This window comes from Coregonus clupeaformis, unplaced genomic scaffold (assembly GCF_020615455.1).
Source record: "Coregonus clupeaformis isolate EN_2021a unplaced genomic scaffold, ASM2061545v1 scaf0302, whole genome shotgun sequence".
In the NCBI taxonomy this organism is placed as follows: Eukaryota; Metazoa; Chordata; class Actinopteri; order Salmoniformes; family Salmonidae; genus Coregonus; species Coregonus clupeaformis.
Window position 1 is genome coordinate 78,907 of NW_025533757.1, and position 61,094 is coordinate 140,000.

The window sequence follows — 61,094 nt, forward strand, 5'->3', positions numbered from 1 at the left end:
CACCATCATGGCTGCTTTTCACTTCAGACAGATGTGTGTGTGGCTGCCCTGACCTTGGTTGCCATGGAGACAAGGCACAGAGTTATTCACTGCCTGCCTGGAAACCGAGTTCCTGCTAATTGCTGTTGTCATGGCAATGAAGCAGCTGATGTAATAGTGGGAAAGGGCAAGAATCTTAACCCTTTTTAGATGCAGCCCTAAAATACCATTCACTTCTCCAAGAGCCAAGGTACGGGAGGATGTGCTGTAGTTAAATTAGTCTTTGAATGAAATAATGAATATGACTGTAACATTTCTTTCCGATGGATAACAAAAATACATTTAGGCCTCCAATGAAATATGCCGCAAAGAAATGATGGATGACGAACAATGAATTTCTTATTGTGTTCTTCACACACAGTCTAAGTAATTCCAAGTGGTCTTATTCTGGTTTTGTCTTAAAGATGGCAATTTGTTATGGCCTCGTGGTAAACTGCAGTGTGCTGATTTTTGCCAAGTCTATGTGATTTAACCCTGCTGTGCCTCTACTTATGCAATCACTTGTTACAATAGAGGTTGCCTAACTGCAATGTCAGTGGTTGATTTAACAATAGCAACAGGTCATGTCATCAACAACAAGAGCCTTAGACGACTGCATCACTAACCCAACATCAAAACCAACACTCTGTGATTCTAGGGCCAAATTCTGATTGTCAATCTTTTACATGAGCAAGAAGTAGAATAACATCACTGTTTCAATACTTCCAAGGTTTAATAGCAACGTTTCAACCACTTACTGTAATTGCCTGATGAACACAGCATGCAGGTATTCAACTTTTCTTCCCCATTGGCATTATATACTGCTCCTGTTGGTGTTGGATTTGTGTACACTACTCAATCTTGAACATGGACCACACATTATTCAGAATTTTTACATGTTGTATATGTACAGTTTGTGAGATTTTACTTTCTTACTTCCTCCTCTTCGCTCCTTGTGGAGCATAAGGCTGCAACAAACCCACACCACAAGGGTCCTTGACCTGCCCCGGGGTCGTCTCCTTTGTGGCGTCCAACGAAGGAATGTCTTGACTTTGACGTCTGATTACATCCTCAGTACATGACCTAGCCACCTGAGACTGGATTGGTTGACTTGGCATTACATTTTACATTTTAGTCATTTTAGCAGACGCTCTTATCCAGAGCAACTTACAGTTAGTGAGTGCATACATTTTCCATACTGGCATGACCCAAAGCCATGACAATACACATCTCTGGCATGACCCTTGTCTTAAGATAACAACACTTCCAGACATAAGGGCAGTGTTTCTTTATGTAAACCACAGTCATCAGAAATCACTATCTCACCAGTAACTTCTAACAGGAAGAAAGGGTGGTTTAATGAGAGATGGCATTTTATCGAGTGTTTCTTACCAGAGAGCAGGGTCTCTTCTGTCCCGTAGAGAAGGAGGTATGTAATTTTCACTTCCCCTGGGTCCTACAGAGTGACAGTGTGACGGGGGAGCACCCATTGAGAGGAATAAGGTTGTCATTAATGACGAACACCTCCAATCCTTCTACATTTATCCCTTGTATGTAACCAGCAACTCTTAACTTGTTTATTTGCAATTTGAGCATAATCCAATGGAAAGTGCTTGATAAAGTTATCATTCGTCACTATAACTGTTACTAATTTGCAAGACTGGGGCTGGCATAGGTACTTGGATGGGAGACCTCCAAGGAAAATCTGGTTGTTAGTGATTGTGTCACATACTTAGCTTCTGACTCTGTGTGGTCACTAAAGATCCTATGGCACTTGTCATGAGAGGGGCTATTGATCCGGTTTCCTAGCTAAATTCCTAATCTGGCACTTCATACAGCATTATCGTAGCAACCTAATCATCCCGGCGTCTAATTGGCCCATTCAACCCCTCAACCCTCTCTTGCAAGTCTCCAGCTGACTCTTGTTGGAAATGAGAATGCATTCTCGATCACAATCTACGTTTATAGACAAATATCAACTCCCGAGTGGCGCAGCAGTCTAAGGCACTGCATCTCAGTGCTTGAGGCGTCACTACAGACCCCCTGGTTCGATTCCCGGCTGTAATTGGGAGTCCCATAGGGCGGTGCACGATTGGCACAGCGTCGTCCGTGTTTGGCCGGTGTAAGCTGTCATTGTAAATAAGAATTTGTTCTTAACTGACTTGCCTAGTAAAATAAAAATTCTACCAACTGTGTATGGACCTCTGTAGTTATTGGTGTTTTTTCCTCTAGAGCGTTATTATATTTAAATCTTCTATATTGACACACCATGCTTCCGGTTTTGATTATGTTGTTCTCTCTTCACAGGGAAATAATTTGACATCAGCAGGAAGTGCATACAGTGCATTTATTTACTAACTAGGAGATAAGACCCTCTCTGTGCGTTCGTCTCTGTCATATTCATCATCAATGATTCTGTTCCCTTTCCTCTGATGTTGCTGTCACATAGACACTGTTTGTCTTTTTTTTTAATGATGTTTAAAAAAATAAGCATTAAAAACATAGTTAGAGAAAGCAGATCATCAGGGGAAATAGCTAAATACTTAAAGTATAAGGACTAATTGGCAGAGGGAAAAAACAGCAATATAACCCTCCCCTTGAACCCTCTCACACCCTATTGTCAAGACTAGAACATGAAGGCTTAGGAGAAGTTTGCCCCCAACTATTGATCTCACCACATGTATTTCATTATTTCATAGCAGCTATATATCTCAGCACAGACATTGTCTTTGAAAGTGTGGTCGCCACCAGAGGAGAGGCCTGTTACAACACTAAGACGCATGGACTGCTGACAGCTGATATTAAATTGAGTGCTGTCGCCTGGTGATGCCGGCTGTGAATGTATTGGGTGAGGAGAGGAAGGCCTCCCACAAGTTCTGACAGCACCCCACAGTGCTCCTCACAGCCCCCCACAGCCCCCCACAGCCCACCACACCGCTCCTCACAGCCCCCCACAGCCCCCCACAGCCCACCACACCGCTCCTCACAGCCTCCCACAGCCTCCCATAATGCTCCTCTCAGCCCCCCATACTCCTCTCCCCCTAGCCCTCAGCGATCCCGCCGCTCGCAGCCATTCACTGCCTCATCACATGCTCAGTGTGTTTTCATCTCTGCTCTGCTCCAGGGACGCATCTGACCAGACCACAGCAGAGCTGGCTGTTTGTGGAAGGTGTCTGTGTGTGTCTGTGTGTGTGTGTGTGAGTCCGTCTGGGGGGGTCAGCTGCAGGGCACTGAGGAGGCAGAGTTTAAGTTCTTATCATTGATTGGATTCTAAGTGTTCAAATTAGCATTCACATTCCAGACAACATATCAATAACAGCATCCTAATGATCCAGTACAATGCAGATAACACACACACACACACACACACACACACACACACACACACACACACAAACATACTTGATTACATTGCATTCATTAATTTGCTTAGCTATCTAAGCTAAAGAAATTAATCAAGAACAGAAATAGACATAACCTTTCAACAGTGTGTCGCCAATATTCCTCCTTGTCATTAATAAAGCAAGGATATCTGTTTGCATATGTCATCACTGCATTCCAGACCTGAGGTCTCATTTACCGTGCCTTAAGAATGTATTCACACCAGTTGACCTTTTCCACATTTTGTTGTGTTACAAAGTGGAATTCAAATTGATTTAATTTGCCCTCAGAACAGCCTCAATTCGTCAGGGCATGGACTCTACAAGGTGTCAAAAGCGTTCCACAGGGATTCTGGCCCAGGGATGCTGGCCCATGTTGACTCCAATCAATCAAATCAATCAAATGTATTTATAAAGCCCTTTTTACATCAGCAGATGTCACGAAGTGCTTATACAGAAACCCAGCCTAAAATCCCAAACAGCGAGAAATGCAGATGTAGAAGCAAGGTGGCTAGGAAAAACTCCCTAGAAAGGCATGAACCTAGGAAGAAACCTAGAGAGGAACCAGGCTCTGAGGGGTGACCAGTCCTCTTCTGGCTGTGCCGGTGTCGATTACAGTGTAAGAGTACATGGCCATTAAGGCTAGATCGTTCTTCAAGATGTTCAAACTTTCATAGATGACCAGCAGGGTCAAATAATAATCACAGTGTTATAGAGGGTGCAACAGGTCAGCGCCTCAGGAGTAAATTTCAGTTGGCTTTTCATAGCCGAGCATTCAGAGATCGAGACAGCAGGTGCGGGGGACCTGTTGAGTGTGAAAAACCCAGCAGCGTTGCAGTTCTTGACACAAACCTGTGCGCCTGGCACCTACTACCATACCCTGTTCAAAGGCACTTAACATTTTTGTCTTGCCCATACACCCTCTGAATGGCACACATTCTCAGTTGTCTCAAGGCTTAAAAATCCTTCTTTAACCTGTCTCCTCCCCTTCATCTACACTGATTTGAAGTGGATTTAAGTGACATCAATAAGGGATCATAGCTTTCACCTGGATTCACCTGGTCAGTCTATGTCATGGAAAGAACAGGTGTTTTTTACATGCTCAGTATATCTTGATTAGATAAGTATTCAACCCCCTGAGTCAATTAGAATCACCTTCGGTAGCGATTACAACTTTGAGTCTTTCTGGGTAAGTCTCTAAGCGCTTTCCACACCTGGATTGTGCAACATTTGCCCATTATTCTTTTCAAAATTATTCAAGCTCTGTCAAATTGGTTGTTGATCATTGCTAGGCAACCATTTTCAGGTCTTGCCATAGATTGTCAAGCAGATTTAAGTCAAAACTGTATTTGGCCACTTGGGAACATTCACTGTCTTCTTGGTAAGCAAGTCCAGTGTAGATTTGGCCTTGTGTTTTAGGATATTGTCCTGTTGAAAGCAGTGGGCTGGTGGGAGGATCTATAGGAGGATGGGCTCATTGTAATGGCTGGAATGGAATAAATGGAACAGTATCAAACACATCAAATATATGGAACATCTGGTTGAAAGTTTCATTCATCACCCAGTGTCTGGTGGAAAGCAGACTGAACCAGGTTTTCCTCTAGGATTTTGCCTGTGCTGTTCTTTTTTATCCTGAAACAGTCCCGAGTCCTTAATGATTACAAGCATACCCATAACATGATGCATCCACCACTATGCTTGAAAATATGGAGAGTGGTACTCAGTAATGTGTTGTATTGCATTAACAAAAAGTTAATTGTTTTGCCACATTTTTTTCAGAATTACTTTAGTGCCATGTTGCAAACAGGATGCATGTTTTGGAATACTTTTATTCTGTACAGGCTTCCTTCTTTTCACTCTGTCATTTAAGTTAGTATTGTAGAGTAACTACAATGTTGTTGATCCATCCTCAATTTTTTCTCCTACCACAGCCATTAAACTCTGTAACTGTTTTAAAGTCACCATTGGCCTCATGGTGAAATCCCTGAGCGGTTTCCTTCCTCTCCGGCATCTGAGTTAGGAAGGACGCCGGTATCTTTGTAGTGACTGGGTGTATTGATACACATTCCAAAGTGTAATCAATAACCATGCTCAATGGGCTATTCAATGTCTGCTCTTTTATTAAATTTTTTCATCTACCAATAGGTGCCCTTTTTTGTGAGGCATTGGAAAACCTTTGCTGAATAGTTACAAGGGTAAACCTGCTTTATCAGAGTGTTGGGACATAGCCACAGGCATAAACATGATTTGTATGGGTATTTGGGCTGAGATATGCAGGTGTAGATCTGGTTTATATTAGTATTGGGACTCAGTCAAAGGTGTAGACCTGGTTTGGAGGAGTACTGGAGCTGAGGTGCAGGGGTAGACCTGGTTTACAGTTTATGAGTACTCAGGCTTTGGCACATTTAGACCTGGCTTAGTTGACTAATTGGGTTCAAGCACAGGTGCAGACTTTGTAGGTATGTAAATTGGGGCTGAAGTACAGGTGTAGACTTGGTTTGTATGAACATTGGGGGTGAAATGCACAAGTACACCTACTTTTATGACAATTGGGGCTGACATGAAGCAGTCAACCAGTTTTTTCTTTTTTTAAATCAATACTGGGTTAGACATGCAGGTGTACACCTGGTCTATTATAATATTGGGTCTGAAGTACGAGTGTAGACCAGGTTTGTATGAATGTTTTAGCTTGGTCACAATTGTGGCAAAAATGTGGGAACAAATGGGTTAAGGTATCCAAAGCCATCAAACCTGCAGGTACAATTACCCTGAGCATGATGTTGTGGAAGAAACAGGTGGCCTGACTCTGGAGCTGTAATTGGGGAAGTGTGTGTTATTTCAGTCACCGAGCCACAGTAATCACACAGACATGTTCTCTTCCACACAGTAAAGGTAGAAAGATATGAACGACCACCTGTTTGTGAGCTTGACTGTCTAATAAGTGATGGAGGTAGTACTAGAGGGATGAGGAAGAATAACAAACTAGAAGAGGAAACATACTGCAGGCTCCATTTGCTCATGAACAACAGCTAATAGATAGAAAACAACCCGAGTCTAATGCTGCATTCACAGGAAACAACATCAACCTCTCTGAAACCAGTGATTAACCTGATATCTATATTTAGGATCAATAACAGGAGAGGCTTTTGTGTTCCGATTACTTTATTGATTCATTTGACGAGATGATTGGGAGATGTGAGTCCTTTTAAAAGTTATATTGAATTCATAGCAGGGAAAACAGTCTTAACTTAATTTAAGGAGCTATGGAGAAGCAGTGGCAGCTCAGTCCACCTTTCACCATAATAGCAGTGGAGGCTGCTGAGGGGAGGACAGCTTATAATAATAGCTGGAACGGAGCAAATGGAATGGCATCAAACCATGTGTTTTGATGTATTTGATACAATTCCACCTATTCCGCTCCAGTCATTACTACGAGCCCGTCCTCCCCAATTAAGCTGCCACCAACCTCCTGTGCATAACAGTGAATTAATGTTAGCTGGTGCTGCCACCTTGTGGTATAACACCATTATTGACCAATCTGACACACCCTGTGTGGGGGGAATCTATAGGGGAGGCATGTTTGGTGAGAGGTATCATGCTGTTCCATTAGAGGATGCCTCCACATAAAACCATGTCTCCCCTCAGTCTGGTAAAGTGCCTTGTTATTGACACTAGGGAGCAGTGTAGCTCCATGTGACTGCCTGGTAAACCTATCTTGATACACACAGCTGCAGTGTTCCCCAACTGCCCCATAATAACCACACACAGACTTTGGAATCTATGCTACTAATCAGAGCGAGGAATGAATTTCCATCATAGACTGAAGTGGGACTGTAGCCCCCTGAAAGAGAGCGACTCTCCATTTGGGCTGATCTGTAACCTGCTAGCACCTCCACTGGTGAATGAGACAGATTCAGAGTTACACACAAGGGAACTTTATTGCCATACACATGCACAACAGACAGGGAATAGATGTTGGAAGGATGTGGTTTTCTGCATGCACTCCAATCCACAAATCCACTCAGAGAAGTGAGGAGATAGTGGCCTGCACAGTCTGAAGTGGTGTCCTGGCCCCTAACAATGTGGCCCTTAGCAACCATCAATGAGGGCCAGGTCACACAGGTCAGGGAAAGCTTGAGAGGCCGGTCTATGGTGCCCCTAAACCCTCAGGCTCTGGTCGTGGGGGATTGGGAGTGGAGTGTGCAGCTTGGAAGGGCTGTGAGGTGCTGAAAACAGCCACCGGCAGGGAATTCATAACACCTCCATAACACCTTCAATAGAGAAAAAGAGAACGGGGGAGAGAGAAGGAAAGGGAGGAATAGAGGAATAGAGAATGACACAGACTCAGAACAGAATCCCGGAGAGAGGAGTAAAGGACAGTTAGAGGTCAGATCAGACATCTTCCGGAACAGTTCTTCCCCTTCCACCACCCCACACCCACCTTCCTTACACCCCCACATCCTGTTAGCCGTACCTGGCTGCATGTGTTACCTGCTCCTGGCTCTAGGACTGGGGGACTGACATGGGCACAGTCAGGGCTTTGTTGGCCCCGGCTGTACCTCTCACAGACCTCCCATTGTAACAGCTGGGCACTGCTGCCATGCATACCAACCCCCCTCACCTGCCCTGCATGCCCACCCAGGTTGGGCCTGTGCCAGCCAAACTCTGGCTCTAGATCTAGTCCATGTCTCAGTTTACCTGGGCCCAGTCAACAGACAAGGGTCTGGGTCGCAACTCTCCTTCCTTCCCTTAAACCCATGACAGGGACGGAGTGTCCCCTTTCACATACACATCTGACTGAGAGGGGCTTCAAAGAGGACTAGGTGAAGGCTTATAGCAGTATAAGCTCTTATTGTGTGGGGAGGCCGGACTGAATGAGGATATTGATTTCAGAGAGTTGGCACTGCTGGCACTCAGAGGTTTATCTGCTCAGAGGGTGACTCATCCACCACATCAGACAGACAGACAGACAGACAGACAGACAGGCAGACACAGACAGACAGACAGACAGACAGACAGACAGACAGACAGACAGAGCGAGAGAGAGAGAGAGATGAAGAGGAGAGAGAGAGAGATTAAGGAGAGAGAGAGAGAGAGAGAGAGAGAGAGAGAGAGAGAGAGAGAGAGAGAGAGAGAGAGAGAGAGAGAGAGAGAGAGAGAGAGAGAGAGAGAGAGAGAGAGAGAGAGAGAGAGAGAGAGAGAGAGAGAGAGAGAGAGAGAGAGAGAGAGAGAGAGAGAGAGAGAGAGAGAGAGAGATTAAGGGAAAGAGGAGAGGGAGAGAGAGAGAGAGAGAGAGATTGAGGGGAAAGAGAGAGAGAGAGAGATTAAGGGAAAGAGAGAAGAGAGAGAGAGAGAGAGAGAGAGAGAGAGAGAAGGGAAAGAGAGAGAGAGGGAGGGATAGGCAAAGAGAGATGGAGGGAAGGAGAGACGCTCTAGACCTGACACATGGGCACCCACAGACAGGCCGTGATAGATAAAATCATCAGAGCACCCTATTGGCTGTACTGTGTGTGTGTGTGTGTGTGCGTGCGCGCATGTGTAGGGGGATACAGAGGAAGAGAGCTTGAATCTCTTTGATGTTGTTGGAATGGAATGGTGGTCTAAGGTTACTAATAGATAAAGAGTACTGGAACGCTCGCTACTGTTTCCGACTGTTTTCAACTCAGACCCAGGGCAGGTGTGTGTGTCTGTGTGTGTCTGTGTGTGTTTGTGTGTGTGTGTGTGTGTGTGTGTGTGTGTGTGTGTGTGTGTGTGTGTGTGTGTGTGCATGTGCCTGGGTGCTCATGCATGTTTGTCCATGCTTGTGTTTTAATGGCCCAGTGCAGTCAAAATTCTGTTTTTATATAATATTGTACAACAGTTGATGAAACTAACACTGTGAAAAAATTTAGCAGCGTTATCTCCTAATAGTTGCTGGATTAAAATACAATCTTCCACACAGGACCTTCTAATTAGCAGGTTTGCATGGGCGGGAGTTTCAGCTTTCCATGGTGACATCACCATGCGGTAAATTGGTTAATAGACCTATAGCAAAGAGAGTTCCAAACTTCTCTGCCAATAACAGCTAGTTTTCAGTTTTCCCCTCCCCAAATAGTTTAGAATTTTTGCCCATTTTAATGGAAATCTATTACAGTAAGGTACTTAAGTGTTACCCAGAAATGATTTGATATTGATATTTAAAAATAATGCTGCATTGGGCCTTTAATGTGTCTGTGTGGGTTCTGAGACAGATTGAAAAGAGAAGAGGAGTGAGGTCAGGGTGAGATACAGGTAGTCCTGGGTGGGCAGAGACAGCAGAGTTAGGAGGGGGTGAGTAGAGGAGAGGTGTGGAGGGGGTCAGAGAGGATATGGGGACTGATTCATCACCACATCAGCTTTGTTCCTCCCCCGGGGACAGACAACATGGGCAGGCTGCCATTCAACTATACATCTCTTTTCTTCCTTTCTCTTTCTGTCCCTTCATTTCATCAAGACAGAAAGGGAGAGCGATACAGACAGAGTGAAGAACAGCGAGGGTCTCTTTCAGAGCAGAAATAGAGACACTGGTCTCTTAATTCACAGCAGTCCTCAGCCGATGACTGACTGACCGCTGTGAATTGCCTGCTATTCAGACCACTCTATTCAGCTCTCTCTCTCTCTCTCTCTCTCTCTCATTTTGTGTGCAATCTCATTTTGGGATCCTCCCCCCTCGCCCCTGTGGTCCCCTAGTGGATCTCAGTCAGGCCAGGGGAGCCCCCTCCTCGTCTCTCTCTCAGCTCAACAGTGTGACTCCGAGGTGGGGCTGGGTTCAGCGTATTAGTGCCTGTTTGTCGCCACTGAGGCACACTGCCTGCCTCTGTGTGGCTGCACTGGGCTGGTTAACCCCTCACACTCTACACCTACATCAGTGTCTATATAGAGTACACTAACTGTGCTGTGGTCATTGCAGGGTGCTTTATTTTGAGGGAGCTGTGATGTGGGATATGTTGTACACTACTGATAATTTATTGTGTAAGAGCGTGTGTGTATGTGTTCTCACACCACTGCTCACATGGGTCTTGTTTGTGTGTGTCTGAGGCATTGGCCCTGTGTGTGGTGTGGTGTTAACCAGGGTTTTCACGTCCGTCCAGATGATTGAGTGCAGAGAGTGGGGAAGGTTTTGTGGGCAGTCTGACACAGGGGTGAAACATTTCATCAGCCTCCTCTACAACCCACTCCACAACAACACCAGCCGGATCTACAGTACCTCTCCTGACAAACACACACACTCACACACACACACATACACACACACACCCCTAAGCACCCAAACACCCAGTGCTAAAAAGGTGGAAAAGAGCATTTCAATTCGTCATATCTCATTAAGTAACAATATACACAGTGTGTGTGTGTGTGTGTGTTTGCTGGTTTAGCTCATGCATATACTGTAAGGATATAGTAGCTCTTTAAGCAGAGTGTCTGTCTGTCTGTCTGCTGGACAGTGTAGCTCTGTACTGCCATGCCCAACGTCTTCCCCAGACCTGCATTACTCATACTGTACATCATACTCCTGTTTTAGCCTGTATGAGGAACAGATCATCTACAGGTCACACTTCAAGGGAAGCCCCTTATTCAGTCCTGTGCAGAGACATAACTATATAGGAAAACTAAATAATGAAACCATAGATATCATACAGTATTATTTGGATTAAATGTTTAATAGTGCTTTCTCAGATAAATAAAAAGCAGATAACAAACAGGGGTTTACAACACCTTCAAAATAAATATATCAATGCAAGTTTAACACAAGACCAGGAAATATAGGATTGTCGATGTGTAGCTTCATGTCTTCTCATCTTACAGATATTGATTGTCACTTTGTCATATGTTGGATGTAAAACAATAAAACCAGTTAAGGACTTCAGCTAGTATTTATAAGCCCTGCTCGCTCTCTCTGCTACAGTGGGAAACATTCAATCTCCACCACAAGTGGGTGAGGGTTTCTCCCTATGTAGTGATCCTATGCCATTTTCTCATTTTCATGTCTCTGACCCCGTGTCCCCATCGTTAATTTCTAACCCCCCTAAACCCTTCCCTTTCTGTCATTAGAATTGATACAACCAAATGCATCCGTTCCTGTCATACCTGTATGTCTCAACTCAACTTCAACTCCCTCTTCCCCTCCTTTTAGTCCCTCTTTGTTCGTTAGGACTTAGTGCCTCACCCCTCTCTAACCCCCTCCCAGCCCCCCAGCCCTAGACACTCCAAAACTCTTACCACAGTCCCCTTTCATGCACCCCTCTGCCAACGGCCCCTCGTCCAAACTCTTATCTAAACTCTTGTCTCTTTGTATTCCTCTCCATACCCACACCCTCTTTCACCCTATTCACTCTCTTATTTCCTCCCTCTACATCCCTCTATTTCTCTCTCCCTCTCTAGAACTCGTACTGGGAGATGAACATGGTGATCTTGGTGATGTACCTCCCCAGCTGGACCCCTTTCTCCAGCTCGGTCATCTCCACCTCAGCCTCCAGTGTAGCAGGGCCCTGCACCGGGCTCCCCAGCACCAGCTGGCCTGTCTGACGGTCCGACCGCTGCACCGTGAAGTGGCGTCTGGCCTGCCCGCGGCCTAGCAGGGAGAAACGCAGCGTGTCGCCCATGAGGCGGAGGGCCGACACACGGAACATGGTGCGTGGTGCCGACAGGTTGGATACGACAGACAGGTAGTGGTGGGAGATGGAGTTAGGGGCCTGAGAGCACACCTTGTTGTCCACAGAGCAGGGGTTACGCTCACAACGCCTGGGGAACGGGGAAAGAGAAAAGGATGCAGGCATTGAGAGGGTATTATTGCAAGAGAGTGATAGAGTTACATGTTATCAAATCTATTGTTGATTAACTATAAGAGAAGGTACTCACAGGGGGGAGGTTTTGCTGTAGGTGGCGTTTCGTATGCGGGGGCAGTCCACACGTACACACTGGAACCCTCCGTAGGTGTTGATACACAGCTGGTCCCGGGTGCAGTTATTCTGTCTGGTGGCACACTCATCTATGTCTACAGGACAGGGAGAGAGGGAGAATAATGTGTGTAAAAGTGAGGGAGTGTCAGAACGCTGCGTGTGGATGTGGTGCAGGGAATCAAGCGCAGGAACCAGGGTGTTCGTCAACAGACTTTAGTATATCCAAAAACAGGAATGAGTCGCCAACCCAACCGGGTGGCACGAACAATTACGCACAACAACAACAGTGCGAAATACAAGAAAAAGCGCACGCAGTGCGAACTCTCAAATACAACGTTATGAGAGAGGAAACTCCTCAATGGCAACAGCTGACAAATAATAATCACACGTAACACCTGACCCAACACACGATAACTAAATAGGAAACAAAATCAAAGACTAACAAGGGACAGGTGTACAACCAGACAAAACCAAACAAACATGAAACATCAAACGGTGGTAGCTAGTACTCCGGGGACGACGACCGCCGAAGCCTGCCCGAACAAGGAGAAGGAGCAGCCTCGGCCGAAACCGTGACAGTACCCCCCCCCCTTGACGCGCGGCTCCAGCCGTGCGCCGATCCCGGCCTCGGGGACGACCAGGACGACGCGGAGCAGGGCGCGTAGGATGACCCCGATGGAACTCGGTCAGCAGGGACAGGTCTAATATGTCCCTCCTCGGCACCCAGCACCGCTCCTCCGGGCCGTACCCCTCCCACTCCACGAGATATTGGAGACCCCCCATCCGGCGTCTCGAATCAAGGATGGACCTCACAGTGTACGCCGGAGCCCCCTCGATGTCCAACGGGGGCGGAGGAATCTCCTCTATTTCATAATCCTGGAGTGGACCAGCTACCACCAGCCTGAGGAGAGACACATGAAACGAGGGGTTAATATTCCTGTACTCAATAGGCAGTTCTAACCTGTAACACACCTCGTTCAACCTCCTCAGGACTTTAAATGGCCCCACAAACCGCCGACCCAGCTTCCGGCAGGGCAGGCGGAGGGGCAGGTTTCTGGTCGAGAGCCAGACTCGATCTCCAGGTGCGTACACAGGCCCCTCACTGCGGTGGAGATCGGCGCTCGTCTTATGCCGATGGATGGCCCGCTGCAGGTGAACGTGGGCAGCGTTCCACGTCTCCTCCGAGCGCCGCACCCACTCATCCACCGCAGGGGCCTCGATCTGGCTCTCGTGCCAAGGTGCCAGAACCGGCTGGTACCCTAACACACACTGGAAAGGGGTTAGTTGGGTGGAGGAGTGGCGGAGAGAGTTCTGCGCCATCTCGGCCCACGGAACGTATCTCGCCCACTCCTCCGGCCGGTCCTGGCAATAAGACCTCAGAAACCTCCCCCACATCCTGGTTGACACGTTCAACCTGCCCATTACTCTCCGGGTGGTAACCCGAGGTAAGGCTCACCGAAACCCCCAACCGTTCCATAAACGCTCTCCACACTCTGGAGGTGAACTGGGGGCCTCGATCAGACACTATATCCTCGGGTACCCCGTAATGCCGGAAGACATGGGTAAACAGAGCCTCAGCGGTCTGTAGGGCAGTAGGTAGACCCGGCATGGGTAGGAGACGACAGGCCTTCGAGAACCGATCCACAACGACCAGGATGGTAGTATTCCCCTGTGAGAGGGGAAGGTCTGTAACAAAATCCACCGAGAGGTGGGACCAGGGTCGTTGTGGAACGGGCAGGGGTTGTAGCTTACCCCTGGGCAAATGTCTGGGCGCCTTACACTGGGCACACACCGAACAGGAGGAGACATAAATCCTCACATCCCTGGCTAATGTTGGCCACCAGTACTGAGTGCTAAGGCAGTGAACTGTCCGGCCGATACCTGGATGTCCAGAGGAGGGGGGACGATGAGCCCAATAAATGAGGCGATCGCGTGCACTCGAGCGGAACGTACGTCCGACCCACAGGACACTGGGGAGGACTTGGGTCGGTGCGTAACGCCCGCTCGATCTCGGCATCGACCTCCCATACCACCGGTGCAACCAGACAAGACTTCGGTAGTATGGGAGTGGGCTCAACGGACCTCTCCTCCGTGTCATATCGCCGAGACAGGGCATCTGCCTTCCCGTTCTGGGACCCAGGGATGTAAGTGATTTTAAACACAAACCGGGCTAGAAACATAGTCCAGCGGGCCTGGCGAGGATTCAGTCTCCTAGCTGCCCGGATGTATTCCAGGTTACGGTGGTCAGTTAGAATGAGGAAAGGGTGTTGAGCCCCCTCAAGCCAATGCCTCCACACCTTTAGGGCCTGTACCACGGCTAACAGCTCCCTGTCCCCTACGTCATAATTCCGCTCCGCCGGACTGAGCTTCTTAGAATGAAAAGCACAGGGGCGGAGTTTAGGTGGTGTGCCAGACCGTTGTGAGAGAACGGCCCCAATACCAGCCTCGGACGCGTCAACCTCTACCTGGAACGGTAAAGCGGGATCCGGATGCGCCAACACCGGCGCTGAGGTAAACAGGTCCTTCAGTCTCCCAAAAGCCCTGTCCGCCTCAGCTGACCACTGCAAGCGCACCGGACCCCCCTTCAACAGAGACGTAATGGGAGCTGCCACCTGTCCAAAACCCCCGGATAAACCTCCGGTAATAATTCGCAAAGCCCAAGAACTGTTGCACCTCTTTCACAGTGGTTGGGGTTTGCCAATTACGCACAGCTGACACCCGGTCAACCTCCATCTTCACCCCTGACGCAGACAATTGATAACCCAAAAAGGAGACCGACTTCTGAAAGAACAGACATTTCTCTGCCTTGACATATAGGTCATGCTCCAACAGCCTCCTCAACACTCGGCGCACCAGGGCTACATGCTCAGCTCGGGTAGAACTGTACACCAGAATATCGTCTATGTACACGACTACTCCCTGCCCCTGCATGTCCCGGAAAATCTCATCTACAAAGGATTGGAAGACTGAGGGAGCATTCATTAACCCATATGGCATGACGAGATACTCGTAATGACCGGAGGTCGTGCTAAATGCTGTCTTCCATTCATCGCCCTCTCTAATGCGCACCAAGTTATATGCGCTCCTAAGATCCAATTTTGTGAAGAACTGAGCACAGTGTAATGACTCCGTCATAGTCGCAATCAGAGGAAGTGGATAGCTGTACTTCACTGTAATCTGATTGAGACCGCGGTAATCAATACACGGGCGCAGACCTCCATCTTTTTTCTTCACAAAAAAGAAGCTTGAGGAAGCGGGTGAAGTGGAGGCCCGTATGTATCCCTGTCTCAGAGACTCGGCGATGTAAGTTTCCATTGCCTTCCTCTCCTCTTGGGACAAGGGATACACATGGCTCCGCGGGAGGGCTGCTCCTGACTGGAGATCTATCGCACAATCCCCCTGTCTATGAGGCGGCAGCTGCGCCGCCCTAGTCTTACTGAACACCAGTTTCAAATCCTCATACTCAGGGGGAATCTGCAGTGCTGGCATTAGATTCGGACTCTCCACCGAGGTCGCCCCTATGGAAACACCCAGACACAGCCCCACACACTGAGCAGACCACCCTGTAAGAGCTTTCTCTCGCCACGAAATAGTAGGGTCATGGGTAATTAACCAGGGAAGCCCCAGTACCACCGGATACGCAGGAGAGTCAATCAGATAGAGCTGAATCGTCTCCTCATGACCCCCCTGCGTCACCATCTTAAGAGGCGCTGTGACCTCCCTAATCAACCCAGATCCTAACGGACGGCTATCTAGGGCATGTACAGGGAAAGGCTTATCAACGGGACGGAGGGGAATCCCTAACTTTACACAGAACTGGCGATCTACAAAATTCCCAGCTGCGCCTGAATCTACCAGCGCCTTATGCTGGGAACGAGGTGCAACCTGTGGAAAACAAACAGGCAAGGTTAGGTGAACGACAGAAAGCTCTGGGTAAGTAGGGCGCCTACTCACCTGGGAGGACTCCCCAATGCCTGGCCTGACCTCACCTCCACCAGGAGACCCTCCCCAACACCTAGCCGCGGTGTGCCCTCCACGGCCACAGTTGGTGCAGGGAACGGCCCCCCTCGGGTTCCTACTCCTCCGTTCCTAGCGCCAGCACCTCCGAGCTCCATAGGGCTCGGCTCGGAGGTGCTGGAAGGTGGAATGGGCAACCCCCACCCGGGGACGTCCACGGGTAGCGAGCAGGGTGTCCAGCCGAATGGCCATGTCGACCAGCTGGTCAAACGACAACGTGGTATCCCTGCACGCCAACTCTCTCTGGACGTCCTCCCGGAGGCTGCAGCGGAAGTGGTCTATGAGGGCCCGCTCATTCCACCCTGCATCTGCCGCTAGAGTCCGGAACTCCAACGCAAAAGCCTGTGCGCTCCTCATCCCCTGTCGGAGGTAGAACAGACGCTCCCCCGCCGCCTTCCCCTCCGGTGGATGGTCAAACACGGCACGGAAGCGGCGGGAGAACTCCGCATAGGTAACAGTAGCGGCGTCTATTCTCCTCCATTCGGCGTTGGCCCACTCCAACGCCTTGCCGGTGAGACAGGAGATGAGGGCGGAGACGCTCTCGTGTCCCGAGGGAGCCGGGTGTACGGTGGCGAGGTAGAGCTCCACTTGCAGCAAGAACCCTTGACACCCGGCAGCGGAGCCGTCGTACGCCCTCGGGAGGGAGAGCCGAATCCCGCTGGGTTCCGGAAGGGGGACAGGAGGACTGACCGATGGGGATGGTCCGGTAGGTGGGGGCGTGGGTACCCCGCTGGTCTCCCCATCGGTGGAGAGTGTTCATCACCTGATCCAGGGCGTGACCGATCTGGTTGATCCTGTCCTCCTGCCCACGAAGACGGTCTTCCATAATGTCCGTTGGCGCGGCTGCTCCTGCTGATTCCATAGTGTGATGTGTGATTCTGTCAGAACGCTGCGTGTGGATGTGGTGCAGGGAATCAAGCGCAGGAACCAGGGTGTTCGTCAACAGACTTTAGTATATCCAAAAACAGGAATGAGTCGCCAACCCAACCGGGTGGCACGAACAATTACGCACAACAACAACAGTGCGAAATACAAGAAAAAGCGCACGCAGTGCGAACTCTCAAATACAACGTTATGAGAGAGGAAACTCCTCAATGGCAACAGCTGACAAATAATAATCACACATAACACCTGACCCAACACACGATAACTAAATAGGAAACAAAATCAAAGACTAACAAGGGACAGGTGTACAACCAGACAAAACCAAACAAACATGAAACATCGAACGGTGGTAGCTAGTACTCCGGGGACGACGACCGCCGAAGCCTGCCCGATCAAGGAGGAAGACCAGATGTATGGTTTTGTTCAATTATTCAGCCAATGGATAACAAAATTGCATGGAATTACTGATAAAACGGATATTGGAAATAATAGGAAACATTCATTATCATTCAGACAAGTTATCTTCTTTCTCTTTGTGGTAGACTATTAAAATGTTTAGTACTCATCTGGCATAACTGTGTGTGTGTGTGTGTGTGCGTGTGCGTGTGCGTGTGCGTGTGCGTGTGCGCGTGCGCGTGGCGTGCGTGCGTGCGTGCGTGCGTGCGTGCGTGCGCGTATGACACTTTGGTGGAGCATTTGAGACTTTGGTACAGTGTGTGTGTGTGGTCTCCCTTCACCTTTGCAGTTGCGTCCGTCGCGGGTGACATTGTATCCAGCAGGACAGGTACAGCGGTATCCTCCAGGGGTGTTAACACAGGCATGTAAACACAGCCGGCCAGCCTGACCCATGTGGAACAACTCACACTCATCAATGTCTGAAACACACACACACACACACACACACACACACACACACACACACACACACACACACACACACAGTTAAAATTGCCATTGATGTCAGTTATATAACATTATGTGGTCAGACTGTGTGTCTTTTGATGTTACCATAGCAAGACACTTGACACTAGACACTAGACCAGACACTAATGTGGGAAATTATTCTCTTATATTTTAGATGTGCTGTTAGCTTAGAAAGAATACATTAATGATTAAACATAATAGGTTTGTGCTGTACTGATATAGACTGTTCAACATAGCAAGCTGTGATTAATGTGGGGAACTATTAGGGGGTAGGCTGAGATAAGACTTGTGTCTCACATACACACACACTGCCTCTTTGTTAGAACGCTCAAGGACATGTGTTCTGCTACAAAGATGTCTGAGGTTGCTGACTCGAGACAAGTTGCAAAACAACTAAACACCTGGCAACAGTGAAGCGCCAAGGGGCTGGGACCAGCCTGTGCGCCAACGATAGGCTGAGTAAGTCTAAACCACGCTCAGTCTCTACTCTGATAGGCCTGCTTGGAGCAGGAACTATCTCTGTCAGAGTATTTAAAGAAGAACTTATAACAATGGACCAGTTCTCTGTCTGCCCTGCATGGTATTTCAGTGGACCCGTATATACGAACATCATATTTACCATTGAAGTGTTTTGCATTAATTAAAATACTAGTCTATTTTAGAAGACGTGTATTGACCTCTTTTTGTTCCAATACCAGATTTGAATTGACGCAACTTAACACTAACTAGAGGCAAGAGACAGAACTAGTCTGTTTGGTAACATTGCTAATAGACCAGACACTAACTAGAGGCAAGAGACAGAACTAGTCTGTTTGGTAACATCGCTAATAGACCAGACACTAACTAGAGGCAAGAGACAGAACTAGTCTGTTTGGTAACATCGCTAATAGACCAGACGCTAACTAGAGGCAAGAGACAGAACTAGTCTGTTTGGTAACATTGCTAATAGACCAGACACTAACTAGAGGCAAGAGACAGAACTAGTCTGTTTGGTAACATCGCTAATAGACCAGACACTAACTAGAGGCAAGAGACAGAACTAGTCTGTTTGGTAACATCACTAATAGACCAGACACTAACTAGAGGCAAGAGACAGAACTAGTCTGTTTGGTAACATCGCTAATAGACCAGACGCTAACTAGAGGCAAGAGACAGAACTAGTCTGTTTGGTAACATCGCTAACAGACCAGACGCTAACTAGAGGCAAGAGACAGAACTAGTCTGTTTGGTAACATCGCTAATAGACCTGACACTAACTAGAGGCAAGAGACAGAACTAGTCTGTTTGGTAACATCGCTAATAGACCAGACGCTAACTAGAGGCAAGAGACAGAACTAGTCTGTTTGGTAACATCGCTAACAGACCAGACGCTAACTAGAGGCAAGAGACAGAACTAGTCTGTTTGGTAACATCGCTAATAGACCAGACACTAACTAGAGGCAAGAGACAGAACTAGTCTGTTTGGTAACATCGCTAATAGACCAGACGCTAACTAGAGGCAAGAGACAGAACTAGTCTGTTTGGTAACATCGCTAACAGACCAGACACTAACTAAAGTCTATTAATCTAAAGTGGAAGTTGGGAGAGTTATATTTGAGTGTTTCAGTGAAACGTGAGGGAGGCCCCGCTCTCTCGCTTTCCCAGATGCTTAGTTAATTTCATTCCGATCTCCTTTGCATTATTGTAGCCTTTTCTGTAGCCTGTCAACTATGTGTCTGTCTATTGTGGGGATCTATTCTCTTACAAATAGATGTGATGCCTAGCTTAGAAATAATACATTAATGATTAAACATAATAGGTTTGTACTGTACTGAGATATAGATTGTTTAACATAACAAGCTGTGATTAATGTGAGGAACCGTTAGGGGGTAGGCTGAGATAGATTTGTGAGACACACACTTTGTTAAACTGCTCAAGGACATGTGTACTGCTGCAATGAAGAAGTGCTGACTCTCGAAACAAGTTGAAAAAACAACTAATGCCTGGCAACAGTGAAGCGCCAAGGGGCTGGGACCAGCCTGTGCGCCATCGATAGGTTGGGTAAGTTTAAACCACACCCAGCCTCTCCTCTGACAGGCCCAGCCTGGAGCAGGAATTATCTCTGTCAGAGTATTAAAGAATAACTTTGGGTTGAAAAAGTTGGTTCCCTGTCTGCCCTGCGTGGTGTTTCAGTGAGCCCGTATATACGAACATCATATTTACCATTCAAGTGTTTTGCATTAATTAAAATACTAGTAAATCTTAGAAGACGTGTGTTCACCTCTTTTGTTCCAATACCAGATTCGAATTGACGCAACCTAACACTATCCCTGTTCTCTCCTCTCCGCACAGGCCATACAAGCGCTTCACACGGCGTGGCTGCTGCCACTCTAATCTGGTGGTCCCTGCGCGCATGACCCACGTGGAGTTCCAGGTCTCCGGTAGCCTCTGGAACTGCCGTTCTGCGGCCAACAAGGCAGAGTTCATCTCAGCCTATGCCACCCTCCAGTCCCTCGACTTCTTGGCGCTGACGGAAACATGGATTACAACAGAAAACACTGCTACTCCTACTGCTCTTTCCTCATCTGATCATGTGTACTCGCATACCCCGAGAGCATCTGGTCAGCGCGGCGGTGGCACAGGAATCTTCATCTCTTCCAAGTGGACATTCTCTCTTTTCCCCCTGACCCATCTGTCTATCTGATCATTTGAATTCCATGCCGTCATAGTCACTAGCCCATTCAAGCTTAACATCCTTGTCATATATCGCCCTCCAGGTTCCCTTGGAGAGTTCATCAATGAGCTTGACGCCTTGATAAGTTCCTTTCCTGAGGATGGCTCACCCCTCACAGTTCTGGGTGACTTTAACCTCCCTACGTCTGCCTTTGACTCATTTCTCTCTGCCTCCTTCTTTCCACTCCTTTCCTCTTTTGACCTCACCCTCACACCGTCCCCCCCTACTCACAAGGCAGGTAATACGCTTGATCTCATCTTTACTAGATGCTGTTCTTCTACTAATCTCACTGCAACTCCCCTCCAAGTCTCCGACCACTACTTCGTATCCTTTTCTCTCTCGCTCTCCTCCAACACTACTCACTCTGCCCCTACTCAGATGGTAATGTGTCGTCGCAACCTTCGCTCTCTCTCTCCCGCTACTCTCTCCTCTTCCATCCTATCATCTCTTCCCTCTGCTTAATCCTTCTCCCTCCAATCTCCTGATTCTGCCTCCTCAACCCTCCTCTCCTCCCTCTCTGAATCTTTTGACTCTCTATGTCCCCTATCCTCCCGGCCGGCTCGGTCCTCCCCTCCTGCTCCGTGGCTTGACGATTCATTGCGAGCTCACAGAACAGGGCTCCGGGCAGCCGAGCGGAAATGGAGGAAAACTAGACTCCCTGCGGACCTGTCATCTTTCCACTCACTCATCTCTACATTCTCTTCCTCAGTTTCTGCTGCTAAAGCCACTTTCTACCACTCTAAATTTCAAGCCTCTGCCTCTAACCCTAGGAAGCTCTTTGCCACCTTCTCCTCCCTGCTGAATCCTCCTCCTCCTCCCCCTCCCTCCTCCCTCTCTGTGGATGACTTGGTCAACCATTTTGAAAAGAAGGTTGACGACATCCGATCCTCATTTATTAAGTCAAATGACACTGCTGGTCCTGCTCACACTGCCCTTGTCACGAGTTGCTAAGCCAGAACCCAGAAGCAGACCAGGACAAGGTAAGTTGAAACGAAGGTGAGTGTTTATTTACAAATTCAAGAGTGATGCTGAATAATCCAGGGAACAGAGCGGGCGGCGTTGATTAGTTGTTGGGGGTGCAGTGGTTGATCCCATCCTGGGTCGGCAGCCGCCGACCACCAGGCAGAGGTTGGATGAAGGTTCCGGACGGGTGACTGCAGATGGAACAAAACGGGGGTAAGTAAGCAACAAACCAACAAGGTGCAAAAACAACAAAACTAACGCTAGGCTCTAAGACTGATACTCTGGTAAACCTACTGTTCATGGCTAACGATCCGGCAGGGAATGGATGTTAGGCCAGAGCCTAAGAAGGGTGATGATCAGGACCAGGTGTGCAGATTGCTGATGGGATGCAGGTGCGGAAATCAAGAGAGCTCCCCGGAGCGTTCCAGAACCCTCGGGAAACTGGAGATCACGAACATAAAAACTAGTCCACAGACAGGACCCGACTCAGACTGCCGGGATCGTTACAGTACCCCCCCTCCGACGAACGCCACCGGGCGGACTCCCCGGAGCGCCAGGATGGAGGCGGTAGAAGTCACTGATGAGGTCAGCATCTAGGACCTGTCGCCGCGGAATCCAACTCCTCTCTTCAGGACCATACCCCTCCCAGTCCACGAGATACTGGAAACCCCGGCCCCGCCGTCTGGAATCCATGATGCGACGCACCGTGTAGGCAGGACCACCTCCGATCATCCGAGGAGGAGGAGGAGGAGGCGGAGGAGGCAACAGAGGACTGAGGAAAACAGGCTTGAGGCAGGAGACATGAAAGGTGGGATGGACTCTGAGCGTCCTCGGGAGTTTGAGTCGAACTGCCACCGGATTGATCACCTTCTCCACCACAAACGGACCAATGAACTTCGGTAACAACTTCCTAGACTCAGTCCGTAAAGGAAGATCCCGTGTGGCCAACCAGACCCTATCTCCGATGGTGTAGGTGGGAGCGGGGATCCGGCGACGATTCGCCTGGAGCTGATACCGGTCCGAAACTCTAAGGAGTGCTTTTCTGGCCCGATGCCAGGTCCGGTGGCAACGACGAATATGGACCTGAACAGAAGGCACTGAGAGCTCCTTCTCCTGAGAAGGGAACAAGGGAGGTTGGTAGCCATACAGGCACTGGAAGGGAGACATCCCAGTGGCAGATGTAGGGAGAGTATTGTGGGCATACTCAACCCAAGGCAACTGAGAGACCCAGGAGGTGGGGTTGGAAGAGGCCAGGCAGCGTAGCGTGGATTCCATCTTCTGGTTGGCTCTCTCCGCCTGACCATTAGATTGGGGGTGAAAACCAGATGTGAGACTGACTGTAGCTCCAATGGCCAAACAGAAGGACTTCCAGACAGCAGAGGTAAACTGAGGGCCACGGTCGGAAACGATATCACTGGGCAACCCGTGGACCCTGAAAACCTCCCTAACCAGGATCTCGGACGTCTCCGAGGCAGAGGGAAGCTTGGCAATTGGCACAAAGTGGGCGAACTTGCTGAATCTGTCCACGATAGTCAGAACGACCGTGTTCCCCTCAGAAGCGGGCAACCCAGTGACAAAGTCCAGGGCCAGATGCGACCATGGTCGCCGGGGAATAGGAAGGGGGTGAAGTAGTCCAGAGCTGGGCCGATTGGTACTCTTATTCTGCGCACACACTGGACAGGCAGCAACATAACCCCGAGTATCCTCGGCCATGGCAGGCCACCAAAAACGTCTGCGAAGAAACGCCATTGTCCGAGCCACGCCAGGGTGACAAGCCATCTTGCTGGCGTGGGACCATTTGAGGACCGCAGGACGAACCGACTCAGGCACAAACAACCGACCGGGTGGACCGTTACCGGGACCGGGCTGAGTCCGAAGGGCCGCCAGCACCTCCTCCTCAATCTTCCACATAACTGCTCCCCACGACGCAGTTCCGGGGGAGAATTGTCTCGGTCTTGGACCCACTCTCCTCCGTCTTGGAGAACATCCGGGACAAGGCGTCCGCCTTGCCGTTCTTAGATCCAGGTCGGAACGTCAGGGAAAACTTGAATCGTCCGAAAAACAACGCCCACCTGGCCTGGACGGGAGTTGAGACGTTTAGCCGATTGCACGTAAGCAAGATTCTTGTGGTCAGTCCAGACAATAAACGGTTGCTCCGCCTCCAACCAGTGGCGCCACTCCTCCAAGGCAAGTTTCACCGCGAGAAGCTCCCGGTTACCCACATCGTAATTCCTCTCCGCAGGCGAAAGGCGACGAGAGTAGTAGGCGCAGGGATGGAGTTTACTGTCCGTGGAGCATCGCTGCGACAGGATGGCGCCAACTCCCACATCAGACGCGTCCACTTCAACGACGAACTGACGGGCCGTGTCCGGTTGAGAGAGAATCGGTGCGTTGGTGAATCGCCTCTTCAAATCCAGAAACGCTCGATCCGCCTCCGGATTCCACTTGAAGGTCCTGATACTGGAAGTCAAGGCAGTTAACGGAGCGGCCACACGGCTGTAATCCCGGATGAATCTGCGGTAGAAATTCGCAAACCCCAAAAATCTCTGGAGCTGCAATCTCGTACCGGGCTGGGCCCATTCCAGAACCGCTCTAACCTTCTCCTGGTCCATCCTAATCTCTCCCCCTGGAGATGATGTACCCGAGAAAGGATGTCGTGTGGGCGTGAAACTCGCACTTCTCGGCCTTCACGAACAGGCGATTCTCCAACAATCGCTGCAGAACCTGCCGGACATGCTGGACGTGGTCGGAAGGTTCCTTCGAGAAGATCAGAATGTCATCCAGGTAAACAAACACAAAGAGACCGATCATATCTCTCAGGACGTCGTTCACCATACTCTGGAATACCGCTGGAGCATTGGTCAGTCCAAACGGCATCACCTGATACCGAAGTGACCCATCGGTGTATTGAAACCCGTCAACCACTCGTCCCCCTCTCTGATCCGGACCATGTGATACGCATTGCGTAGGTCTAGCTTAGTGAACACCGTAGCACCCTGTAAGGAGTCGAAGGCAGAACTCATCAAGGGCAGGGGATACTTGTTCTTGACCGTGATGTCATTCAACCCCCGATAATCAATACACGGTCGAAGAGAGCCATCCTTCTTACCCACAAAGAAGAATCCTGCCCCCCAGGGGGTGATGACGAGGGACGAACGAGACCAGCAGCTAGGGACTCCTTGATGTAGGTCTCCAAAGCCTCACGTTCAGGTCGGGAGATACTGTATAACCTTCCCTTGGGGTAGACAGCTCCAGGGAACAGGTTGATGGCACAATCATATGGTCGGTGGGGAGGGAGTGACAGAGCCTTCTGCTTACTGAAAACTTCCCCCAAATCGTGATATGTCTCGGGAACCAGGGACAAATCTGGGGGGTTTAGCCTCAATCACCTGACTGGGAACCGAATGGGGGCAGGCAGTCTTGAGACAGTTAGCATGACAATCAAGGCTCCAACTCGTTACCTTGCCCGTCACCCAATCGAACGTGGGATTGTGTTCCTTCAGCCAGGGGTATCCAAGGACCAGAGGAACATGGGAAGACGGCAGAATGAAGAATGAAATCATCTCAGAATGATTCCCCGACAACCGCATCTTAACCGGTTCAGTCCTCATCGTGATACGTGCCAGACTACTGCCGTCCAGAGTGGTAGCTTCAATGGCTTCCGGCAATTGCTCCTTGGAAAGCCCCAGCTGTTCCACCAACTCGGCATCTAGAAAGCTTCCATCGGCACCTGAATCGATAAAAGCGTTAATCGCTAAGCTCTGATTCCTGTTCATAAGGGTAGCCGGGAAACGGGGTCTGACAGAGGTATTGAGAGGTCGAAACTGGCTCGCTAAAAGTCCTCCCAACTTTAGCGAGCCGCGCAGTTTGACGACCCGACTGGAACCTGAGAAGCTGATCGGTTGGACGGAACCCATTGCTTCTCCCTCCTTCGCTCTCGGACTCGATTATCCACCCGAATAGACAAGGCTACCAAGCTGTCCAGGTCACTAGGCTCCGGATAGGAGATCAACTCATCCTTGAGCTGCTCCGACAGACCCTGGTAAAAGGCCGCTTGCAGAGCCTCCTCATTCCACCCACTCTCCACAGCCAACGTCTTGAACTCGATCACGAAGTCGGCCACGCTACGAAGTTCCTTGGCGAAGCGAAAACAGGCGCCTAGCTGCGTCCCTCCCTCGGACGGAATGGTCGAAGAGCTTCCTCATCTCGGCCGTGAACCCCTGGTATGAAGCCATGCAGGGATCCTGTCGTTCCCAAACGGCTGAAGCCCACTCCAGCGCTCGACCACGCAGCAACTCAATCACAAAGGCTATCCTAGCCTTGTCTGTGGCATAAGAGTAGGGCTGTAGATCGAACACTAATCCACACTGCATAAGGAAGGAACGGCATCTTCCCAGCTCCCCCTCATATTTATCCGGCGTCGGAACCTTGGGCTCACGGATGGACACAGCTTCAGAAGCGGCAGGCGAGATGGGTGAAACCGGTAGTGGATCCTCCACCGGACACTTGCGTTGGTTCTGGACCTCCGTCAGACCGGTAGAAAGGTTCCGAACTGACAACGCGATCTCCTGTAGTACCGTGCTATGATGGCCCAACATCTTCTCCTGCTGGGTAATGGCATGGCGAACAGAGTCCAGGTCCGCTGGGTTCATTACTGGCCGGATCGTTCTGTCACGAGTTGCTAAGCCAGAACCCAGAAGCAGACCAGGACAAGGTAAGTTGAAACGAAGGTGAGTGTTTATTTACAAATTCAAGAGTGATGCTGAATAATCCAGGGAACAGAGCGGGCGGCGTTGATTAGTTGTTGGGGGTGCAGTGGTTGATCCCATCCTGGGTCGGCAGCCGCCCGACCACCAGGCAGAGGTTGGATGAAGGTTCCGGACGGGTGACTGCAGATGGAACAAAACGGGGGGTAAGTAAGCAACAAACCAACAAGGTGCAAAAACAACAAAACTAACGCTAGGCTCTAAGACTGATACTCTGGTAAACCTACTGTTCATGGCTAACGATCCGGCAGGGAATGGATGTTAGGCCAGAGCCTAAGAAGGGTGATGATCAGGACCAGGTGTGCAGATTGCTGATGGGATGCAGGTGCGGAAATCAAGAGAGCTCCCCGGAGCGTTCCAGAACCCTCGGGAAACTGGAGATCACGAACATAAAAACTAGTCCACAGACAGGACCCGACTCAGACTGCCGGGATCGTTACAGCCCTACTCTATGCTTTGACTTCTTTCTCCCCCCTCTCTCCAGATGAAATCTTGCGACTTGTGATGGCCGGCCGTCCAACAACCTGCACGCTTGACCCTATATTCTCCTCTCTTCTCCAGACCATTTCCGGAGACCTTCTCCCTTACCTTACCTCGCTCATCAACTCATCCTTGTCCGCTGGCTATGTCCCTTCCATCTTCAAGAAAGCGAGAGTTGCACCCCTCCTCAAAAAACCTACACTCGATCCCTCCGATGTCAACAACTACAGACCAGTATCCCTTCTTTATTTTCTCTCCAAAACTCTTGAGCGTGCCGTCTATAGCCAACTCTCCTGCTATCTCGCTCAGAATGACCTTCTTGATCCAAACCAGTCAGGTTTCAAGACTGGTCATTCAACTGAGACTGCTCTTCTCTGTGTCACGGAGGCTCTCCGCACTGCTAAAGCTAACTCTCTCTCCTCTGCTCTCATCCTTCTAGACCTATCTGCTGCCTTTGATACTGTGAACCATCAGATCCTCCTCTCCACCCTCTCCGAGTTGGGCATCTCTGGCGCTGCTCACTCTTGGATTGCGTCCTACCTGACAGGACGCTCCTACCAGGTGGTGTGGCGAGAATCTGTCTCCGCACCACATTCTCTCACCACTGGTGTCCCCCAGGGCTCAGTTCTAGGCCCTCTCCTATTCTCTCTATACACCAAGTCACTTGGCTCTGTCATACAGTGGGGGGAAAAAGTGATTAGTCAGCCACCAATTGTGCAAGTTCTCCCACTTGAGATGAGATGAGAGAGGCTTGTAATTTTCATCATAGGTACACGTCAACTATGATAGACAAATTGAGATTTATTTTTCCAGAAAATCACATTGTAGGATTTTTAATGAATTTGATTTGCAAATTATGGTGGAAAATAAGTATTTGGTCACCTACAAACAAGCAAGATTTCTGACTCTCACAGACCTGTAACTTCTTCTTTAAGAGGCTCCTCTGTCCTCCACTCGTTACCTGTATTAATGGCACCTGTTTGAACTTGTTATCTGTATAAAAGACACCTGTCCACAACCTCAAACAGTCACACTCCAAACTCCACTATGGCCAAGACCAAAGAGCTGTCAAAGGACACCAGAAACAAAATTGTAGACCTGCACCAGGCTGGGAAGACTGAATCTGCAATAGGTAAGCAGCTTGGTTTGAAGAAATCAAATGTGGAAGCAATTATTAGGAACTGGAAGACATACAAGACCACTGATAATCTCCCTCGATCTGGGGCTCCACGCAAGATCTCACCCCGTGGGGTCAAAATGATCACAAGAATGGTGAGCAAAAATCCCAGAACCAGACCTAGTGAATGACCTGCAGAGAGCTGGGACCAAAGTAACAAAGCCTACCATCAGTAACACACTACGCCGCCAGGGACTCAAATCCTGCAGTGCCAGACGTGTCCCCCTGCTTAAGCCAGTACATGTCCAGGCCCGTCTGAAGTTTGCTAGAGTGCATTTGGATGATCCAGAAGAGGATTGGGAGAATGTCATATGGTCAGATGAAACCAAAATATAACTTTTTGGTAAAAACTCAACTCGTCGTATTTGGAGGACAAAGAATGCTGAGTTGCATCCAAAGAACACCATACCTACTGTGAAGCATGGGGGTGGAAACATCATGCTTTGGGGCTGTTTTTCTGCAAAGGGACCAGGATGACTGATCCGTGTAAAGGAAAGAATGAATGCGGCCATGTATCGTGAGATTTTGAGTGAAAACCTCCTTCCATCAGCAAGGGCATTGAAGATGAAACGTGGCTGGGTCTTTCAGCATGACAATGATCCCAAACACACCGCCCGGGCAACGAAGGAGTGGCTTCGTAAGAAGCATTTCAAGGTCCTGGAGTGGCCTAGCCAATCTCCAGATCTCAACCCCATAGAAAATCTTTGGAGGGAGTTGAAAGTCCGTGTTGCCCAGCGACAGCCCCAAAACATCACTGCTCTAGAGGAGATCTGCATGGAGGAATGGGCCAAAATACCAGCAACAGTGTGTGAAAACCTTGTGAAGACTTACAGAAAACGTTTGACCTGTGTCATTGCCAACAAAGGGTATATAACAAAGTATTGAGAAACTTTTGTTATTGACCAAATACTTATTTTCCACCATAATTTGCAAATAAATTCATTAAAAATCCTACAATGTGATTTTCCTGATATTTTTTTCTAATTTTGTCTGTCATAGTTGACGTGTACCTATGATGAAAATTACAGGCCTCTCTCATCTTTTTAAGTGGGAGAACTTGCACAATTGGTGGCTGACTAAATACTTTTTTTCCCCACTGTATCCTCACATGGTCTCTCCTATCATTGCTACGCAGACGACACACAATTAATCTTCTCCTTTCCCCCTTCTGATAACCAGGTGGTGAATCGCATCTCTGCATGTCTGGCAGACATATCAGTGTGGATTTCGGATCACCACCTCAAGCTGAACCTCGGCAAGACGGAGCTGCTCTTCCTCCCGGAGAAGGACTGCCCGCTCCATGATCTCACCATCACGGTTGACAACTCCGTTGTGTCCCCCTCCCAGAGTGCAAAGAACCTTGGCTTGACCCTGGACAACACCCTGTCGTTCTCCGCTAACATCAAAGCGGTGACCCGATCCTGTAGGTTCATGCTCTACAACATTCGCAGAGTACGACCCTACCTTACACAGGATGCGGCACAGGTCCTAATCCAGGCACTTGTCATCTCCCGTCTGGATTACTGCAACTCGCTGTTGGCTGGGCTCCCTGCCTGTGCCATTAAACCCCTACAACTCATCCAGAACACTGCAGCCCGTCTGGTGTTCAACCTTCCCAAGTTCTCTCACGTCACCCTGCTCCTCCGCACACTCCACTGGCTTCCAGTTGAAGCTCACATCTGCTACAAGACCATGGTGCTTGCCTACGGAGCTGTGAGGGGAACGGCACCTCCTTACCTTCAGGCTCTGATCAGTCCCTACACCCAAACGAGGACATTGCGTTCTTCCACCTCTGACCTGCTGGTCCCCCTACCTCTGCAGAAGCACATTTCCCGCTCAGCCCAGTCAAAACTGTTCCCTGCTCTGGCACCCCAATGGTGGAACAAGCTCCCTCACAACGCCAGGACAGCGGAGTCACTGACCACCTTCCGGAGACACTTGAAACCCTACCTCTTTAAGGAATACCTGGGATAGTATAAAAGTAATCCTTCTACCACCCCCCCCACCCCACCCCACCCCCACAAAATATAAATAAATAAAATACTTTAAAAAAATAATTTTAGAGAGCGTCTGCTAAATGACGTAAATGTAATGTAAATGTAATGGTAGCTGTTTGCGGTGTACCTGTGCAGGTGGTGCTGTCGCGCCCAGAGATGGTGTATCCGGGGTCACAGGTGCAGTGAGTGGTGCCCTGGACCTGCGTACAGCGAGACGGACGAACAAGCGGACCAACAGTCACAGCCGGGGGAGAGAGGGCAGCAGCCGCAGAGGAGGTGGCAGAGGAGGTGTTCGTCATGGTGACAAAGACTGGAGAAAAAGAAAGAGAGGAATGAGGAGAAGAGTAAAACTAAGGACGATTCTCATTGATTTGGAGGTTTCTGACTGCAGTCTGAGGGCATGGCCATCTAAACATCTCCATCTTCAAATTGGTACAGTGCAGCTTATTTCTTTATAAAACACCATGGTTACCATGTGAACAAAGAGTAACAAACTAACTATTTGTTCACAGGGTAACCACAGTGTTTGGACCAGTGTTGTGTTCGAGACCACCTAAAGCGAGACCAATTCAAGACCAAGACAGGAGCAAATCGAGACCAAGACCGGAGGGGGGGGGGGGCAAGAACGAGTCAAGACCGAGACCAGGAGGGGGACAAGGGGTCCGAGACCAAGTCAAGACCGAGTCCAATTCAAGACCATGATTGTAATTTTGTCAAATCGCCACCATAATAAGAGTTCAAAATGCCCAGTATTTCTGTGTTCATATTTCAGAAGAAAATATGGATTATTTCAGAATGGTGAAAAAATGCATGCTGAGGGAAATAGAGCCACTCTACAAATTAATACTAACCCGAACACAGTGGGGTACAATGAGGGCCTTCTACACCTTCAGAGAATGGCTAAAGATTTATAAAATAATTATAATAACAATGATAATTCTAATTACATTATTATTTTCAATGATGTTCTGATTTAATCTCTTCAGTTTTTGTTGGAAAGGAAAGGGTTAACGCTGAAGAGAAAAAAAGATCCACGCAGGATTTTTCTTTAGTGGTCTCTGGGGAGATAAATCTAGCTAGGGAAGTCAGCCATTGGCTAGGCCATCAGAAGCTAGATAGAAGGCATCTGCCGTTCAACTGTATTAGGACAACATTTTGGAGTGACAGTGGAATCAACCAATCACATTGTGACTTGTAATGGGTGGGACCGTTATTACAAAAAACAAATAGAAACTTATGCCTTCTCAAAGGCCAACAAGTCACTGCGCAATAGCAAGCAGTAGTTTTCCCATGGTGTAGCTAGCTATCTTTTGTTGTAGGCTAGTTTGCAGTGACTGTAGCAGGTGTTATCGAAGAGGATGTTGTTGCTAATTTGTTAGCTTCTCCCTTTTCAAGAATAACTTTCAACAACAAGTTAAGCTTCAAATGATCTTCATCTAGTGAGTGGAACTGTTTTTTTTATGCAGCTCGCTTGCTGTTGTTAGCCATCTCTTTGAAAATAACTTATGTGTGAAACATTGTTACGTTTAAACTTTAGGTCACCGGCTACTTTGTGTGCTAAACGTGAAATGTTTTTTTGCAATGGGAAGTAATAGTTGTACATTTCGATTAGGAAATGCTTAACCTAATGGTTGTGTTTTTGTATTCTTATGATTGGGACCTACTGGCTTATTATGTCTGAGTGAATGGACTGCTTATCCTTTAACATCATGCTGTGTGTGACAGCTGTCTTTCCATCAGCCCTATGCAGTGGTGTAGTGGAGCCTGGAGAAGTGGGCATACTCAAATCTTGCAAAAAAATAATCCAAACGACCTGCCCAGCAAAGGAAAGGCACCCTGTGTGAAAAATCATATGTTTTTCTATGGTTTTTTATTAGTATTCCTATATGTTTTTCACATTTGAACTCTCTAAATCACCTTTTTTTAAATGGAAAAACAACAAAAATGTGATGTTCTATGTCCACAACAATGCTTAAACCACATCAGGATACCATTTTGGAGGTCTGGGAAAAATACAAATAAATATATTTTTGGGGGTGGGGGAGTATTTTTATAATAATAATGTATTCTTTTTCTGGTTTTGCTCAATCTGATTGGGTGGGCCTGGCTCCCCAGTGGGTGGGCCTGTGTCCATCTATGCCCACCCATACATACGCAAGACCGTGTATAAATGTATCCGACACGAAACAAGACCGAGACACTCAAAATGTAGTCTCGACACCGGACTCGAGTACTACAACACTGGATTGGACTGACTTGCAACTTAAGTTAGGCTACATTCAACTTTTTAAAATGAAACCTTACATTTACATTTACGTCATTTAGCAGACGCTCTTATCCAGAGCGACTTACAGTTAGTGAGTGCATACATTATTTTTTGGGGGGGGTCGAAACCACAACCCTGGCGTTGCAAACACCATGCTCTACCAACTGAGCTACATCCCCGCCGGCCATTCCCTCCCCTACCCTGGATGACGCTGGGCCAATTGTGCGCCGCCCCATGGGTCTTTCATGCAACACTTTATGCAACACTGTAGTTTCCCAGCAGTGTTGGCCAATGATTCCCCATATACCACAGCTATATAACATTTATTGGGCTCAGTGTTCACATCCATTGCACCATGCAGCCCTCTATTAGTGGGCTGTGTGTGCGTGGGATGATGGACTTATAGAAATCTCCCACACAGTGCCAGCAGTGTTCGTCATTGTCAAAGTCCATCTAAATCCCCATTAGTCTGTGTGTAGCTCTCACCTACAGTAGTGTACTGTAGGGGAGAAATTAAAACAAACAGACAGAGAAAAACAAAACCTAACTGGGCCGTATTGATTCACTGGCTCTGCCTGGAGCCCTGAGTGTGTATGATAGCCCAGCCGGCCAGAACCAGCGAGAGGGAGTGGACCTGGGTCTATCTCGGTGTCTGGCCCTTGTGTGTTGTTACTACAGTAGTTAGCCATAGCATAGAGAGAGACTGTAAGTCATGGTTCTGCGCTATTGCTTGTATTTATATTCAAGTCATACCCTACCTTGTACTCATTGTGCAACACACACTTCAGAACATAGCGTGCTGTATACACCCAGAGGTCATGACCTAGTGGGTATTATAAACCGCATAGTTTGGGTCCTGGATGCTGATTGGCTGAAACAGCTTTTCAGCCATGTGTATATCAGACAGTATGATGTAAAAACACTTGTTTACTGTTCTATTTATGTAGGTAACCAGTTTATAATAGCAATAAGGCACCTCAAGGGGTTTGTTGTATATGGCCAATATCCAAGCACTCCACTTCGCGTCGTGCGTAAGAACAGCCCTTAGCCGTGGTATATTGGCCAATATACCACACCCCCTTGGGCCTTATTGCTTAAGCATCTCTACCTACATGTTGGCATAGGGCTCTGGCAGGTGGCTCCGGCCCAGCCTTTGGTACACGTGCAGGAGAACTGGTTCACCTCATCCACACACATCCCCCCATTCAGACAGGGAGACGAGGCACACTCATTTATGTCTGAGGAAAGACAGGAGGAGTAAGGGATTAGTCAGGTGAGGAGAATGAAGTCATATTAGCCCTGATGTAAATGTTGGCTAGCTAACTCACTGACATGTGGAACCTTATAGCTCTGATGCATGAACCAAAAGAGAAAAGCTCCTTCTTTCTCTCTCTCTCTGTGTGTGTGTGTGTGTGTGTGTGTGTGTGTGTGTGTGTGTGTGTGTGTGTGTGTGTGTGTGTGTGTGTGTGTGTGTGTGTGTGTGTGTGTGAGTATTCGACCTAACCAGAGCGAAAGGGATGGCCTGACTTTTAGTCTCACAAAACGTCTTTGAAGCGTTATCTAAATGTTAACGAGCTGTCAAGACATAGAGGGCTGCTATCACTATGTGTCACAGTCACTGGATTCAATAACCCCTCCTGGATGGCCACGAAAATACATAAAAAGGAAATTTGATAATGAAACGTATATGGATGCAAGCCATTTTATCTAGATAAATGTTAGTAATGTGCATGAAGTTTAAAACGAGGGAAAGAGAGATAAAGAAAAGAGAGGGGGGCACAAAGACGATGGTGACAAGGACATGAGAGAGATGGGTAGAGCAGATAAAGAGATGAGTGACGGGGCATAGAAGAGGGAAGGAGAAGAGAAATGGTGGGGGAGGAAGAGACACCAGACAGGAGCCAGAGAAAGAGAAGAAGTAGATGGTAGCTGACAAAAGACAGTGATTTCACATCAGATATGTGTTAATCTCCCTAATGGTTAAGGTTTGGATTAGGGGTAGGGTAATCTGTAGCAGATGGTAGGGTCACTCACTGCGGCAGGTGGGCTGCTGGCCGCTCCAGGTGAGGCTCTCCTGACACACCCTGCTCTCTGCTCCCACCAACTCATAACCCGCATCACACAGGAAGTGAACCTCGTGACCTGGGGTCTGCGCTTTTCCCAACTTCCTGCCATTGGCAGGCGTGTCCAGCTTTAGACAGGTACCTGTAAAGCGAGGGGGATGGTTGATAGGGCGACATAAGCCAAGACTTAACTCTCCAGCCATAGTTCAATAGGAGCTAAATGTAACTGTTATCCACCAAAAGTCAAATTACATACCAGTAGTAGCAAAGGAATAATAATCCACGAGAGTAAACATTTTTAGAACGCAGCGTGACGCTGTTAACAGCATTTTTACAGCTAATTAGCATTTTTACCGCGACTAGTCGGTCCGGCTGTTGCTGTGTGTAGGCCTACACAACTTACTGAATCACGATTGGTTCTCGTTCACGAGGTTGACAACAATAGCAAAAACATTAGTAATACAAAACTTCTTCACATCCTTGCAACTGATGTTTTTTGGATTCTAAAATAAAGAGCAGCAGGCCTACTAATAGCCATTTTAGGTGTTTCAGTATCATTAAAAATCGAATTTAAGCCTTTGGCTAAAATGTTAGGCTACACGTTGCTTCTTTGACTGATGTTTGGGCTGTGTGCAGACTTACCATTGTTTGCCTTGCCAGTCTGTTTGGTGGCTGTGTTCTGTAGCAAGTTGAGTTTCTTCCTCAGGGTGCGGAGGCTCTGAAGATATGCAGCCTCGTGGGTCGACAGCAGCTTCTGGACCTGCTTTAGGGAGCTCTGCATCTCCTGCCTGCTGGGACAGTCCTACAGGGACAGGGGACAGGGGCAGTGGAACAGTTAAAAAGTGTTATACAGGGACAACTTGACAAGAGAGTCATCCCCAAAAGGCAATTCATTTGCAGAGTTACTGTATTTTAAAAAGCCGTAATACAGAAAGATCTTAATTTGCATTTTAGCAAAGCGGCAGGTTACAAACATGGGTTTGTAAGATCCATTAAAACATTGAGAAGCATGCAAGTTTATTTTTCCAATACTGACATAGGCTACACAGAGCACATTCATTGCCTAAAGAAATGCAGTTACAGTTGATAGATGACTGACTCATTTAAACTCAAGTCAGGGACCGTGAGACATAGGTGACTTGGTCAAAGGATGGAGGCAGAACTAACTCTTACATTAGCTTCCTAGAATTTGATATCACTCAGTTATACAGACCACATTCACTGCAGACACTGGGCAAATGTCCTCGCTACTCAATCGCTGGACAGAACAGAGAAATTACCTTCCCAAAAAGTTAATGTTGGAATAACAGGACGGAAGTACAGCAGCTACTGTACATTGGCTTGAGTTATGAATGACCTTCATCATGATAAACTAGTATCTGGTGAGCCACATTAAGTGATTTGTTACTGCATTTAGAAAGTATTTAAGGGGTTTCCCTAAGATAGCACTGAAAGGTAAAGAATGTAGTGTACAGTTCTTAAAAGTTCCTAAAAAGGCATATGGTCACCCGTCTGGGTTTATGGGGAGACCAGAGGAGAGACATCAGAGTAGACATACCTGCTTCACCACTACAGCAGCACTCAGAGGGTCATGTTTTTAATCTCACTGTCCACAGTAGGCAGCCTAGTCGATGTGGTGAATGGTGAAGGAATTAATTGAGCGGCGACATCCTCCCCCTGGTTGTCTGACCTACATGTGAACTAAGAGTTCTGAGCACGCATTGGCATCTCAACAACCCCTACCACCAGCTGGGGAACATAAAGTCAGAGGTGGTTGTAGTGTTGGTAGGCTTTTGCCTTTGTGGAAAGTTAGTTATTCTCTAGTGGTAGTAGTTTTATGTTTTGGAGGTCGCGTGCTTATGCCCCTGGTGGTGTTACTTGATGGTGCCAGAGAGAAGACCTATAGACCTACTGTACGGTCTAAGGCAGGGCTGCCCAACCCTCTTCCTGGAGATCTACCGTCCTGTGGGTTTTCAGTCCCTAATTTAACACACCTGATTCTACTTATTAGCTGCTCAACAAGACCTTAACTACCTGAATCAGATATGCTACATTAGGGTTGGACTGAAAACCTACAGGACAGTAGATCTCCAGGAAGAGGGTTATGCAGCCCTGGTCTAGGGGGTTTGCTGTGAAACACTAAAGACACACTCCACGAGAGAAAGAGTGGCTCCAATCCTATCTGGACTCATTCTCACGACAGATTCCCATCATACTAAAGCCCCTCCCAGTCTGTCTTCGCTCATATCCCAGCCTGTCTCTGCTGTTCTATCTCTTTAGCCCAGAAGTGTGTGTAAGTTCTGACAGTCAGTGGAAGGATCACCCTGGAGGTGCTTGCCCATAGCGTTCATCATTTGATGCAGGGGTGGGTGTACTGTAGGTTTTGATAAAGGGTGGAGAGGCTGTTTGGGGTCAGATGGTGTGGCATAAACACCCAGAGGGTAAACATCCCCTGTGTATGAGGCACAGCCTCTCCTCCTATTGGCTGGGAAAATCAGGGAGTAGTAGTAGTATATTTTCCCTAAACTCTCACTCTCTCTTTCAACTCTCTCCCTCCTTTTCTCTGTCCTCTCATGAATGTTTTCAGAAAGCCAATTAGTGTTTTCATCCGGCAGAAGTTATGTAAGAAAAGTCAATATTTGGTCATCCTGTGAAAACACCTGGCTGATTGAGACTGGAGCAGGGAGCTGGGCTGCTGGAGAGACATCAGTCAGGACGGAGGGAGGGAGGGAGGGAGGGAGAGGCTGCTGTTTGTGTGCCCCAGCGATAATGTCCTCTTTCTGTCTCCACTGCAAAACATTTCATGTGTTTGCATTTCATGTGTCTGTGACATTATCTTGGTGTGCCTAGGTAACATACCTATAGTCTCCTTCAGTAAGTTTTGAGCTGCTCTTTGAATTCGAGAGGTGTGCAGTGCAATGAAGGCCAAAGTAGCATGGTGATCTAATCCAAGGATTTTAGATTGTTCTAAGTGAATTATGTGATGCTGAAAGGTTTTGCATTAAAAGGAAAAGTGTTCTGTAGCTTATAATACTCTGGCTGACCTTGTTCAATTATACACTGCTCAAAAAAATAAAGGGAACACTTAAACAACACAATGTAACTCCAAGTCAATCACACTTCTGTGAAATCAAACTGTCCACTTAGGAAGCAACACTGATTGACAATAAATTTCACATGCTGTTGTGCAAATGGAATAGACAACAGGTGGAAATTATAGGCAATTAGCAAGACACCCCCAATAAAGGACTGGTTTTGCAGGTGGTGACCACAGACCACCTGGCTGCTGTTTTGGTCACTTTTGAATGCTGGCGGTGCTTTCACTCTAGTGGTAGCATGAGACGGAGTCTACAACCCACACAAGTGGCTCAGGTAGTGCAGCTCATCCAGGATGGCACATCAATGCGAGCTGTGGCAAGAAGGTTTGCTGTGTCTGTCAGCGTAGTGTCCAGAGCATGGAGGCACTACCAGGAGACAGGCCAGTACATCAGGAGACGTGGAGGAGGCCGTAGGAGGGCAACAACCCAGCAGCAGGACTGCTACCTCCGCCTTTGTGCAAGGAGGAGCAGGAGGAGCACTGCCAGAGCCCTGCAAAATGACCTCCAGCAGGCCACAAATGTGCATGTGTCTGCTCAAACGGTCAGAAACAGACTCCATGAGGGTGGTATGAGGGCCCGACGTCCAGAGGTGGGGGTTGTGCTTACAGCCCAACACCGTGCAGGACGTTTGGCATTTGCCAGAGAACACCAAGATTGGCAAATTCGCCACTGGCGCCCTGTGCTCTTCACAGATGAAAGCAGGTTCACACTGAGCACATGTGACAGACGTGACAGAGTCTGGAGACGCCGTGGAGAACGTTCTGCTGCCTGCAACATCCTCCAGCATGACCGGTTTGGCGGTGGGTCAGTCATGGTGTGGGGTGGCATTTCTTTGGGGGGCCGCACAGCCCTCCATGTGCTTGCCAGAGGTAGCCTGACTGCCATTAGGTACCGAGATGAAATCCTCAGACCCCTTGTGAGACCATATGCTGGTGCGGTTGGCCCTGGGTTCCTCCTAATGCAAGACAATGCTAGACCTCATGTGGCTGGAGTGTGTCAGCAGTTCCTGCAAGAGGAAGGCATTGATGCTATGGACTGGCCCGCCCGTTCCCCAGACCTGAATCCAATTGAGCACATCTGGGACATCATGTCTCGCTCCATCCGCCAACTCCTGGACAGTCTGTGGTGCAACGTGGCGTTGGTGGATGGAGCGAGATGCTTTAGTCCAGGTCTGGGAGGAGATCCCTCAGGAGACCATCCGCCACCTCATCAGGAGCATGCCCAGGCATTGTAGGGAGGTCATACAGGCACGTGGAGGCCACACACACAACTGAGCCTCATTTTGACTTGTTTTAAGGACATTATATCAAAGTTGGATCAGCCTGTAGTGTGGTTTTCCACTTTAATTTTGAGGGTGACTCTAAATCCAGACCTCCATGGGTTGATACATTTGATTTCCATTGATCATTTTTGTGTGATTTTGTTGTCAGCACATTCAACTATGTAAAAGAAAAGTATTTAATAAGATTATTTCATTCATTCAGATCTAGGATGTGTTATTTTAGTGTTCCCTTAATTTTTTTTAGCAGTGTATAATCACTGCATGGCTTCAGTTCTGCAGTGTGAGTTGTGCCATGACAAGAACAAGCCAAGGATCACTAATGAGACCTGGACAGACTCCTCTTTCACACAGCTCATTACCATACAGTACATCATGATCTCAACTAAATGTGGACAAAAACAAAATTGAGTCCCAATTTGACATTCCACATTTATTTCTAACTGAAGAACAGAAAGAGTACAGCATAGCATGCACACACACACACCAGCCTGCAGTAATATAGACCCTTGCCCTTGGACAAGGTAGAGGTTTAGCAGTTTTGTGCTGAAACACGTCAGAGGTGTTGGGTCTATTTATAGTGATGGGCCTCACGGTGTCTGGACATGCATGCAAGGGGCCTTAGTCATTGTTTGTTCAGCTTGCCTGGGAATTGAGGTCGACCAAACACCAGTGCTATCAATGGGTATCTGTCCATGTCATGATGCAGTGATAATGACCTTATAGCTGGACTTGCAGGCTCCTGACTTTGACAAGAGATTGTCACTTCAGCTTAATGCATTGTGACCTTCAACAACACCCAGACATCAATGCTGCATCCCTCAGTTTTAGATGTTGAATTAAAGCCTGTCCATGAAAAAGGCATTCAGACAACCTTTCTCTCAGGTCTATTTTCTCAGTTGTAAATCTTGTGTGATATTCACCCACTGTCTTTTCAGGTCATTACAGATAATGGCAAGAATTTTAACTATGTCCTGAGGCTATATGTGATAATGAATTGGTCTGGAAATGTTTATTACGTTAATGGACTACCTAAAGCATGTCAGAAACCACAATAGCCTACATTAAATCGTAACACTCATAGATTATAATGGTAACCCATTATCAAATACGGTAATTTACTTAGATTTTACGTTTTACTCTGTGATATGTAGTGTGATATGTGCTTTTAAATCAGCTACATTTTTGATTGGACCAACCAGCTGTGCAAAATAAATCCAAGAAACACCATATGTTGTCTCTTAATAGTGCCCAATGTGCCCCCATGATACTGACAAGCGCAGGAAACACTCACCTGCCCAAATGCAGCGTGGATTGGACAAAGACACAGGAACACAATGACAGCGTGCATCCAAATCATTTTCAGTTAATCCTGTACTGCGTAGAATACACTCACTCCCCAAGCGCGCTGGGTTGGGTATCTTCCGGGTACAGTGAATTTCCAGTGCGTAAAATGCGCTTATAAGCACCTCAGTGGTATTTGTGAGAAAAGCTATTAATTCATTCACATGTCAGACAAGTTGCAAAAGCGAAACTTTATGGAATGTAGGGTTTACTCTTCGAGAACCAATCAGGTTATGGGACTAGAAGACCTGTTGACCACATTTTACAAAATAACCATTGCGTAGGCATGTGTATTTTTTTCAAACTCTTTTCCTTTTTTTGGAAGGCACATGGCAAATTTCCTCCCTCATGAAAGCATCTCAGATGTGGAATTTGTAAACTGGAGAGAACCACATTTAGCAGGAAGCTTGGATTAATTTAGGCAAGCTCCACTGGGCAGTGGGCACTGTGGGCAGGTGACAATCCGGGTAATGTGAAACACAACTCATACAGGTTTCATCTTCTCATGATGTATGAGGAAATGTAGGCCCATCTTTGATTAGGGAAATAACTATGTAACACAGGGATACATGTAACCTACTTGAACAGCACACACATTTTGTTGAATTAACTCAGCTTTGTGCTTATTACCAGGTAATTACAGTAGCCTAATGGATAATGAGACTGTGTTCCAATGTGTTTTTCTGTTATCTTGAATGGCAGACATCCTGAGAGTAAAAGTGTACTGTTGAATGAGCATAGAAAGTGGGGAAGGTGTGCCCTCTGCAGGGAGTAAGTGTTCATCACCTTGCCATCATCTAAATCAACGGTTCTGTTCTCATCTCCCCAGCAGAACACACCTGACACCCCCACCACCATGGAAGTATAGCTGAGGTTAGTTGTTCTGTCATACCCCCAGCCTGGTGATAGTTCTCATACCATAAAAATGTTCTCATGCCATAATCAGCTCCAGATATTCAATCACCAACTGCTGAAGCATCAGGAGTCCTGTTTCATTCCCCACACTGGGGCCATCACAGACCTGTCAGTGAGTTAGATCTGATTCCACCTGTACCTCTCCTCCCACACAACCACCCACCCACGTAGTATAGACCCACTGTGACTGCACTGAACTGTACTGCATTTACTGGCTTCTACTTTACTGCTCCTTGCTTGCCTGCTTGCTCAGCTACAGTTCTATCCCACTGCTTGAAGGTCCACTGTCCATTATGATACACGTTTATCCCTTCTGCATTCCATTCTATTCCAGGGCTTGTGGTTATGCATCACTCATCACAGGGACTTCCGCACCCGTCCTCTTGGGTAAAATCTCTGTCTCTTTCACGACTCATTGACATGATGGTCTCAAATCCCCCAGGACAGCACTGAAGACAACAGTCACACAACAGTAACTTTCCCACTACCACCCACCCACCTACTCACCCATGTACAGTACCCCATCCCACTGAAAGCCCTTCACTAGGCCCAGGATGTGATGTAAGCAATGCAGAGTAAGCATCACCCCCATGTCTGAATCTCTGTCCTATTCACTGAGGTGACTCAGCGCTACTACAGTACCTTCCCTAATCCTAGTAGGTGATGTCACTATGGGAGGATAATGGGAAGAGAGCAGCATGTAGAATAGATAGCCCATGACCAGTGAGTGGTTTGTGACTGATTGGCGCCTCACTGCATGGGGGTCTCAATCCACAATGTCTGTTTGTTAATATCTTTGAGAATTTAATACAGAAACACGAGATGGCTCTCAATCCTGTGAGATCCTTCTGTAATGAGAAGCAGAACAGTACAGCTAGTTGAGGTTCTGTTGAAACTGGTTCCCCAATATACACCCCATACCCCCTGTCCTTGGGTTTCTGTGGGGAACACACACATACAGTATGAACCCTCAAATGAAATCATAGAGTCTTGAGAAGACTCAAGTTTGGAGGGATCTATTGTGAAATGTCATTTTTGATTACATTTATGCCAGTTATTCGCTACTAATAGGCAAGACATTTGATGTGCTGTTTGCATGTCATGCGGCAGGGGATATAGTTGGAAAAGTTGGGTTTTGATGTGATGATCGAGAATGATTGGGTATCAGAACTCTTCTGTTCAGCAGACGTTTCATAGTTTCACTGTGGTGATTATATTGTCTTGCTACCTTTGTGGGGATCTACTGCAAAGGATTCATGTTTAAAAAGATGGGTGGGATTTCTCTTCATGGTGTGTGAGCATTGCTGATTATTGAAACTTCTCTCATTCTATAGCTGTAGTCTGTGTTTGCAGAGATTAGCCGTATAAAGCTGGCATAGGAAAACCTCTGATTATTTGGTCTCTCTCACAGTGTTACCCACTATTGCATAAAGGCAGACTGAGTAATTTCTTTCAGCGCTACACCCTGCAATCACTATAGTTACCTATCCTGAGGGAATAGGACAAGCGGTGCAGGTTTCTCCAAATGAGTGCCATAGTTAGGACTGCAATGCCAGTAATTGGTAGCCCAGTCTCATCAAATACACACACACACACACACAATATCTGTTCTTTGGGAAACCTTCACTGAAAAAAAGATTGTGGAAAAAAAGATTGTGCCACATGTCAGATATTTGTTACGTCTGTGGCCTTCAGTGAAACATAAATATTTTCATTGTGAGTCTGTAGAAGTTGGAGATGTTATTCTCATGGATCAGTGGCACTGATGTCTGCTCGGTTTGGGCTTCTTGTCTATCTCTCAAGTACTGTATCTGTTGTTTATAAAGCGTTTAGGTTACAGTAATTGACTTGCTAACACGGATGTAGCCCACTGTTGTCTATAGCTTGCCCTACACCAAAGCTGGGATCACTCAAATATGTCTACTGACAGTCACCTTTGGCTTTTCATAAATTTTTTCTTGATTGTTTTACCTAGGCTATACATCGGCCTACATTATTTCATGCAAAACTAAGTTTCACAAATATAGTCCGTTATGGTAGGCCTATATTCTCTGTAAACTACTTGATTGAGTTGAATTGTCCCACTTAATTTTCCTTGGGAATGGTTGGCATTTACAACATTGAGGAACAGACGAAACATTTTCACATATGAGACTCAATACTGTGTGGTTGAAAGCTCAGCCAAGTTTTTAGAAATTTGGTTGTCCTTGTTCATCGCTGATTGTGTATCATTAATTCAATTAAAGTTTGAGTAGGCAGAGTGGCTTGGGCCAAATGTGTGCGCGTGAGTGAATAAGAACAGTTGCAAAAGGTTGACAACTCGTGGGAGGGGAGAGAGAGAGTGAGTGCGAGAGAAAGAGAGAGAGAGAAGAGCAGGGTTAAAGAGGGAGCCACTTGTCCGCAAGGAGTTAGAGTACTTGACACTATTTACTTCAGTAGCCATGGGGTCTCAAACGGGACCCTGGTGTCTGCTTCTGTTTTTCATGGTGAACCTCCAGACCCTGTACAGCACCCGCTCGAATAGGATAATCACGGAGAAACCGGGCCGCGCTTATTCACCTGAGAGCGGTAAGAGCGCGCGTCGCCTGTTGTGTGTTGTTCGGCTCAGCACCGGTCATGGGAAAACAGCAGCGTGGCGGATGCACGCAATATAAGATGATTTAGTATAGGGAGGGACTTCGTGCTTTCTATATGCCTTGCAAAGAATCCTCAAACTATTCTAATTAATGCAGAATATTTCAGTGTGCGATGTCATTTACTTTAGCAGCAGATACAACAGGAAGGCTATATTAGACCTAAACATCGAATAGAGATATTTGTTCTCCAATGATAGGCGAAACAAATGTGTATGTCCTATCGCATATACAGGCTGTGGATATACACTGTCCTAATGTTGTGGAGTGCTACTGTATCAACAGAACATTCAGCCAACCCCCTTTCCCCCTTACAGACACTTGCATTCCATTGCCATGGGGACCTGTCCTAAATAATTGTGTGCTTTTCTTTATTCCAGGACTTGGGGTGAAGGAGCATTTTCTGATTGTTACACAGCACAATAGGCTGCGCAGCCGGGTCACCCCCATGGCTGCTAACATGCAAAAAATGGTTAGTTGCCTTGCCTGCCTTTCATTACATTTCTTGTGTGTGTGTGTCAGTCTGTCTGTCTGTTTGTCTGTTTGTCTGCCGTCTGATTGGGGAGGATAGGCTGGTCCTAGCTCTATAAGGGCAGCTTCTACCCGGAGCTGTAAGCAAATGTAACTCTGCCGACTGCCGTGCTGCCATGCAGGCTTGCCCCATTGAAACACATCACTGAGTTACATGGCTGCTGCTGCTTGCTGGACACCAAGGTCACCTGAAATAGAGCCCTGCCAGAAACCCTCCTCTGTGCTCTTTCCCATGCTCCCAATCCGTGTGTGTGTGTGTTTGACAATGACAGTTTGTCACGGAGTCTGTCTCTTGGTTAACCGAGCCCTCGGTAAAGGCCCCCCATTTGATCCATGATTTATAACAGTCTACCATTTCTCACAGGGTATCTTCTGTTGAAACGTTGATATCCCCAACAGTGAGAGACAGTGGGGATCAGTGTGTTAATGTACGCAGTGCATGTTCCAGTCACAGGAGCACTGACACCACAGCTGTTCTGTATGGTGCTGTCTCTGTCTGGGTGTTAATGCTGAAGGCCATAAACACTGTTTGGGGTGGCTCTGGGATCTGTCCCTTGGGCTCTGAGATACGTATATCTGTTAGGGACCAGGAGGATTACATACTGCATCTCTCTGTTTCTACTCAAACTAACCGGCAGGATAGATGTTATATCAGTGTGTGTAGATGAAGTCAATGGCAGCGCCTACCTGGTGGCTCAGATAGATTTAGGGTTTCCTCACTGTTAGAATCATTGTTAGCCCGCAGACTGATGAGTCACGTGAAAACTACAGCGACTAGTTATATACAGTGCTTCAGAAAGTTTTCATACCCCTTGACTTGTTCCACATTTTGTTGTGTTACAGCCTGAATTCAAAAGGGATTAAATATATTTTTTCTCCCTCACCCATCTACCCTATAATGGCAAAGTGAAAACATGTTTTTAGAAATGTTTGCGAATGTATTGAAAATTAAATACAGAAATATCTTATTTACATAAGTATTCACACCCCTGAGTCAATACTTTGTAGAAGCACCTTTGGCGGCGATTACAGCAGTGAGTCTTTCTGGGTAAATCTCTAAGAGCTCTCCACACCTGGATTGTGCAATATTTGCCCATTATTCTTTTCAAAATTATTCAAGCTCTGTCAAATTGGTTGTTATTGATTGCTAGACAGCTATTTCCAAGTCTTGCCATAGATTTTCAAGTAGATTTAAGGTAAAACTGTAACTCGGCCATTCAGGAACATTCACTGTCTTCTTGGTAAGCAACTCCAGTGCAGATTTCGCTTTATGTTTTAGGTTATTGTCCTGACAAAAAGTGAATTGCTTTGACACATTTTTTGCAGTACTACTTTGGTATTTGGTATTTTATTAGGATCCCCATTAGCTGTTGCAAAAGCAGCTGCTATTCTTCCTGGGGTCCACTTTAGTGCCTTGTTGTTGTTGTTGCCTTGTTGCAAACAGGATGCATGTTTTGGAATATTTTTATTCTGTACAGGCTTCCTTCTTTTCACTCTGTCAATTAGGTTAGTATTGTGGAGTAACTACAATGTTGTTGTTCCATCCTCAGTTCTCTCCTATCACAGCCATTAAACTCTGTAACTGTTTTAATGTCACCATTGGCCTCATGGTGAAATCCCTGAGCGGTTTCCTTCCTCTCCATCATCTGAGTTAGGAAGGAAGCCTGTATCTTTGGAGTGACGGGTGTATTGATACACCATCAAAGTGTAATTAATAACTTCACCATGCTTTTTTATTTTTACCCATCTACCAATAGTTACCCTTCTTTGTGAGGCATTGGAAAACCTCCCTGATCTTTGTGGTTGAATCTGAGTTTGAAATTCACTGCTCGACTGAGGGACTTCACAGATTATTGTATGTGTGGGGTACAGAGAAGAGGTAGTCATTCAAAAATCATGTTATATACTATTGCACACAGAGTGAGTCCATGCAACTTATTATGCGAGTTGTTAAGCACATTTTTACTCCGAAACTTATTTAGGATTGCCATAACAAAGGGGTTGAATATTTATTGACTCAAGACATTTCAGCTTTTCATTTTTAATTATTAATATTTTTTTAAATTATGGGTTATTGTGTGTAGGCCAGTGAAAAAAAATATCAATTTAATCCATTTTAAATTCAGGCTGTAACACAACAAAATATGGAAAAAGTAAAGGGGTGTGAATACTTTCTGAAGGCACTGTAAATTAATCTTAATTGAACTTAATTGAACAAGGAGCGAGATCAGAAGAAGTGGTAGTTTTCATCACTGATGAGGTAATGCAGACTAATGGTCTCAGAGATAGTCTCATGATTTCCACTTAAACACTCAGATAAAGCGAGACAAAACAAGCATGTTGCCCAAGGAGTGAGTGAGTAGTATGGGTGAGCACTGTGAAGCATGAAACAACACCCATGTGTGACAAGCCTCCAATGATAATCCTCCTGTTGACTCAATGAGAACCACTGGGCATTTTCTCCATATCTAAACCCATCTATTACTGTGCTATTCTTATCTCCCTTTGCTTACATTGCATGAGGACAAACGAAGACAGAGGACAATCAGTCAGTGGATAATGAAACACACAACGGTGGGATTGAATAGTCTATGTCCTAGAGGCCTAATGGACGTTTTGTCCAAAACCATCACTTATCATAGATTGCGTTCTCAAAGCCCATCAATACAGATAGAGCAGAGTTCCTAGACTGCTGCTCAGCATCAGCAAACTGCACATAGCTGATAACACATAATCGGAAAAAGAGGATGAGGATATTATCATGCTGCATTCAGGACTGTGGTATTACAGGTAATTTGCCTGCGAAGGCCGATGGAGGAATCCCGGGCGAGCTGAAGAAGCATATTAAGGAGCTTTACTGATAAACGTTTAAAAGGCTCAGGGCTTTAGCTGCGTTTGTGATTCTCTTTGAGGAATTTCCACCCAGGCAGGGCAGCAGGCGTGGGGAAGCGCTATCTGATTGTGTCGGTAAAGAGATTATAGTGTGGCCCTGCAGCCTCCCTATTCTCTCGCTTCTTCTCTTCAGGAGATAAAAGAGCAGCGCTTCACAAAGTTTCACAAATGAGGCTCTTCTCTTTCTGTACTCAGTCCATGCCCTCTGGGGGTTCACCTAGGGCTGGGGAAGCCTGTCTGAGAATAGGAGGCACTTAGCTTCAAATACAGAAATGGAAATGAGGTATTTTCTTTTGGTGTAAGACATGAGAGGGAGGCGTTTGTTTTACATCTACTCATTGCAGAAACTAGTTTTCTCATTGTAATGACGTAATTTCAAGTTTTGCCTGCTGGGTATGTGTGAGAGAAAGTGTATAGGCTATGTGTGTGTCTGTAGCTAAGGAATTTACTGTACTTTAGGTCAAAGTTCAACCCACTTAATGTCTCCACTTAGCTGAGGACTCCCACGGCTAAAAAACAGTTTTGAGCGGGCATGAAAACATCGCCTGGGAAACAGTGTTCCTGCTGACTGTCACTTTGCTATAAAAAGCTCTGTGCTGTCTTGGCTTATTTTATGGACTACACTCCTTGCCAACATCATATCCTCAGCTATAAGTTGTTGACTTTACGGACCATAACAGAGTAAGACTAAACATATTCCTATGTCTGGTCTTTGCTTCACTCCTGTAGTTATTTAATTCCTTGCACTGATGCATTGTGATGTAAAAATTGAATATTCATGAAGGGGACTTGACCGGTGACTCTGCTCCCCTCTGGTGGCATCAAAGCGTGCGCTTATGATTTTGACCAGAGGACATCAGAGGGACAGAGGGAACAATGTGCTCAAAGGGGGCTTAGCACAGACTCTTAATTAGCTGCTCTGCTCGACACATAACTAATGTCACTCCCCTGACATCTGGACATGCCTCCATTCATCAAACAACAACAAATATTCTACGACAAGGAAATAGTGCTAATGATGAAGTTAGTCCTACAGGAAGCAATACCATCCTTTTCAAGTTCTTTATAGTATGGCATGCATACTCCCGTACACTGGGCCAGTTGTATGTGCCCCAATGTTTTCATGTGTCAGTCATAAGACCTTCATCAGAGTTTTAGTAGATCTATTCCTTAATAAATTGAAACAAATGGCTCCAATTAGTGTTTCTGAGTATTGAGGATCTCTTACTTCACTGCAAGGTTGAATAATTGACAAACTGGACAGTGTTCCCTTTTAGAAGGGCCTTAAATATGAACACAAATGTGCCAGAGGAAGATTAACTTAAAATGTGACAAGATGAAAACTCCCCTCTTTTCACCCCTCAGTGTACCCATTTGAAGCCACTGTGGAGGAAATTACACTGATTTGTTTGGCTGTCTCATTCTGGCTCCTCTCTAAGGGGGGGGGGGGTTATATAACACACATTCAGGTGAAAACACCAGCTGTGAGCTCTACTGAGCACACACAGGCAGGCTGTGAGCTGTGGCTATCAGTAGGACAGGAGTGGTCTGGAGAGGGAGACACGTCTGTTTGTGTGGGGGTCCTCTCAAGGTGATGGAAGGCTGGCAGAATCTCTGAGGAGCAACGTTGAGAAGGTTTGGAAAGATGAGACAGGTGGGGGGTGTTGTAATGGTGAAGGGGAAGAGACGGGGTTCAGTGAAAAGGAGAGATGGTTGAATGTTGACGGCCTGGCTAACTTTTAGATCTCTCTGAAGAGCGAGTGGGAGTCAGATAGCTTTGCATGACATCCCACTGATGTGTGCCAGGATACCCTCTCTCCCTCCCTCCCTCTTTCCTCCCACTTTCTCCCCTCTCCCCATCTCTGAAACAGGACCCCTTCTTGGGGGGCTAGTCGTGAAACGGCTAATGCGGAAACACCCCCCTTTCACGCTCGGGTCCTGAGTACTGACAGCTGTCTCCACGGTAACTGGCTGCGGTTGCCGGGGTGGCTCACGCTGAGCAGAGACATTCTGCTACCACTCGACGCGCACAAGACGAGACAGGGGTCAAACGGCTTAGCCAATGAGTGACAGACACTGGCCGTCTCCCTGTCCTAACAGAGGCAGAGGCTGCCTCATCAGTTCCTTATCAGCAAAACAGAGGAATCCACACTGTTTATATGCTGCTTATACAGTGCGTTCTGAAAGTATTCAGACTTTTTCCACATTTTGTTACGTTACAGCCTTATTCTAAAATGGATTAAATAAATAAAAATCCTCATCAATCTACACAAAAAAACAGGTCTGCAGAAATGTTTGCAAATGTATTAGAAATACAAAACAGATACATTATTTACATAAGTATTCAGACCCTTTGCTATGAGACTTGAAATTGAGCTCAGGTGCATCCTTCAGATGTGTCTACAACTTGATTGGAGTCCACCTGTGGTAAATTCAATTGATTGGACATGATTTGGAAAGGCACACACCTGTCTATATAAGGTCCCACAGTTGACAGTGCATGTCAGAGCTAAAACCAAGACATGAGGTTGAGGGAACTGTCCGTAGAGCTCCGAGACAGGATTGTGTTGAGGCACAGATCTGGGGAAGGGTACCAAACAATTTCTGCAGCATTGAAGGTCCCAAAGAACACAGTAATCTATCCTCAGGTCAATTTTTTATAAATTTGCAAAAATTTCTAAAAACCTGTTTTTGCTTTTTCATTATGGGGTATTGTGTGTAGATTGATGAGGGGATAAAATTGAATTACATTTTTTAGAATAAGGCTGTCAAGTAACAAAATGTGTCAAAAGTCAAGGGGTCTGGGTAAATTCCGAATGCACTGTATGCTTATAAATGTGTCTACTGGGACACTGTTTAGACACTCAGTTGTTCATCTGTCTCAGTGCCTTGTGTCTCTTTAGTGGGTGGATATCCCAACTCTGTACTTGATACTGACAGGCCCATCATGTCTCTGACTGTACTATGTCTTTAAAAACAACTCTGTGAGTCTATCTATGTTGTAGCAGGCTCTGTGCCAGGAGAGGAGAGAATGTTAATAGGTGTGTGACGTTGGGGTTTCATTTGATCCCTCCACTTTGGAGACACGCACCTCTCACCAGACCCGTCCAGACTGTCCCACCTCTGGCCCCCTACTCCCCACCACCCATTTCCCCCTACACTCCACAACCCCTTCTCCAACTCCCCTTACTTCTCTCCCCCCTCCATCCCACTCCACCAGTGTCTCTGTCTCTCCTTTCATAGGGCAGTGAGTGGGCACAGGGCTCATAGGCCACCTTGCTTAGCTGTAATCCTCCCCCAAGTGCACCAGCTTTGAAAGCAGAGATCACCTTTCAGCCTCCCATGGTGTTCGCTGTTCACCATCCTGACTGTGTAGTTTATTTAGGACTGTCCTGTTTAAGATCAGGTACCATCACATGGCCTCTGCTGGCCCTTAGCAATGCATAGCAAACTTGCTGTTGTTCATCTATTTAAGATCTATGAGGATGAGATAGTGTACTCAGTGACCTAATGGTCAGATGGCAGAGCAGCAGAGTCACTATGCCATGGTCTGTGCTTATATAACAAACTTTATTTCTTTCTTTCTCTCCTATACTCCCACACAGTCTGTCTTTTTATCGATCTCCCCATCAGCCCCTGCCCAAATACTGTATCCATTTTAGGCTATAGATTTCCAGAGCTCTGAGACTAAGTCTTCAGAAGAAACCTTGTCAGTGAACATTAACAATAGGAGGCTAAATGGAGAGCCTGACATGGCATGGGTGTGTCCCAAAAGCAAAATGTGTCCCTGAAAAAGGGCCATTCAGGTCACAAAGAGAGGAAGTCGGTCTGTCACCCTCAGTCATGGGAAGGTAGTTCCCCATTGTATTTGTTTAAATTTGTGTGTGTGTGTGTGTGTGTGCGTGCGTGTGTTGTCTCCTCCCCCTTCCCCATATCTGTAGGACTGGAGTGAGAAGCTGGTCCTACTTGCCCAGGAGAGGGCGGAGTCTTGCCACACAGACCCCTCTCCTCAGGACCAACAGCTCCGCCACATTGGTTGGAACACCCATCACTCAGCCCATGCCACCACCTCATTTGCTGAGGTCATTGACTCATGGTTCGAGGAAGGGCGGGACTACATGTACCTGAGTGGGCAATGCAGAGAGAATGCTACCTGCCAACACTACACACAGGTAATGGTTAACAGTCCTGGATCTGTTAACTGTGCAGCAACCCTAAGTAACTTTGTGTCAAAACAAGAAGTCTCAATTCAACTCTCAACTCAATTTGAGTAATTGGTGTGATTGAGTTTGTGTTGCCCACTTGCCAATACATTGATGTCGCCAATATATTCCCTCTCTCACTCTGTTTCTCTCTAACTCTGTCTGTGTCTGTGTCTGTGTCTGTGTCTGTCTCTGTGTCTGTGTCTGTGTCTATGTCTGTGTGTCTGTCTCTGTCTGTCTCTGCTGTAGTTGGTGTGGGCTACCTCCAGTAATGTGGGCTGTGCCAGACAGTTGTGTCTGAGGGGTGATGCTCTCTGGGAACTGTTTGTCTGTGCATACTCCCCTGGGTAAGAACACTCCTAATTTACCTGATGTCAGACTTCTCCTCCTGTTTTAGTACTCAGCCTTAGTGTGTGTGTGTGTGTTTGCCTACATGTGCGTACACGTATACATGTGTGTGATATATGTCTCTCTGCAGGGGTAACTGGGAGGTGAATGGGAGGTTGGTGGTGCCCTATAAGGCTGGTTTCTCTTGTACTCTCTGCACCTCTTCCATGTCAGGCTGCTTCAGACTGTGGGACCATGTGGGAGGACTGTGTGGTGAGAACCATAGAGAACACTCTCATTCATTAAAGGTGCCACGAGCAGATATTGCGATGAGCGAGATGCAAGACTTTGCTCTCACAGTCACACACAGTATCTGTGCATGTGCATGGGTTTGCTTCACGCTGTTACAGCATGGTAGCCACGGGACCAAAACAGCTGAGAAGTTTAGCCTCGCACTTCAACGCTCTTAGTTGTTGCGGAAATTCACCCACTATGCTGTTTACTTTGTGCACCTAAGTCATATTGCTGAGTCTACCTTTACATTTGTGATTTTTTTTTGGATTTTAATCATGTTAGCTGTTCCTTACTCAAAGTAGGATTTATTTCAACAATTTCAACCAACTCTGTTCTCTACAGATTTTTGTCTTAGAAGCTCTTTAGTGCACTAAAAGCGACGTATCACCTCTATTGAGGATGACAGTTCATTATCTATTTTGAGCCAAAGACATTAAGTGTATTTTTCCCCTCACTGAAAGTATTGTCATGTGAAGGGGTTTTCACTTAATCCAGTTTAACAGTATAGTCAACACTTAACCACTTACCATGCAATGATGGCCTTGTCAGAGAACAAGCACAAACTGGAGTCTAAATGTATTCATGGACAAAAGTGTGTGTGTTCCAGAGACCCCCAGGAACCCATGTCGTATGAGCTGTGGGCAGCATGGTCGTCTGAACGTCTCCTCTTGCCAGTGTCATTGTGGACCTGGGTTCACCGGGCGATTCTGTCAGGGTACCAGTCTATGTGCCTGTGTTTACCAGTCTGACAGTCTACTACAGTCATTATTGTCTCTGTGTGGCTGTCTAGCCATGCTCTGCAGTGTGTGTGTTCAGGGATCTCTGTGGGTGCATCGTGGTCAATATACTGTGTGTGACTGTGTGTGTGACTGTGTGTGTGTGTTTCAGTGCGCTGCAGTGTGAAGTGTGTGCACGGCCGCTACAAGGAAGAGGAGTGCTCCTGCAAGTGTGATGTTGGTTATGGGGGTGCTGAGTGTGCAGGTGAGTGTGTATGTGTAAGGGAATCAGGGTTGGGGTCAATTCCATTTCAATTCAATAAGTACACTGAAATTCCAATTCCAATACTTTACTTTTTTAATTGAAATGGAAGTGACCCCAACCCTGGTGGGAATACGTTTATGTAGCCAATGCACTATTGTTTCACCATTACTTTAAACCAGAATGAACCAGACTCCTATCATCACTGGGTCTAAGCCAATGCGCCCTCTTTTCTATTAAGCTTCAGCCTGATTAGATTCAAGTTGTATCTGCTAGTTTGAGACAGTATGAATTCCAATGTTTATTGTGTTATCAAGCCATATGTATCTCAGAGTTTTTCTTGTTTGGGCAAAAGACCGTCCTCTGTCCTCTCTTCTCCATCCTCTCTCCTCCGTCCTCTCTTCTCCATCCTCTCTCCTCCTTGACCCGGAAACCGATAAGTGGTCGAGTGGTCGAGCACTGTGTCAATTCGTTAGTAGGAAGAGTGTCCTCCCCTCCTCGATAGCCACCTTTCATCGAGGATACTCGTGTATCCTACCACGGCAGAGTTTAGAAATCTGTCACACCCCCTTTGAATCAGCTTTTGTTTTGTCAGAGACTAAGAACATGCACACGTTTAAAAACAATATGCTACTTATTGTTTTAGCTATAAAATATCTTCCACAACTAACTTAAATTGTTTTGATTACTTTAAACGTAATTTGCCTAATGAGACGCGAGTGGAGAAGGACTGTCTCATTTCAAGCGTGCGCATTTTCATCCACGTTCACTCTGCTCGCCGACTCTCCTCGATTAACTTTGAAGTTTTCAAAAGGAGGTGAGAGAGGACGGAGGAGAGAGGACGCAGGAGGTGAGCAAATCTAAATGATTAAAGGTCATAGTGTTTATTGTGACCAGAATGGACTGTAGTCTGTACACTGAGTTTGAGCCAAGATGGATGGTCAGTGCCTGTTGTCTCCTTTACTGAGGCCTAATGTGTGTTGCTTATGTTTCTGTAGAGAAGCAGCAGTTTCCCTTCCACAGCTGTGACATGAGGATCGATGGAGAGTGCTTCATGTTGTCTCCAGAGGCCGACACCTACTACCGAGCCAAGACCCGCTGTCAGGTTAGTGTGTGTGTGTGTGTGTGTGTGTGTGTGTGTGTGTGTGTGTGTGTGTGTGTGTGCGTGTGTGTAACCCATGTTGTGTTGTGTGTTTGGACCCCAGGAGCGAGGGGGGATTCTGGCCCAGATCCACAACCAGAAGGTTCAGGACATCCTGGCATTTTACCTGAGCCAGCTGGAGACCAGCAACGAGGTCACAGACCCCGACTTTAAGACACGCAACTTCTGGATCGGTACGTCATTTTCACTGTCCTTCTCTACATACAGCCAAATACAGTGGGGGAAAAAAAGTATTTAGTCAGCCACCAATTGTGCAAGTTCTCCCACTTAAAAAGATGAGAGAGGCCTGTAATTTTCATCATAGGTACACGTCAATTATGACAGACAAAATTAGAATATTTTTTCCAGAAAATCACATTGTAGGATTTTTAATGAATTTATTTGCAAATTATGGTGGAAAATAAGTATTTGGTCAATAACAAAAGTTTCTCAATACTTTGTTATATACCATTTGTTGGCAATGGCACAGGTCAAACGTTTTCTGTAAGTCTTCACAAGGTTTTCACACACTGTTGCTGGTATTTTGGCCCATTCCTCCATGCAGATCTCCTCTAGAGCAGTGATGTTTTGGGGCTGTCGCTGGGCAACACGGACTTTCAACTCCCTCCAAAGATTTTCTATGGGGTTGAGATCTGGAGACTGGCTAGGCCACTCCAGGACCTTGAAATGCTTCTTACGAAGCCACTCCTTCGTTGCCCGGGCGGTGTGTTTGGGATCATTGTCATGCTGAAAGACCCAGCCACGTTTCATCTTCAATGCCCTTGCTGATGGAAGGAGGTTTTCACTCAAAATCTCACGATACATGGCCCCATTCATTCTTTCCTTTACACGGATCAGTCTTCCTGGTCCCTTTGCAGAAAAACAGCCCCAAAGCATGATGTTTCCACCCCCATGCTTCACAGTAGGTATGGTGTTCTTTGGATGCAACTCAGCATTCTTTGTCCTCCAAACACGACGAGTTGAGTTTTTACCAAAAAGTTATATTTTGGTTTCATCTGACCATATGACATTCTCCCAATCCTCTTCTGGATCATCCAAATGCACTCTAGCAAACTTCAGACGGGCCTGGACATGTACTGGCTTAAGCAGGGGGGACACGTCTGGCACTGCAGGATTTGAGTCCCTGGCGGCGTAGTGTGTTACTGATGGTAGGCTTTGTTACTTTGGTCCCAGCTCTCTGCAGGTCATTCACTAGGTCCCCCCGTGTGGTTCTGGGATTTTTGCTCACCGTTCTTGTGATCATTTTGACCCCACGGGGTGAGATCTTGCGTGGAGCCCCAGATCGAGGGGAGATTATCAGTGGTCTTGTATGTCTTCCATTTCCTAATAATTGCTCCCACAGTTGATTTCTTCAAACCAAGCTGCTTACCTATTGCAGATTCAGTCTTCCCAGCCTGGTGCAGGTCTACAATTTTGTTTCTGGTGTCCTTTGACAGCTCTTTGGTCTTGGCCATAGTGGAGTTTGGAGTGTGACTGTTTGAGGTTGTGGACAGGTGTCTTTTATACTGATAACAAGTTCAAACAGGTGCCATTAATACAGATAACGAGTGGAGGACAGAGGAGCCTCTTAAAGAAGAAGTTACAGGTCTGTGAGAGCCAGAAATCTTGCTTGTTTGTAGGTGACCAAATACTTATTTTCCACCATAATTTGCAAATAAATTCATTAAAAATCCTACAATGTGATTTTCTGGATTTTTTTTCTCATTTTGTCTGTCATAGTTGACGTGTACCTATGATGAAAATTACAGGCCTCTCTCATCTTTTTAAGTGGGAGAACTTGCACAATTGGTGGCTGACTAAATACCTTTTTTCCCCACTGTAGCTTTGACAGACTGACTTTTGGAGTTTGTGTGAGCAGCATTGAGATGTGTTAAGGTGATATAAGGATAAGCGTCCTGTAAGATTGTGTGTATTGTGTCCAGGGCTGACATATAAACCTCTGAAGGACTCTTTCCGCTGGGACTCAGGAGAAATCCCAACATACAGCAGCTTCGCCTTTGGACAGCCTGACAATCAGGGGTGAGAGAGACTATTTGTTACTACAAGTCATAACTTTTAACAACTTAATGATAATAGTAACAAAAATCATAGCTTTGTATTATCGTGTCATCTTGTTCAGTGGGTAATCATAAAATGATATTATTGTAGTCAGAATACACAGTAAGCAGGTGGAATGAGGCACTGCAAATGCGACTCCACTATATTTTTCACTGGAATGAACATATTTATAATATCATGGTTATTCTACACTGTGTGGGACACAGGTATAGTCTCACGTAGCCAAACATTATAATCTCACATTATAATCTCACGCCTGGGCCCGTACCCACAAAGTATATCAGAGTAGGAGTGCTGATTCAGGATCAGTTTTTCCTTTTAGATCATAATAAATAACATTATATGGACAGATCCTAGATCAGCACTCCTTCTCTAAGATGCTTTGTGGATACGGGCCCTGGACATTGAGGCTACTCTGAGAGAAGTGTTTGAAAGCAGAACTGTCATTTTACTGTCTGACCACCAGATGCCTCTGTGTCCCTTCTCTCCATCTCACTCTTCCTCCCTCTGTCTTCTCCCTCGTGTCTTCTCCCTGCAGCTTTGGGAACTGTGTGGAGTTGCAGGCATCCAGCACCTTCAACTGGAACGACCAGCGCTGTAAAACACGAAACCGATACATCTGCCAATACGGTGAGAGAGAGAGAGAGAGAGAGAGAGAGAGAGAGAGAGAGAGAGAGAGAGAGAGAGAGAGAGAGAGATTCTAATCAAGGAAATCTGTCCTCCAGACTCATTACCATTAGATGTAGCATTCACTGCTATATCTTAAAACTCTCCATACCACAGAGAGAGAGAGAGAGAGAGATTCTAATCAAGGTATTCTGTCCTCCAGACTCATTACCATTAGATGTAGCATTCACTGATATATCTTAAAACTCTCTATACCAGAGAGAGAGAGAGAGAGAGAGAGAGAGAGAGGATGTTCTTCCTCGCTGCAGGGAGTAGAGTGAGAGAGCTGTGTAGCTGTGTGTTTTAAACACCTGTTGGACATGGACATCACCATGACAACAGAGTAAGCGAGAGACTGACGGACAGAGAGGAGTTCAAACACTATCAGAGCAGAAAACTCAAAACTGACCTTAGATCAGCATGCAAGGGAAAGACATCAGGACCCTACATCTTTACCTGGTCTGTCTGGCTGAGGGATGCTGGAGTCAAAGTGAGTGTTCAGTATAAAACCAGAGCAGAGAACACAAAAACACACCACAGCCCTAACTCCTGATCTGGGTGCAGTGTTAACGTCTGTGTTTATGAGGGAGAGGCTGTGTGACACAGCCTACACATTGTAATGATACACTCAGTTGGAATCAATGGCACTCAGGGCTCCTCATAAAGAGCCTTTTAGAGATCGATATACGTCAGGCCTACAATGGCACCAATTGTCTAAACACACACACACATTTCTCAACTCTATAATTCATCCGTGTGATGGAGTCAGAATAGGAGGGGTTGTATTGTTTGTTTGGTTTTGTTTAATTGTGTGTGTTCTAGGCAGGTGGCGAGATCTGCAATCTCATATTGATCATCCAGGGCCGTCCTAATGCAGTCAGTGTTGCTGGGCTGACATTTTAACAGCTCACCGTTTAAAAGCTCTTAATCTCCTGGTGCCGATTGGTGGAAAACGATCGGTTCTCTCTTCTTAGAGAGCGAGGCCTTTGTGTAGAGAGGGGTCAGTAAAGAGGATTGGAGAGGAGTGTGTGTGTGTGTGTGTGTGTGTGGGTGGGTGGGTACGTGTGTGTGTGTGTGTGTTTGCCTGTGTGTATGGGTATGTGTGTGTGTGGAATGGACCTGACCAGAGCTCGAAGTGGAGTGATAAGGCTGGTGAAAACAGAACACATGAGAACACAGCTGAACTAGCGGGGAGCATGTTTTACTCAACCCCCTCCTCTACACAAGCACTCTAACTAAAACAAAAGATTCATTGAAGCAACAAAGAGTGAAATGAATGGATTTGACTGTGATTAATAGCTCCCCTACACACACACACACACACACACACACACAGACACACACACACACACACACACACACAGACAGACAGTCTCGTACCGCCCTGAAGGTATATTTGTGAAGCTGCATTGATGTGTTCTGTTAATTGGCAATAAAATGATAAGTGGAAAGCACAGATAGCCGGAGGGGTCCACACAGTTACCCAGATACAGAGTATGCCTATGTGCGTCTTTGTGTGTGTGTGTGTGTGTGTGTATATATATATATATATATATATACACACACATATACACATATACATAGTTTGGGGTCAGCTATTTTTTTGTCCATTAAAATAACATCAAATTAATCAGAAATACAGTATAGACATTGTTGATGTTGTAAATGGCTATTGTAGCTGGAAACGTCTGAACTGGCAGCGTCATTAAATAGTACCTGCAAAACACCATTCTCAATGTCAACAGTGAAGAGGCGACTCCGGGATGCTGACCTTCTAGGCAGAGTTGCAAAGAAAACCCATATCTCAGACTGGCCAATAAAAATAAAAGATTAAGATGGGCAGTCTGAGATATGGCTTTTTCTTTGCAACTCTGCCTAGAAGGTCAGCATCCCGGAGTCGCCTCTTCATTGTTGACGTTGAGACGGGTGTTTTGCGGGTACTATTTAATGAAGCTGCCAGTTGTGGACCTGTGAGGCGTCTGTTTCTCAAACTAGACACTCTAATGTATTTGTCCTCTTGCTCAGTTGTGCACCGGGGCCTCCCACTCCTCTTTCTATTCTGGGTAGAGCCAGTTTGCGCTGTTCTGTGAAGGGAGTAGGACACAGCGTTGTACGAGATCTTCAGTTTCTTGGCAATGTCTCGCATGGAATAGCCTTCATTTCTCAGAACAAGAATAGACTGACGAGTTTCAGAAGTAAGTTCTTTGTTTCTGGCCATTTTGAGCCTGTAATCGAACCCACAATTGCTGATGCTCCAGATACTCAACTAGTCTCAAGAAGGCCAGTTTTATTGCATTTCTAATCAGCACAATATTTTTCAGCTGTGCTAACGTTATTGCAAAAGGGTTTTCTAATGATCAATTAGCCTTTTAAAATGATAAACTTGGATTAGCAAACACAACGTGCCATTGGAACACAGGACTGATGGTTGCTGATAATGGGCCTCTGTACGCCTATGTAGATATTCCATAAAAAATCAGCCGTTTCCAGCTACAATAGCCATTTACAACATTAACAATGTCTACACTGTATTTCTGATTAATTTGATGTTATTTTAATGGACAATTTTTATTCATTTATTTCGAAAACAAGGACATTTCTAAGTGACCCCAAACTTTTGAACGGTAGTGTATATATTAGAGAGGTAGGGGTGTGACTGATCCAGTGTTCTGCAGCATGGGAATTGTGTTTTAGGCTACAGCCACATCTGTTTGTTAGCTCCCCTCCTACCCCTTGACTGTTGGAGCTTCCATTTTGGGCCCTCATTGCAGTAGTAATGAAAACAAGGCCCAATGAGAGATTACTAGGAACTTGTTTTGTGTGCGTGTGTGCATGCTTGTTTGCACTTGTGTATGTATGGTGTGTGTGTGCACGTGGGTGTGTGGGTGTGTGGGTGTGCACGTGGGTGTGTACAGTTTGTGTGGTGTGTGGGTGTGCATGCATGGGTATGTGTCTATAGAGAAAAGCTCCTCCATTCTTAGCCTCCTCCGCTGTGTTGTAGAATATGAATGTCCTCTGCACTGTCACGTCTGAATGGAGCGCTAGCTAGGATTACTGAGGATTTGGGATACAAACCACACCATTTATTCCCTCTACTCTATCTGTCTCTATTACTCCTCTGTGTCTGTCTGTCTGTCTCTGTGTGTGTGTGTGTGTGTGTGTGTGTGTGTACATCCACAGCTCCAGAGCACATTGCCCTGTGGGAGGTTGGCCGGTGATGAACTCGGCACTCGAGGGTGGAGAGCACAGCATTGGAGGGGCTGGGGAGATGGGTCGTTTGGGCCGTTCGATGTACCCGGCCTGGGTGTGTGTGAAGCAGAAGCTGGGAAGATGTATTCTCTATGGTTCCACTTGAAATGGTTTTATTTCATCCAGTGTGTTCCAACCCTTGTTGCTCATATACGCTATTGCTGGTCAGAACTGGGCCTGTCTAATCAGTGCAGGAAAAAAGCATACAATGGGAGAACTTCCAAACCAAAATACAGAGTTTGAGCTCTACTATAGATGGTCCATGGCAGCACAAATCTATGTTTTGTACTATACTGTTTTTTTGTATTGCATATTATTTTCTCAGACTTAGCTAAATTATGATTCATTTGTGAAGTTTGCCATAACTGCCTCCCTGCATTGTCAATTTGATGGTACAATTCTCCCCAATGCACTGAATGTACAGTACCATGACCACCACTGTCTCTGCTTTCTCAATCATCCAGTAACTGAATTAAAACGGTTTGCTACAATGTGTTTTGGGGTATTTTTACAGACTGCATAATTCCATTGGTCTCTGTGTTTGTGAGCATGAGAGTGTGTGGTTTTTAGTGGAACTTTTGTGTTCTAGTATCTGAGTGTTTGTTTGTTCAGAATCGTTTGTGTGTCTTTCTAGACTAGTTTGGGAAGAGGCCAGTTTTACTCCTGTGTGTTGGGAGCATCTCTGAGGTCTCTGAGGTGACATCACAGACAGTGTCCAGGAGTCCCTATGGACCAGGGATGAGTGTGTTCAGCTGTTTGGCCGGCAGCGCTAGGAGGGGGATGAGGATGGGAGGATGTAGGGAGGAGTCGGGCTGCAGATAAAGGGATTAAACCAAACTGCAGTGCTGCAATGTAATCATGCAAATGAACAAAGCAGGGAGAAGGTCACCAGGTTAAACAGG

General features: G+C 46.7%; 2 protein-coding genes across 3 annotated transcripts; one reads left to right on the plus strand and one right to left on the minus strand.

The window, feature by feature from the left end:
- Positions 1-11,064: 11,064 nt before the first annotated feature.
- LOC121558005 (fibulin-7) lies at positions 11,065-40,545 on the minus strand. Its single transcript, XM_041871491.2, has 8 exons — positions 40,236-40,545; positions 35,207-35,366; positions 34,536-34,706; positions 33,614-33,739; positions 30,363-30,545; positions 17,953-18,090; positions 12,273-12,408; positions 11,065-12,155 (listed from the first exon to the last, which is right to left on the minus strand). The coding sequence occupies exons 1-8, from the start codon at positions 40,299-40,301 to the stop codon at positions 11,792-11,794; spliced, it is 1,344 nt and encodes a 447-aa protein (XP_041727425.1). The 5' UTR covers positions 40,302-40,545; the 3' UTR covers positions 11,065-11,791.
- A 3,007-nt stretch (positions 40,546-43,552) lies between these two features.
- On the plus strand, positions 43,553-60,685 carry LOC121558008 (C-type lectin domain family 18 member A-like). 2 transcript variants are annotated; one of them, XM_041871493.2, is made up of 12 exons: positions 43,553-43,768; positions 44,214-44,305; positions 51,198-51,428; positions 51,708-51,805; positions 51,937-52,058; positions 52,687-52,794; positions 52,968-53,060; positions 54,056-54,162; positions 54,263-54,392; positions 56,142-56,238; positions 56,816-56,907; positions 60,124-60,685. In XM_041871493.2, the coding sequence occupies exons 1-12, from the start codon at positions 43,642-43,644 to the stop codon at positions 60,159-60,161; spliced, it is 1,335 nt and encodes a 444-aa protein (XP_041727427.1). In that variant the 5' UTR covers positions 43,553-43,641; the 3' UTR covers positions 60,162-60,685. The 2 variants fall into 2 exon arrangements, with proteins under 2 accessions (XP_041727427.1, XP_041727428.1); XM_041871494.2 differs by lacking the exon at positions 52,687-52,794.
- Positions 60,686-61,094: the final 409 nt, after the last annotated feature.

What these genes read in the sequence shown, in the direction of transcription:
- LOC121558005 (XM_041871491.2), bottom strand. Translation starts at nt 40,301, where the DNA reads ATGATTTGGATGCACGCTGTCATTGTGTTCCTGTGTCTTTGTCCAATC. An exon ending in GACTGGCAAGGCAAACAATG is followed by an intron (nt 34,707 to 35,206) that starts GTAAGTCTGCAC and finishes CTCGCTTTACAG; the next exon opens with GTACCTGTCTAAAGCTGGAC. An exon ending in TACAGCAAAACCTCCCCCCT is followed by an intron (nt 12,156 to 12,272) that starts GTGAGTACCTTC and finishes CCCGTTCCCCAG; the next exon opens with GCGTTGTGAGCGTAACCCCT.
- LOC121558008 (XM_041871493.2), top strand. Translation starts at nt 43,642, where the DNA reads ATGGGGTCTCAAACGGGACCCTGGTGTCTGCTTCTGTTTTTCATGGTG. An exon ending in GTCTGTGCATACTCCCCTGG is followed by an intron (nt 51,806 to 51,936) that starts GTAAGAACACTC and finishes GTCTCTCTGCAG; the next exon opens with GGGTAACTGGGAGGTGAATG. An exon ending in GGACAGCCTGACAATCAGGG is followed by an intron (nt 56,239 to 56,815) that starts GTGAGAGAGACT and finishes TTCTCCCTGCAG; the next exon opens with CTTTGGGAACTGTGTGGAGT.